At 43.8% G+C, this 62,245-nt stretch overlaps 1 protein-coding gene across 1 annotated transcript; it reads left to right on the top strand.

Annotated features, from left to right (window-relative positions):
• The first annotated feature begins 32,811 nt into the window (after positions 1 to 32,811).
• On the top strand, positions 32,812 to 58,102 carry Tspan3 (tetraspanin 3). Its single transcript, XM_051197519.1, has 7 exons — positions 32,812 to 33,038; positions 47,204 to 47,395; positions 47,854 to 47,928; positions 49,162 to 49,263; positions 49,623 to 49,775; positions 50,020 to 50,103; positions 57,264 to 58,102. The coding sequence occupies exons 1-7, from the start codon at positions 32,976 to 32,978 to the stop codon at positions 57,354 to 57,356; spliced, it is 762 nt and encodes a 253-aa protein (XP_051053476.1). The 5' UTR covers positions 32,812 to 32,975; the 3' UTR covers positions 57,357 to 58,102.
• The last annotated feature ends 4,143 nt before the right edge of the window (positions 58,103 to 62,245 follow it).

The raw sequence follows: 62,245 nt of genomic DNA, 5'->3' as shown, positions 1-62,245 counted from the left end.
ACAGAGATGCATAGAGCACATAATTTAAAAATAAAAGTTTCAAGATTACAAAATTAGAACAATAAAAATAATTTTAAAAACAAGCAAGATAGGGGTGGTCCTCTGGGAAATCTATAAGCAAAGTGTTTAGGAACCTCTAGAGAAGTAATTTGCCTGATGGGAGGGGACTACAGGGACCTATGGTCCTCACACCACCCACTGCTCACCCATCAATGCTTGAGCCAATCAAAGCAAGGACCAAACACCTTCAGGCAAGGATGGAGAGATGGTTCAGCAGTTAAGAGCATTTACTGCTGTTGAAGAGCCACACTTGGCTCCTGGTGCCCATGTAGGTGGTTCACAACCACCTGTACCTCTAGCTCCAGGAGATCCAAGACATAGGGCCTTCTCAGGCACTTGTCCTCATGCATAGACACATACACACATTCACATAAATTGTTTAAGTTTAGAAACAATTTTTTAAACTACTTCAGACCTTATAGTCATCCTTCTACTCTCCTGCTCACCAAGAGCCTTTCCTTGCAGAGGGCCCAACTGAACTGCCAGCCAGCCACCAGGCATTGCTGTGGCCCACAGCTGTGGAGAAGATTTGCCTTTTCTACCCTACTCTGAAGGTGGAAAGTTCCAAGCTTGCCAACAAGAAAACCCAAATCAACAACCCAGCAGGTATCTGCTTGCTGTGATCCTCCTCTACGGGCACTCAGGCTTCTGAACATAACTAGGAGGAGAGAAATTAGTGACCAACTTATTTTTCATCTTTCTGTAGTGGTGGGGTAATTTCTTACAGAACCCAGGACCACTTACCCAGGGGTGGCCCCACCCACAATGTGCTGGGCCCTTCCATATCACAATTAAGAAAATGCCTTACCAGCCTGCCTGTAGCCCAGTATTACGAAGGCATTTTCTCAACTGGGTTTCCCTCCTCTCAGATGTCTCTAGCTTGTGTCAAGCTGACATAAAACTAGCCAGCACATATAGTTACAAGGATAAGCAGAGCAACATAACAGAATAGGTAACCTAGAGTGAAGGGTCAGGCAACATGGAATGTAGAATAAGACATTGTATAGGAAAGAAAGTCCCTCATACACTGTTCATAGCTGTGTTGCTGTGTATGTATTCTGCCTACTGTAGACCAATATAAACCCAAATAGATCAAACAGAATTACACACCATTGAGGGGAGAAAAGAAGAAAGGGTCCCTAAGAACAAGAAAGAAGGCTAAGTCAATATGTGTTTCATCTTGTGTCAAAAAGGATTTTCTAAGCTAAAAAGCAATGGGAGGCATGTGAGGGGGAGATCAATAGGTTTGACTGAAGATGATAAACCTTTGCCCACTGAAAACATTAGAAAGCAAATTGAAAAGTAAATAACCAAGAAAGGTATTTGAATAAATGCAACAGTCACATGTTAAAATCCTGAATTATAAAGAACTCGTGTAAATAATTGGGAACATAAGATACCAGGAAGCAGAGCAGACAAGCCTGGAAAACCCAACAGTTTAACCTTCCTGGAACTGAGAGGAATGAAAAACTAAGACGGTAAACCCTGACAGCATTTGAATAGTGTTTCCAGTTATAAATGCTAGGTAGTCGAGAATAGAGCCGACCTGCCAGGTCCCGGTTCAGGAATGACCATCCGCAGATGCACTGTCCATCCTGCCCATGTCCCAGACATCCTTTTTTTTTTTTTTTTTTTTTAATGCCGATCATATTGCTGGCATCCCATCATCTATCAAATGGACAAAGCCCATTTTAGGGCTGGTACTCACCACTGGTGACTGTGTATATGTTAACTTTGTGTCAGGGTAATTAAACTGGATGGTGGGGCCTAATTCAGCTTCTTATGCTGACCCCAGGAGACAGCATGAGACAAAGTCTTTACATCTTTCAGATAAGAGCAGGACCAACGTCCTGCACATCACTCAGAAAGAGTCTCTGTGGCTTTACCTGGCGACTGCAGAAGCCTCTCCTCCCTGTTCCTGGGAGCTTTTTTGTGGTGGAAGATGTGCTTCCTGAGCAGCTATTGCTGCCCAGGTTCGAACCCAAGGTCAGACCCTACTAACTCTGTGTCCCCAAGTATCCTCTGCTCCTTGCTTGAGAGGGGCTTCCTAACCCACAGGGTTTCATCCAGATGAAGCAACAGAATCCAACAAGGTTTACTGCTGGGCAAAGGTAAGTGTTGAAATACATAAGCTCAGAAGGACAAACCAAGTGGGTTTTGCTTTCTGTTTTTATGACCAAGGAGGGATTTTTGGAACAAAGGCAGTTTGAACTCAAATCTCTACCTCATGGGAGTCAGAGAACTGTTTGTGGCTTTTGAGTGGCGGTTTCTCAAGCTTGCCAAGTTGCCTCTTGGCTGGGTTTCAGAAATCCTAGTTAACAGTCCCTGCTGCTCAAGGTGACACAGCACATCAGAGGGAGAAATGGACCCAGGCCTGTCCCCTTCCCCTTGCAATTATGGCTCTTCCCTGAGGGCTACCTGGCATAATCCGGACTTGAAGGGGCAGGAGGCTGCAGTTAGAAGTAAGGCTGAAGGCAACTCTCAGGACGATATTTTTTTTTTTGGTTGTTAGAAGGTCACTGAATCCTGAAACGTTCACAAAATGTCCCCTACCCCACTCCAGGACACTCGCCCACCTGCTACTTTCCCTGGTCCTGTCTCAGTGAGTGCTGCCCACATAAAAGCTGGCTTTTCAGCCCCTTGTGACACTGCCTTGACATAATAAACATCATGGTTGAATGTACTTTGTTTCAAGGGAAGTCATTAAACTACTTTTGTGGAAACATTTTAATTGAATTAGATTGTTTTCTGATTGTAATAAATGCTAATTAATTGAGTGGGCTGGGTGTCCTCAGACCTAGCTTGAGCTTGCTTCTCTCTCATTTAATTAAGAGGTAAATGTGGACTTTTTGTTATAAGTCTATGGTTTAAATTTATCTTTGGTGCAAATAATGTGATCTTGCAAATGTAGCAAAATGATTTTTTTTTCTTTTCAGACAGGTCTTGCTATGTACCTCTGAATGGCCTGGAATTCATGATATAGGCCAGGCTAACTTTGAACTCAGATTTTTTCCTGTCTCTACTTCCCAAGAGCTAGGATTAATGGTTTGTGTCACCATGCCCCGCATTATTATTTATTATAGCAAATGCAACAACTGCTTTACTCAGAGTCAAAGGAGCCCCTATTTGGCATCATCAAAGCATGACCCAGGTCTCCCATCACAGCTCAGTGAAATCTTGCCAGTTCTTAAGAAAAGGAAGAAGTCTTAAGCTGCACGCATCACCCTCCAAGAGTACTGGTCACAGTGAAAGATGAAACTGTGTGTTTCTTTGAATCCCCGGACTCTGAGAGGCAGGTGGTCTTCAAGGCAGCTGAGAGTCTCAAGATTTCTGTTCACTGTGCAGCAGACAAGCTGGCCCTGGGCAGTGACCGAAACTCAGGTCAGGAGACCTTGTGCTGTAGAGATGTGGAAGCTACAGCTCAGAGAGGGAATGAGCACACCCAAGGCCACACAGCATGGCCCTGGCACAATAACACCTGCATTACACAGCATCTTTGAGTAGAAGCAAATTCACATTGAGTTAACCAATGATGGCAAGGTATGAGGGTACAGGCAGGCCCAAGGCTGGTCCTCAAGAAGATTGAAAAAAAAAAAAAAATGCCAGTGTTGGTCATGTTAACTGTGACAACAGAAGAATCCACAGGAAAGAGAAGGTAGCATGAGGGGCAGGAAAAGTGTTTTGGAAAGAACAGCATGAAAAAACTTCTGAGAGCTGATGTGGCAGGCTGAGTTTGGAGAAGAAATACAAGTTCCCTATGTGGGTAAACTGTGCAGAACATTCCAGACAGAGGCAATCATGTGTTCTGGCAGGTGCACCTGTGAGCCACAGGAGTCGAGCAGAGGCACAATGGCACTAAAGGTAAGGTCCCTCTGGCCACAGCCACAGGGAGGAGTTCAGAGGGTGCCCCTAGAGAGGCCAGGTGAGAGGCTGGGAGTCCAGCCTGCCTTCATCGCTCATTCCCAGGGAGATAGAAGAGATCTAGACAAATCTAGAAGTCAGCACCAGTCCTGGCCCAGAATCTCAGGGAAGCCCTGAGAGGGAGCAGCGAAGAGGGAGGAGAAGGTGGGTCTTCCTCTCGGACAAGCTCCTGGGCAGCTGCCTGTTTTGTTCTTCGGCACTGGTCGCTGTAGCGAGTGGTAAGACTGCAATAGCCAAGACAGCTCAGGGGGTTCCTGCAGCCAGGGAAGCTGCCTACGCCCCTCCTCCTCAGGCCAGCTCTGTGGGAAGCCAGGCTGGCGCCTGTCACCGTTTGCCTGTGTCACCCTGCTTAGGAAGGGGAAATGGTGGCTCTCCAGCTGAGCCCGGCCTACCTGATCTGCCGTAAGTACTCCATATTCACAGTGGGCTCACCTGATTCCGACGCCCAAATTACCCATTATGTTGAGCAGTTAGAGAAGGGGATCTAGGTTTTCCTTTGATAAAAGTTTCCCCAGCATCAAACATCCTCCTCCTGGGACTGAGTTCCTCCGACCTGGTCTCTTCCCTCCTGTCCATGCCACAGAGTAAGGAATGTTCTAGCTAGGCTTCTGTGTCCTGAAGGTCCCTGTACAGCATGAAAGACCTAGTTCCAACATACAAACTCCTTGTGTGACCCTGGACAAGTTCCTCCACTTTTCAGACCCCAGAGTAACATCTCCATCAGCCCCTCCAAGGGCCATTATGGGGTGTTCTGGGGCCCACACCTTCCTCACCCACACATCCACCCTTTATCCACAAGACACCTATTCACCCTCCATGCCTGTTTCTAGCTACTTCCTCTTTGGCCCCACTGGCTCACCCCTCCTCTGACCATATCTCTGGGCATCTCCTGTAGACATCTGCCCCATACTCTGTCCCAGGATGCTTGGCTGAAGAGTTTTCGGGCAGTTTCACGACCTGCACTGAACCCAAGCCTGCCTATGGTGATATATTATTTATGATTTAATAAAGCTTGTCTGAGGGTTCAGAATGCAAAGCTAGCACAAGCCATAGAGGCTAGGCAATGGCCTCAGGACTCAGGAGACAGGCAGGTGGGTTCTGTTAGTTCAAGGCCACACTGAGCTACATAAAATTGATCCAATCTAAAAGAAAAACAGCTCATGCAAAGGTGATCTCAGTACTTGAGATCAACTTTAATCCCAGCACTAGGGAGGTGGAGACAGACAGGAACTCAGGGATTGCAGTCTAAGGAAGGCTTGGTGGGGAGCAGTGTAGTCTGCAGGATCACCCATTTCTGTCTGAGGTAGAGGTAAGAGCTAGTAGCTGGCTTCTTTGCTTGTCTGATCTTTCCGTTTGAACCCCAATATCTGTCTCTTGGTTTTTATCATTCATGTTACACCTGCCAGGGTGGAGGTCTATGGGTGACAGAGGAAGAAAGAGGCGTACCCTCCCTATGGCCCACATGTGCACAGCTGTCTCTCTGGTTCTGCCCCAGACCTTACCTCACCATACCCTGCCTCTCATGTGGCACACCTGCCCCTTCTACAGGGACACTCCTGACACTGGAGCAGGGGCTAGCACAAGACAAGATGCCATCCCATACGGGCTGGTCCTTGGGTAATCAAGATGGGTGCAGAACATGATCTGGTCACTTTCTGCTTCATAAGACTCCTACACATCCCAGAAGGAGGCAAACCCATACCCTTCCAGTGATGCCAGACAGTGGGACCCTAGAGGCAGGAGCCCCTTTCTCCCTCTCCCTGACTTGCTGGAGAGCAAGGCCGCAGGGTCAGCAGGCTCCCAATTGACAGGTTTCCTGTCACCTCCCCTTCTGCAGGCAAGACCAGCTGTTGGTGTCAGATTAATGGTCACAATTAAAGGCAAATGCCCTTGCAGTGGCCTGCTGTCCTCCCACACCTGGGAGCCTGGAGGCTGAGCTCACAGCGCTAGGAACCAGAGATTTGTAATGAAATCAGACAGGCCTCTTAACCGCTGATGCTATCAGGGCCCAGGGGAGATGCAGACTTATTTCCTAATCTCCTACAGAGCATCTGTCAGCCCCACCACACAGCAATGTCATTCCTGTGTGCAGCAAGGACCTTTCATGGGGCGACTATCAACTGCCTGCCTGGCTGCCCATAACGTCATCCAATCCTTTCCCATTGCCTGGTCTCAAACTATACTGGTATTCACTTTCACATGGGTACATTCTCTCTCTCTCTCTCTTTCTCTCTCTCTCTCTCTCTCTCTCTCTCACACACACACACACACACACACACACACACACACACACATTCTCAAACATCTTTCATTCCTACATGCACCCTGATTCATTCATAAAATGCCTGCTGTGTACCAGTTGCATTAACAGAAGAAAGAAAAATAGGAACATCTCTTTAGCAGTGTTGAAAAACAAGAGGAAATCACTGGGAGAACAGCTGTTCTGCAGCAGGTTTCAAAACAGAGAAAATGAGAATCAGTCGCTGCTACACAGCCTACAAACCACCCAAGTGGCTCTGAGCACAGCCTCCCCCCAGTAGGGCCAGGTCCAGTAGTTTAATGGCAGCAAACTCAGCTCTGTGAATCAGTGAGGGGTGTGGGCAACCCACACATGACCCCAAGACTCGACAAAGGGAAGCAGAAGAAGGCCTCTGCTCAGCAGAGGCAGAGCCTTTGGCACCAGAAACTTCCCTTAATATTGACCATTGCAGCCCAGCTCCTATACAGACACCCCAAGCCCCACTAGCAGACCCTGGAGGTGAATAATAAGCAGCAGTGTCCAGGACAGGCTACCCGCACCCCAAGTCCCTGGGATCACACCAGACACCGTGACACCTGAGAACAAGCAGCCATTCTTGTAGAGCTGCAGGTCCCCGTTTGTGCCTGAGACAGGATCACCCTGCCTGTACCCTGTCAACAAGGCTGGCTCAGGTTAAGCTGGAATCCTTGCCAATAAGCCCGAGTAAGTCTGTTTGCCAACCCCTCAGATTCTTACAGTAACTTCCATCGTACAATGTATATCCAGTGCAGTCGCAGATCTCGAGTGGCCAGTGAATTTTGACAAGAGCTTACTCTAAGTCACTCCTGCATGTAGATGTGGGAGGCTCACCTCGGTCCTCACACCACTCTCCCTCACCATAGCCCACGCCACCCCTCACACACTTGATTTCAGGAACAAGAGCTGGCTCTTGCCTGTCCCAAAGCTTCTAGCTAACAGATTCTGCAACACTCTGCAGTCTTGCAGGTCTGGCCTTTACACTCAAGCATAGTATTTGGAAAATCCACTCATTTTCTGTTGTCAGTCTTTTGTTACTTTTATTTTTGTAAGAATGATTGTAAAAATAGAGTCACCGTGCTGGTAAATACCTCGGGTTTCCCCGGTTTTGTTTTGAACAGTGTAGCTGTGAACATATATGTATTTGCAATGAACATGCTCAGTCACGAGCACATAGACTTAGAATGGAATTTTCAGGAGTGCACACAGCACACTCTGTGTGTGTGTGTGTGTGTGTGTGTGTGTGCGCGCGCGCGCTTACATGTTTATACTCACCCCGGCAATTTTACTCCACATCCTCGATCGCTATTAGTGTTATTTCTATCAGAAAAAGAAATGGTTTAATTCAGCATTTCACAAACTTACCAAGCAGCTGTTTTGGTTTGGTTCATATATTTCTGTGTACAAATACATCTGTGTAACATCTCCTGGAATTAGTAGTCTATAGGATTTACTTTAATTTGGAGAATGAAGAGAAACCAAAACATAAGCTACACTAAATCCAGATGGTAAGAAAGAAGCTCAACTTGGCAAGGCAAGCAGAGCAGGGGCGCCTGGGACGTGGGGCGTGTCAAGACACAGGCTCTGCAAATCCTGGCGCCTCCCTCCCTCCCTCCCTTCCTTCCTTCCTCCCTTTCTTCCTTTATTGGGTTTTCAAGAAAGTTTCTCTGTGTAACAACCCTGGCTGTCCTGGAACTCACAGAGATCCTCCTGCCTTGGTCTCCAGAGTTAAAGGTGTGAGCCACCACACCTGGTTATGGTTTGAATTTTCTGATTTAACGTTATGCATGTGAATGTTTTGCCTACATGTATGCCTGTGCACCGTGTGCGTCTTGGTGCAGGTGGACATCAGAGAGCAACAAATACCCTGGAACTGGAGTTAGGGTGGTTGTGAACTACCGCTTGAGTGCTAAGAATCAAAGCTGGGTCTCCTGCAAGAGCCCCAGTGCTCTAAACCACTTACTGTCTCTCTGATCTCACACACTCATCCTTTTTTACACAGAGTCTCATTGTTTAGCTTAGGTCAGCCAGGAACTCACTATTTGCACCTGGCTGGCATCAAACTCAGAGACCCACCTGCTCTGTCTCTCAAGTGCTGGAATTAGAGGCGTGTGCTATCATGCCCAGCCAAATCAGAGGCAGGTAGATCTCTGAGTTTGAGGCCAGCCTGGTCTACATAGAGTTCTAGACCAGCCAGGGCTACATAGTGAGAGCCCATCTCAAAAAAAGAAAAAAAAAGGAAGTAGAGCAGTTAGTGGGCTAGAGAGACGGCTCAGCAGTTAGGGCGCTTGCTGTAAGGACTCAGGCATCATGCTGGCCTTCCCCTGACACCTGGAAGAATGCATCCAGACAGTACCCTGCTCAGCCCAGGTGCAAAGGACCCTTTAAAAGAAAGACCCTGCCCACGTGTGCTCTCTCTCCCCAGCTCCTCTCTTTCCACTCTCTTCCCCGTGGACAGTACTTTTCCTGCCTCTCCTCTTCTGTCCTCTCTGTGTCTCTTTTCTCTTTCCTTCTCCCTCCCTCCCCTTTCTAATAACTTTTTCATTAAGCTCTGTCTGTCTGGCATGTTTGTCCCTCTGCCGTGGTCTCCCTTCCCTGCCAAGAGCCCCATGAAATACTTCATCATAACACTCGCTGCTTTGGCAGAGGACCTAGAGCCGGGGAATCAGAGGGCTCCCAGCACTCATATCAGGCGGCTTACAACTGTAGTCCCAGTTCTGGGGATCTGACACCTTCTTTTGTTTTTGTTTTTGAGACAGGGTTTCTCTATGAAACAGTCCTGGCTGTTCTGGGAACTCACTCTCTAGACCAGGCTGGCCTCAAACTCAGAGATCTGCCTGCCTCTGCCTCCCAAGATCTGGGATTAAAGGCATGCCACAACAACCTGGCTTGACACCTTCTGGCCTGTGTAGGCACCAGACATGTACATAGTACACACATACACACACACACACACACACACACACACACACACACATACGTAAGCAGACATACACATAAATTTTAAAAAATGTAGAACAGCAAGGGCTGCAGAGATGGCTTGGGTGGTTAAGAGCATTCACTGTTCATGCAGAGGATCCAGATTCAATGCTCAGCAGCCACTTATCAGTTCATAATTGTCTGTTAACTCCAATTCCATGGGACCAAGTGCCTTTTATGGCCTCTAGGCACCAGGTGTACACGTGGTGCACAGATATACATGCAGCAAACACTCAAACACATAAAATAAAAAGAAATAAGTCTTAAAAAGAGAAATAGACCAACTGAGATTCTAATAGCCATAAAAGAAAAGAAATTGTCCAGGACACATCCACCAAAAAAAAAGCCAGATAATTTAAAAGCAGACCTTTGTTGGAGTGTTGGAATGTAGCTCAGTGTTAGAGAACTAGTTTAGCATGTATAGACCCTGGGTTCAATCCCTTAAAAAGGTGGAGCCATGGATAATGCTATGTAAATTGCAGAGAACATAAAGATGGACAAATCTATATGCAGGGCTAGCATGCCAAAATAAATATATACAGTGAACTCTGGAATTAAAACTACAGGCAGGAAGGCTAGGGCACAGGCTGCCCTAGGAAGAGGTCTTTGCATTTGGAAGCAGTCTGTGTTCACTTGGGGATATGGTGCCCTGTCACTTGCACAACTGTGGAAACAGCTCAGGCATTGTCTCCACGCCCTCCTTACATCTCCACTGAGTTCACACTTCTGCCTTCCTAGGGTACCCCCCACACACAGTTGGACAGGCCCAGGCATTGTTTACACCTATCTGGCCCCTCAGAAAAGCAGTGTGACCATCCCACTAAAGCTCTGGAAATGCCACACTACAGTGTGACCATCACACTCATGCTGGCCTAGAAAGCTCAGGAAGCAGAGTTGGCTCAGAGTTCAAAGCTTTGTGGGTTGTTGACACTGAACTGTGGGTATCCCCATCCCATGGGCTGGGGTCCTGGGCTGAATAAAAAGGAAAAGTGGACTGAGCAGCCTCTTGACTGCAAACACAATATGAGCAGCCACCCCAGGCTCCCAGCACCATGGCTTCCCTGAGGTGATGGACTGTAGGACTCTCAAACTCTGAGCCAAGGCAAATTTGTCTTCCTTGTAAGTTGTCTTTTTCAGGCATTTGATCATAACAAGAAAAGGAACTACATACAGTCCCCAGCATGGAAGCAGTATCAGTAACAGGTGGAGAAGATGGCCCACCCCCTGAATTGATGTCAGCCTCAGGAATGGAAGTGGGGCAGTGTCTTAGTTTTAGCATTTCTATTGCTGTGAAGAGACACCATGACCAACCACAGCAACTCTCATGAGGAAAACATTTAATTGGGACTGGTTGACAGTTTCAAAGGTTTAGTCCATTGTTATCACCGTGGGAAGCTTGGCAGCATGCAGGCAGACATGGTGCTGGAGGAAGAGCTGAACAAGTTCTACATCTAGATCCACAGGCCGCAGGAGACTACTACACTGGCCTAGCTTGAGCATAGGAGACCTCAAAGCCCACCTCCATAATGACACACTTCCTCCAACAAGGCCACGCCCTGTGAGTGCCACTCCTTTGAGCTATTTCATAAAAACGGCCACAGGCAGGTAGAAGACACAGTACGTTGGTCAGTTGTCATGTGCTGCTTAAAGCTACTAAGACACCAGCTCTGAAGCAGAGTAGACAACCCAACCCCCATTTCAGAACCAACATGTTTACCTTGAAATGTTCTCCGAAGACCCCTGTCCCAAAATAGTCATGTTCCCTAACCCTGTGACAGGGGAGAAAGGAAAACAGCCCCATAGCACAAAATATTGTGCACTTAACAGGGAGAGGAATTAAGCCTTTCCAATAGACATCACTATTGTTTATCCCAAGGCATAGAAATGTCTGCAGTGTGGGAATGGGAGGCTCAAAGCTCATGGATGGAGGGAGAGACTCTTATTTGTGTGTGTGTAGGGGGGTGTTGAGGTTTCTCTGTATAGTCCTGGCTGTCCTGGAACTTTCTCTGTAGGGCAGGCTGGCTGCAGATTCAGAGATCTCAACTCAGGAATCAGCCTTCTTCTGCCTCCCACACCAGCCCTGTAAATGGAGAGACTCTTAATTGGGAAGTCCAGTATGACTGCTTCCTCCCCAACTGGTCTCTGCTGGATGTTTTAAGTACTTTATTGGATGTTACTTTTGCTTGCTATCTTGGGTAGGCCACTCAGTTATCTCTACTTAAGATTGTAAATGCCCTATTTGATGAGTTTGCTACTGTCTTAGTCACTGTTCTTTGGCTGTGAAGAGACACCACGAAAAGGCAACTCTTAGAAAAGAAGGCATTAACTGGGGGCTGACATAGTTTCAGAGGCTTAACCCATGACCATCACAGCAGGAACATTGTGTGCTGGAGCAGTAGCTGAGAGCTTCATCCTGATCCACGGCAGAGAAAGAGAGTCCCGGATTAGCATGGACTTTTGGAACCCCAAAGCCCATACCCAGTGATACACTTTCTCCATCAAGGCCACACCTCCTAATGCTTCTAATCCTTTCAAACAGCTCCAAGCCCTGGTGACTAAAAATTCAAATTTGTGAACATATGGGGCTATTCTTATTCAAATCACCACTCCACCTACTAGCTGTTTCTATCTATCTCCTTGCCTATGTATTAGTTTATTTTGCTTACTGTATGCATAATAGGCACACCCTTTTGAAAGCAAGACCACAGCTATCATAGACCATTCTCTGTACAGAGCAAGGGGTGAGGACAGAAAGCACCTACCCAAGGATGGACTGGACAGTCTCTCTACTGCCAGCAGTGAGGTCCTCATATTTGTCTCCATGGGGACAAATTTGCTGGAGTAAAATATGAAGTATTTCTCCACCAGGCTTCTCTTAGCACCAGAGGAAGGAGTGAACAGATATACCTCTCACCATGTTAGCAGCCCACTGTTCTCCCTAAGAACACAATTCACAGTCACAGAAGAGGGCCAGTGGCAGCTCTTGGATTCGCTGTTCTATCGCATGCATAGGGTGGCATGGCCTGATGAAAAACCATTCTGGTAGACAACATCTTATGAGCTTCGGACACTGTGTGATCCAGTAGGACACTGTCCTACACCCACTGGGATGTAGTGTGAGAACTCAATCCTGGCACGTAGGTGGAGATGTGAGGGTAATACTCTTCACCATCCCCCAAGTGCTGGGGCTCGCACCCAGGACCTTGTATTGTACATGCTAGGCAAGTTCTCTGCTACTGGCCACACCTATGGCCCATTCCTTTCTCTATTAAATCAATCAATTCTCAATCTGCTTTTTTAAGAAAAATAATATTTACTTATTTGTTATGGAGCCATTAATCAGAAGACAAACAAGAGTTAGCTCTCTCCTTCCACCATGAGGGTCCTAGAGATAAAACTGAGGTTATCAAGCATGGTCATGAGAATGTTTACCCACGGAGCCATCTTACCAGGCCCCCAGTTTTTTGTTTTTTGTTTTTTTTTTTTTTTGAAAGGGTGTTGTTTTCCAACTCAACATCTGTTGGTTTAGAGATTTTGATGGCCAAAGGATCAAAGCTTCAAAATTAGGACCCTCAGCATCTGTGCTGAACAGAATTTAGTTTGCCAACTGGCCACTATATGCTGTCCATGTTGCTGGAGGAACCGGCCAAGGGGAGGAGAGCCTGGCATTGCATAGAATGACTATTTAGACTTGAACTGCCCCAATGTGGTAGCCAGGAGGCACCTGTTGCCATTTTATTTAAAAAGTAATTAAAGCCAGGTGGTGGTGGCATATGCCTTTAATCATAGCACTCAGGAGGCAGAGGCAGGAGGATGTCTGTGAGTTTGAAGCCAGCCTGGTCTACAGAGAGAGAAAGAGAGAGAGAGTGTGTGTGTGTGTGTACCAGGACAGGCTCCAACAGAGAAACCCTGTCATGAAAAACCAAAAAAAAAAAAAAAAAAAAATTAAAATTAGGTCAAATTACAAGTTTGCTCTCCCAGTCACATTAGCCACAGCTTGAGCAGTCACCCACACGTGCTGGCTCCTGGCTACCATATCAAGCAGTGTGAACTCAGACACTTCCCCCATGCAGGAAATACTACAGAGTGTACTGGCCTGCACTTTTAGAAGGTAATGAGGAAGCCTCAGCCCAGGCTGCTAGCCCCACTAGTCCTAGATTGTCTCGATTATATGGACTTGCACATCAGCATACAGTGGCCAACGTGGAATGAAGCAAAGGTACAGCAAGCAGATTAGGAGAAGTCCTGGTCCCTGCACTGGGGAGCTGATGGCCAAAGCTGAGTGGACAAACATGGACTAAATCTCAGCCAAGACAGCTGCATTCTGTCTGTATTTTCTCCCCTACTGTGCTCCACCCATCTTTGCATATCGCTTAATGCGTTTCTCTAGTCCTTCCCTTTATTTTACTGCAGTATGTATTGTTTGCAGAATAGTGAACCCTTGGGAGTGGCCCAGAGCAGCTGAAGAAAGTGTGAAGATATTTTACCTTGTTAGACAACAGCTGCTGTCCTAGCCCCCTAAGCAAGATGAGCAGGCTGACCTGAGGGAAGGCACAGAGGGTGATTTTCCCAGCCACCTTCCAAAGTTAAAGTAAATGGAGTTGGTGCCGCTGTTCATTACAAAACCTCTGGCTGGAAAGGAGGTAAAAACACTGGTAGGAAAAGACCACTTGACGATTTGCAAAGGGCATGCCTGTCTTCCTAGAAATTTCCAGAGGCTCAATAGGAAAACTGAAAACATTAAAGAATGGACTGAGGTGGCCAGACATAAACCTGCATCCCTTTTTACAGGTTTACTCTGAAAGGAGTAAAAATTTAACCGTTATCAATTTGAAGGGTTGGGGAGGGGCAGAGCTTGAATGTCAAGAGTATTCTGCTGAGGGGTGTGGTGTGGTGTGGTGTGATGAGGGCTGTGTTAAAAGCTTGAATACCGGAGTGTGTAACCTGGGGCTCCCAAGCAGACTCCTCCCCTCTGGAGGAGGCTGTCACCACTGTGCTTGGGATGGCTCCAACTGTGTGAGCCTTACCAGCTACCTAGTGAGTACTATAGAATCTCCACAGCAGGCCCAAGCAGCAGGATATACCTGAAGGGTCTCTGGTGGAACATGAATTGGCAGTAAACCCAATATTTATGATGCTCTAAGCTTATACAGTTGAGAAGTCTTCCTCAAAGAAAATCATAAAAATCAATGTGAAATCAGGTAGCATACTTCTAATGAGAATAGAAATCCAAATGACTTATAAGAGGAGGTTCTGGCACACTGCGACTAATACGTTACAGGTAGGAGCTGCTGACACAGCATGCTTTGTTGCCTAACACACCCTGCCAGATGATCAGACCCAGCTCTCTACCATTGAGCTACACTCTCAGCCTTGGCTTTTAGAGACATAGTCTCTCTCTATGGCCTAGGCTGGCCTTGAACTCATGATCTTCTTATCTCAACCTCCCTGTACTTGAACTATAGGCATGCACCACTACCAGCTCCTAAAATTTTTATAATGATAATAGCACCAGAGTCACTTCCAGCCAAGCACTTTTTGTCATCTCATTATATGACACAACTTTTTAAAAATTAATTAATTTGTTTGTTTTTATATTCCAATCTCAGTCCACCCCCCATTCTCCTATTCTCCCCTCCTTCCCCACATCCCACCTCCCATCCACTCCTCAAAGAGAGTAAAGCCTCCCCTAGGATATCAACTAAGACTGCCCTATTACCTCATTGAGGCAGGACCAAGGCACCCCACCCCCATGTCTAGGCTGAGCAAGGTATCTCTCCATAGAGTATGGCTCCACAGACTCAGTTTACGCATTACAGTTAGATCTTGGTCCTACTGCCAGTGGCTTCATATACTGCCCAAGCCATATCACATGACACAACTTTTAAAACTGGTATTTCCTGTAGAGAAAAACTACAGAAAGATGATTCAAGGCTTCCTCTGGTATGGCCGATCCATTAGTTATTTTATAAATGATGATTTAGTAAAATTTCTTTTGGCTTTATGACTAGTGGGCAAAGTCATAAACATTTTTAATATTTTTGTCAAATTAGGGAGAGTCCTCATTAAGTTTCTTGTAAACATGAGCTATAAGACTTGAGGGTGTTTCAAGTTTCTGTTTGCTAAGGATCAATCTTAAATACCCTAAATTCATGGCACTCATTAACCAGGGCAGTTCAGGCGAATTCTTAGATTGCTGCTACATTGCTTTGTACCACACAATTGTGTAATGGAATCCCTCTCACGTTACATACACTGTACTTACGGGTGAGCACATGTGGGAGTCTTGCCACCAGGGCACGATTTTCTCCAAGCAGTTTTGCTGTGTTGGTGGTGATTTTGTGTGCCATTTCATCTGGAACTGTCAGACCTCATCAGGACAAGATGCATTGGTGACACTAAGAAGTGGGTCTATACATTGGGAAGTGTGAAGCGTCTAGCTTCACACACACAAAAGCTCTTGCTGCTTGTAGCCTCTAATACTCTAGCCCTGTAGACACTAGAACACTGATAGATTTTCATGCACATGAATCCCATTAAAAAGAATCAAGATGTATGATCCATTTATGACTGTCTAGGCTGCACTGCTACATACATTGTTGACAGGAGAGCTTCTGTTTTGACAGGTCATTTGTGAGAAGAGAACCCTGTGGAAGAATTCTCCATAGATGAGCCTGTGTCTCTGTACCTTTCTATCTTATATTCTCCTCCACAGCTGACAATACTCTGGCCTGCACCATCACATTGTGGGCATGGTGGGTACCAATAAATGGGATTGTGCCTGGAACAATCTCCAAACCAGAATGGCCAACAATAATTTAACTGTACAGCTTTGGTAGAGATGGCTCCGTAGGTAAATCGCTTACTGTAGAAGTTTGAGCACCTGAGTTCAAATCCTCAGAACCTACATACAGTTGGGTGCAGCAGTCCTGGTATTCCTAGGGAAGGTGGGACAAAGATATAGGAGAATCTCTGGAAGCTCATGTGCCAGCTAGCCTGGTGTAGCCAGGACCAACACCAGGAGTTGGAATGTAGCAGGCTTTCTTTGGGTCTGCCAACCAGTTCCCAGGTCGCGACATGGAGGGTTCTTATTAGTTATGAATGTTCAGCCTTGACTTATGCTCATTTCTGACTAGCTTTTTTTTTTTCCTTTAACTTGAATTAACCTGTTTCTCTTCATCTATGTTTTTCCCCTGGGGCTTTTTACCTTTCATTCATTCTATATGTCCTACTCCATGGTTGGCTGATTGGCTGGCCCAGGCATCTCCCTCTCTTCCTCTCCTCTCTTCCTCTCCCCTCCCCTCTCTTCTTCTCTCCTCTCTCCTCTCCTCTTCTCCCCTCCCCTCTCCTCTCCTCTTTTTTCTTCTCCCCTCCTCTCTCTTCCCCTCCTCTCCTCTCTCTACTTTTTCCTCTTCTCTCTAGTCTAGATTCTTCTTACTACTTACTCTGTCCTCCAGCCCCACCTATCCCTCCCCTGTCTAGCTATTTAGCCATTCAGCTCTTTATTAGACCATTCAGATGCTTTAGGCAGGCAAGGTGAAACAGTAACACATCTTTATATAAACAAATGCAGCATAAACAAACATAACACATCTTTGCCTGTTAAACAAATGCAACATAAACAAATGTAACACATCTTTGCCTAGTTAAAGTGATATTCTATAGTCTCACCCAAGCACCCTCACACTCACTACAGAATTGTCAGACAGATCCTTTCATTCTGGCATCCCCACAGATAAAAAGCATAAGCTCTGAAAGGAAAGGCCTTTGGCAGAGTCGCACAGTGTCAAGTGACAGAACACAGCCTCCTGCTGTGCAGTGTGGAGCTTGGTCTCTCATCCTAGAGCTGTACAGCCCCTTGACATAGGGGTTGGGAAGGGTTTACGTCTGTCTTACAGAGGTACAAGCCCTTACCTCACCTTACTGCCCATACCACAGGACACTTGACAAAGCTCTTGTACACACCAGTTAAGCTAATGTTCAAAGCAACCTGCGTGGAGTCAGCACCATTTCCCATGAAAAGCTGACTGACAGAGACTGAAGGGACCTCAGAGTACTAACTATCCAAACCCTTTGCTCCACAGATAGGAAACTAAAGCCCAGATAAGAGAAGATGAGACCCACAAGCAAGCTGAGAAATCTTCTGGCCCCATAGTTAACTTTGTCTCATCTTCCTTTCTCTTTCTTGGGTGCCTTCAGTCTGCCCCCCCCCCCAATGCCTGCAAACTAGGCCTTTTCCCCTAGCTTTTAAGTAACCCATCTAGCAATAGCCTGCCGAGCCAGCCAGTTGCAATTCTCCTGTACCAAGCTGACAGGGGAGTGAGTTATGTCTCTGGCCCCAGGGCTGGAGTTAGTGGCAAGCTTGAGCAATGGTAGAGAAGCCCAGACCTGCCAGTGCAGTATAGCCCATTGACAGAGGGCCAGATGCACAGACAGTGGCTTCCCCATCCCATGAGCCCTAACAGATACTAGAGTGGATATTTCCTAACTCATCTTTGCAGTGGCATGTTTCTTGAGTAGGTTTGTGTACTATGCAATTAAGATACTGTAGAACAGTTTTTAAAAGCGTATTTTTTCTCACATCAACGTCTCACACCACAGCTGCCCCTTCACCCCCTTGAGTCTCTAACAGATAACCACTTTCATTCCTTGGTTTATTTTTCCAGCATTATTTGATGCAGATATAAATATGTATCCTTACTCCTCCTTCTTTTTTAATGAGCATGGGTGTTTGCCTGCATGTACATCTGTGTATCCTGTGCATACGGTGCCCATGGAGGCCAGAGAGGGCATTGGATCCTCTGGAACTGGAGTTACAGTTAGTTATTAATTTCCATGTAGATGTTGGGAACCCAGCCCATGTCTTCTGAAAAAAGCAGCCATTGCTTTTAACCTCTGAGCCACTCCCCGGCCCCTACCCTTCCTCCTTTTTGCCCAACAGAAATCTATATTTCTGTTTCTTGCTAAGCCACTTAACCATACCAGAGATCTTTCCAGATCCTGACATGAGGCATTTTAAATTCCACTTCAACCATGATGACCTGGACTCTCTATCCTGGAGATTCTATAGGCTAAAGAGCCAGAATGTGTTAGGAAATGTCAGTTTTCCCTCAATCCCAGAAGTCTTCATTTCTGCTGAGCAACAGAGCTCAGAGGTGAGAAGTCTAGTCAGCTGTGAGCACAGCCAGAGTCTCCTGGGGCTGGGAGGAGGAAGAAGAGTGCCCGCGATCCTGTGTACAGACAGGAACAAAAGCCAGGCATGGACTCCTGGTCCCATTACCCAGGAGGCAGAGGCAGGGTAACAAGCAGGAACCCAGCCTCCCTTACACAATGTTAGGCAGGTGTATGAGGCCTTACTGTCCCTTGTGCTTAAAGCCTTGGAGAAAGAGGACAGTCTACATTATATAAACCCCAAGTGTCTTGTGGGGGCCTGTTTCCTGGGAATCCTGAAGTAAAAAACTGGCCTGACTAGCTGGTCAGCAAGCCCTTGAAATCAGCCTGTCTCTGCTCCATAAGACTGGGGTGACACATACTGTATTGCCTGGACTAATCTTACATGTGTGCTGGGGATCTGAACTCAGGTTCTGATGCTTGCCTAGCAAGCACTTTAGCACTGAGCATCTTCCCGGCTCCTTCAAACGGCTAATTTTAACTTGTTTTACTGCCTTTTCTCCATTTCTTTCTTTGTGTGTGTATGAGCATGGGTACATACATGTGGAGGTCAAAGGACAACTTGGAAAGTCAAATCTCTCCTCCCATAATTTGAGTTGCAAGAATTGATCTCAGGTCATCTGGCTTGCAGGCTGAGCCATCTCACCACTCAAGCTGATTCTTAGCTGATACATAGAAATTCTACATGGTAATGGACATCATACTATGCGTGGAGACACATGTTCAGTTTGTACTAATAATTTAGGTCAAACTTACTTCCTCAGATACCTGTAAAATCTTTATGTTGAGAGCTTTAAAAGCATTATTTGAGCATCTACTATGTGCCAGGCATTGTGTTGATATTTTCTGTTACCTCTTTACCTTCTCACCACTGCCATTCAAGTTATTTACTTTTGCCCTCATTTCACAAATGAGAGAAGTGAGGTCCAGAGAGATTGCATAATTGCATAAGGTCCCACAGTTCCAGGAAAGCCTGATGCCAAGGTCAGGGTGCTCCCATGAATGACACAGACATCTTTCAGCTCCAACAGAATGGAGGGTCAGCTTTCCCAATGGTACCATGCCTTGACTCCCTGCCATGTTCAGTGCAACAGAGCCAGGCCTGGAGAATAGAAGAGAGCTACTGGCTTTCACAGAGTGAGGGGTGAGGTATAATGTCTGTTTTCACATGGTTAGCAGGGAACAGCAAGGCAGACAGAGACTCCTGAGAACACCCTTCCTCCAGAGCTGCTCATGGTTCAGTGAGGTAAGTGGTTTGATAGAAGAATTTAGGGGGTCCCTAGGATCCCTGAGGAGTGGGCTAACCCCAGCCTGAGGAGGAGATTGGGTGCTTCCTGTAGATGCTGCTACAGAATGAATGGTCAAGAGAGGAATTACAGGCTCTTCTAGTTTCATTATTGTTGCTGTAAGAAATACCCTGAGCAAAAGCAACGGTAAGGATGGAAGGGGTTCATTTGGCTTATACCTCCATGTTACAGTCATCACTGAGGTCACTCTATGTTACAGTCATCCATCACTGCGGTCACTCTATGTTACAGTCATCCATCACTGAGGTCACTCTATGTTACAGTCATCACTGGGGTCACTCTATGGTACAGTCATCACTGGGGTCACTCTATGTTACAGTCATCACTGGGGTCACTCTATGTTACAGTCATCACTGGGGTCACTCTATGTTACAGTCATCACTGGGGTCACTCTATGGTACAGTCATCACTGGGGTCACTCTATGGTACAGTCATCACTGGGGTCACTCTATGTTACAGTCATCACTGGGGTCACTCTATGTTACAGTCATCCATCACTGCGGTCACTCTATGTTACAGCCATCACTGAGGTCACTCTATGTTACAGTCATCACTGGGGTCACTCTATGGTACAGTCATCCATCACTGCGGTCACTCTATGTTACAGCCATCACTGAGGTCACTCTATGTTACAGTCATCCATCACTGGGGTCACTCTATGTTACAGTCATCCATCACTGAGGTCACTCTATGTTACAGTCATCACTGGGGTCACTCTATGTTACAGTCATCACTGGGGTCACTCTATGGTACAGTCATCACTGGGGTCACTCTATGTTACAGTCATCACTGGGGTCACTCTATGGTACAGTCATCACTGCTGTCACTCTATGTTACAGTCATCCATCACTGGGGTCACTCTATGTTACAGTCATCACTGGGGTCACTATGTTACAGTCTACCATTGGGGTCACTCCAGGTTACAGTCTGCCATTGAGGGTGCCTCTAGGCTATAGTTCATCTTTAAGGGCAAGTCAAGGCAGGAACTTAAGTAGCTAGACATATCACATGCACAGTCAAGAGTGGAGAGAGACACATGGATCCTTTCCTGCTTGTTCATTTTCTTCTGCTTGGCTAGCTTTCCTCACACAGTTCACGGCTCAGCCCATGAGATGGTGCGACTTATACTCAGAGTAGATCTTCCTACATCAATTAAAAATTAAGACAACCCCCTCACACACACACAGGCCAACCTGATCTAGATAATTTCCTACTGAAACTCTCTTACTTGTTGATTCTAGGTTGTGTCGAGTGACAGCTAAAACACATCAGCCCAAGTGTGAATCATGTCCAAAGGCTGGAGGAGAGGGAAGGGAACTGGAGGGAGTACACATGCTCAAAGATTTGGGGAGGCACTTGTTACACAGGAGAGGAGGGGACCCTTGCATGCTGTTGGCAGGAATGTAAACTACTACAGTTGTCATGGAAGAGAATAAGGGGTGACTCAAACCACAAAATCACAATTGCCTTCTGACCTAGCATTTCCAGTACTGGGGGGTTTGAGGCCAATGTGTGAGAGAGACATTGTCGATCCTGCATCCACTGAGTCTTTCTTTACAATAGTAAACACTATGAAATTGGAACTGCTGAGATGGTTCCATGCTGAACAGCACTGGTGTTGGAGCACAAAGATCTTTGTGTCCACAGGTCACTAGGGAAGCCAGGAATGTTGTTCATACAGGGTTGTCTCCTCAAAGGGAAATAACTGTGTTCCACCCAGCAGGCTGGGAGTGGATGTTGTTAATGACCAGGTGACCTTTGCCATCTATAGAGCCAGACCTCACCCAAATCCTCCAGACTGTTTATCCCAGACTCTCCCTCCCAAGGCCCAATCTTTAGCTCAATAGAACACATCCTTAGGAGAGCTGTCACACATACTTTATAGCATGCCTGGTATCTATGCTACCTTGGTCAGAGACCATACCAGATCCTAGGCCCTTAAGCTATAGAATAGAACCCATCTTCATGGTCATACGTATTTGGAAAAGAGTTTAGTTAGTCGTGCCATAAACTTTACTGTGCACCTAGAATTGGAATGACTTTTGCCTGGAAACTTTTTTTCCAAATTGCGCTGTGTTTAAATAATGCGGACAATAAACCATCTGCTGTCAAACACTCTAGAAGTTTGATCTAGCCTAAGTCAAGCTGAACCAAGTTTTCTTTCTTGCCTCTTCATGGTTCCTTTCCCTGATACTTGCATGGATCTCTGCATACTGGCTGCTCTTTCAGAGAACCTGGGTTCAATTCCCAGCACCCACATGGCATCTTACAACTGTCTGTTACTCTAGTTCACACTGTTTGTAATTCCAGGGATTCAGTACCCTCTATGTGACTTCTATGTGCACTACATATACATGGTATATAAGCATGCATGCAAGTTAAGTATCCATACCCATTAAATAAATAAAAGAAATCTTAAAAAATGAAATCAACCTGAGAATCCACTAGCAGTAAAGAAGTGTGGCACATGTTTATAATTGGGAAGAATTAGGGAACAGTTGATAACCAAAATAAGTCAATCAACAAAAAATAAATGCTGTATACTATTATTTATATGTGGAAGCTAAAACAAAACCACAGAGCTAGAGAATAGGATGATGGGTACTAGGGGCTAGGAGGTGACAGTCAAAGGGTTAAAGGACTCAGGTAGGAAGAATAAATTTGATTTCCTCCAATACTGGGACTTGAATCAAGTACATGCTAGCCAAGCACTCTGCCACCAAGCTCTATCCCATTTTTTTTAAAACTGCTATCTCTTTTTTAAATAAATTGTTTTTATGCTTGTGGGTGTTTTGCTTATGTGTGTGTGTGTGTGTGTGTGTAAGAGAGGGGGGGGATGTGCTTGGTACCTACAGAGGTAAGAAGAGGGCATGGTGTTCCCCTGGAATTGGAGTTGTAGATGATTATGAGCAACCACATAGGTGCTGGGAATCCAACTCTGCTCCTCTGGAAGAGCAGCCAGTGTTCATAACTACTGAGCCATCTCTCCAGCCAGCAGCCTATTTGTTATTTTGAGATAGTCTTAATAAACTGCTAAGCTGAACTTCTCACTGTGTAGCCCAAGCAGGTCTTGACCTTTACTGTCTATCTGTCTTCCTGCCTCAGCTTCCCAAATGTTTTTGAGATCTATTACACAGCCTGAAGAACATGGCTAATAAATTAATTCTATAATTTTCAAATTCATTAAGAGAGCAGATTCAACCACCCTGGGTGTTGTGGTATACACCTTTGATACCAGCAATTGAAAGCCAGGGGCAGATGGATCTCTATGAGTTCAAGGCCAACCTGGTCTACAAGGAGAGTTCCAGGCCAGCCAAGACTACATAATAAAAGCCTGTCTATGAAAATAAGTCATAAAGAAAGGAAGAGAGGGAGGAAAGAAAGAAGGTAGGAAAGACGAAGGGAAAATTAATAAAATATTTTTCTTTTGTTTTTTTTGAGATTTGTTTTCTCTGTGCATAATTCTGACTGTCAAACAATAGAAAGTATGAACAGTCCTATATTTGTAAAGGAACATTCATGTATTGTTTAAAATCTTTATAAGAGAACTTGAGGTCATGTGGTTTCATCCGTGAGATTTTTCCAAGTGCTAAAGGAAGTAACTTTTATCTGTTTGTTTTCAGAGTTTCATTATGTAGCTCAAGCTGTCCTGGAACTCATTATGTAGACCAGGACAGCCTCAAACTCACAGAGGTCTGCCTGCCTTTACCTCCCAAGTGCTGAGTTTAAAGGTGTGGACCACCACACCCAGCTTTAAAGGCAGGATATTATACAAAGTCTTCTGCCAGATAAAAGTGCATATGCGCACACACATCAGTCAGAGGACTGCTTGCACCCTATGGTCCTGGTGATCTAACTCAGGTTGTCAAGTTTAGCAACAGGTGACTTCACCCACTCAACTTTCTCTCCAGCCCTATTATTTTCTATGCACATAATTACATGGCCTAATGAGAGCTTCATTTATTTTTTAAGTTTTTAAAAGATGAAAGAAAATTTAAGAACAGCAGACTAATTTTTAAAGTCAGTAAAATTTAGCAAATGTCCTTGGCTATTCTGTCTATACAGGAAAGCAACAGCATTTCTACTAACCAAATACAATTTCAAAGTAAATTCTAAAACTGAGACCATTACAGTAACAACAAAAAAGCTATCATATCGAGGAATAAATCTAATGGAAGATGTACAAGTTTATACATTACATTAGTAGCTTTGGAAGGGTATATTGAGTTCATGACTGGAGTATGCAGAATGTTCATAGCATCACTATTCCAATTAGTCTAAGACCCAGACACAATCCCAAACTTTCCCAGCCTTAGCATTCACTGTGATGCAAGCACACCACTGCAGGTGAACATTCACAAGAATGAAGATACTGCTGCTACATGCAGAATATAAACGAATCTCATGAACACAGTAAAACATGAAAGATGCTAAACACAGAAGAGGATGAACATAAATGGCTCGTTAGTGATTTCATTTCTAAAAAGTCAAAAGCCCAGTTTAGGAGACAGCTCAGTCAGCCAAGTGCTCACCATACAACATGAGAACTTGAGTTCCAGCCCTCAGCATCCATCTAAAAAGCTGGGTGCAGGGGCCTGCGAGTGTGGTCCTTGTACTGGAAAGTTGAAGATGGGAGGGTCTCTAGGGCTTGCTGGCCAGCTTCTCTACTGAATTGGTACAATGTGAGACTACTGCTGAAGTTCCATTGCTGGAGGAGACAAAAACTACATCTACCCCTCCTCCTGAAGTTCTGATGACAAATAAGTTCTGAGTCTACCAAAATTCACTTTGGGGAGCCAAGTTTATTAGGCTTACTTATAGAATGATAGATGGCCTTAAAGCAGCCATGCTGGAGAGCGTGGCTGATGACTCCCCTATAGATGGAGTCCCCTTCCTCTAGCCATTCCTTTACTACATACTCCTACGGAGACTTTGAGGTCACCTACAGTTAGGGCACAATGGCACAAAACTGCTTAGGAGGGGTGGGTGGATACTCAGGTGAGGGTCCCATGACCTGACCCTGTCCCTCCTTTGTGGAGGGTCCTCAGGTGATCTAAGGGTTGTAAGCTGAAATGAAGTCCTTTCCTCCCCAAGTTGTTTATGGTCATGGTGTGTTCATCGATGTAATAGAAAAGTGTGTGTGTGTGTGTACAGAAACCTGAGGTCAACATGGGCATGTTCCTTAATCACTCTCCACGTTAATTTTTGAGACTCTTTCACTGATTCACTTATTGGTGACTCTCTCACCAATTCAGCTGGACTGGCTAGCCAGCAAGCCTGCTGTCTCCCTGTCTCCTGCTGCCCAGCTCCCAGCTTACAGGCACTTGCTGCCTGCCTCTCCTGGCTTTTTTTTTTTTTTTACACAGGTTTGGGGATGGAATCCAGATCTTAGTGCTTATACATCAAGCACTTTACCCTCTGAGCAATCTTCCTACTCCCTACCATTCCCCTTTTGAAGAAAACGTTTGCAAATGGTATTACTCACTTTGCAGATGAGGAAATCGAGGCCCAGCAAGCTTAATGTGACTTAGCTAAGGTCAAACACAATTTGCTGAGAAGCCACAACCTGGAGTCAAGTCTCAGCAGGCTGATGTGGACTCATGCTCTTTACCACCCCACTGAGTCATCCCATCAGCTGCTGCTTCTCTGTTCCACTCATTTCTCAGTTCCTGGAAAAGTGTTTCTCCAGCCACACAATTCGTTCCACAACTCAAGTGGCATCTGCACCCTGTTTGATGACAGAAAAGACATTAACAAGTCCTATTGTGTTTTGGCACTTGCCAATAATGGACAAAATTTTCAAGAACTTGGGACACTGTGCTAGGAAATAGCTGAACAAAGAGCCCTCTGTTTTGCCAAGGAGGAGCAGAATAGTGACAGACAGCACAATGCTCATTTCCACTGCCAAGAAATAAGCGAAATGATTTTCTGCATCTTAAACCCAAATCCATTAGGGCTTTTTAATTGGCAAAGAATAATATATTATGCAAATGGTAGATTTTACCCATCCCCTAACACCTCTTCATGTCCTTTTTCTAAATTAGTAGTCTCTCAGTTAACTATGCATAAGAACCAGGAACAATCAGTGTGTTCTCAGCTATTGTTTTTAGGACCTATTCCAGGTTTTAACAACAGTGATCACTGATTGGAGCTTTTTCTGCATTCTCACATTTTCTGTAATGAATGCAGGCCACTACTTAAATCAGGCAGAATGTGAAGTCAGTTTAGAGTATTTTTTTTCTTCCTCTGCCTGGACCAGGGACTTGGGAAATGACCTGCCCAGGAAGAAACCAGCTAGGTAGACAGAGGACTCCCAGAGGCCAGCTCAGTCCCACTGAGTCCCAGGGTAGATGCTGATGTGTGGCAGAGGCAATTGACTACCAGGTATGTACAGTGTGGGGCTAAGAGTCATGAATGCAACACAGCCAAACTCATAAAACATTACCCATTAAAAACACTTGTAAATGAATCGTCTAGGTCTCAGTGTGAATTTTGCAACATCGTAATTCAATACCAAAAGGGCCCCTAGTGTCTTCCAGATGGCTCAGCAGGTTAAGCAGTTAGCTCCTAAACTTGGTAACCTGAGCTCAATTCCTAAAACTCACATGTGCAAGGAGAGAACTGACTCCAGCAGGTTGTCCTTACACACACACTCACACACACACATGCACATACACACACAGAGACACACATATACACACACACATATACACACTCACATACACAAATACACATACTCAGACACACAGACACACATATACACACACACACACACAGATACACATATACACAGACACACACAAACCCACACATACATACACATACACACACAGATACACACACACACAATAAATAAAAATTTAAAGTGCCCCTCAGCCTGTTTGCCACTTAATAAAATTAGAGGGCAAGCCATTAGCCACCCTCCATTTTTTATATAATTATATAATTGCAATAATATTAGAATATTAGAATAAGAATATTAGAATAAGATAAAAGACTGGGAGACCAGTGTTAGTAGTTATTTTGTTTTCTGAAATGTAGATTATTTATTTTTCTTCTACTTTTTTGGAATTTTCCAATATCAATCTTGTTTTTAAATAAATAATGAGACTGGCTACCTTGTGCAGAGGGTTTATGTACACTAGGTGATTACATCATCTTCCAGAGTATTGGAAGCTGAAGGAAGTATAGCTGGAAAGAGAGTAGCCAACGCCTGACCACAGCCACAATTTGGCTAGGAGCCAGCCAGTCAGTGGATCTGGCCCCCAAGTCTCAGCTGGATCTGCAGCTGCGTCTTCCATGCCCACACTGCCCTAATATACATTTTCTTCCTGCCCTTGGGCCTTTTTGTCACTCAAGGTCAGCTTTCTGGGCAGGGTCATCTGACTCAGAAACTCCTGCATATTCTGGCAGTAGGATCCTGGGGTTTTGTCTGGGCTTCCTCAAATCCACAGTGGGGGTCCTAGGGAGCAGGGAGGATAGAATGTTCCAGTGTGGGGTAGCTTCAAAGGCATTTCATACATGTGTCCATGTGTAATGCAGATGCCACAGCTGGTCTAATAAACCCAATAATCACTACAAGTAAGTATCACTTCGTAGTTGGTGGGGGGGGGAGGCTCTCACTTTAGGGGACAGGATGGGGTTCGCTGGGACAAAGTATAAACCAAGACTCTCCAACTCTCCCAATTTGGGGCAGAGGGTGTAGACTGCAGGGGAAATGAAGGCCTCTGTTTGAGACATACCTAGTGCAGGGCCAAGTTGCTCCTTCACAGTATCCCGGTTCTATATCCAGCAGCCTGCTCACTTCCCAATCGAGATTAAATCAATCGTTACATAATTATGGTGGAATCTGTTCTGGATGGCGAGCTCCTGGGGAGTGGGGGGGGGGCATGGCCCAGTCCTAACCACCTAATGGCTATGTTCTCCCAACAACTGGGGCAGCAGCTTAGGCAGCCAGCACCTGTGATGAGCGAGCCGATGAATCCACTGGAGCATGCAGTGGTCAGTTAGCTACAGTGATAGGAAATGACAGAAAGGAACCCCTGTATGACTAGTCTGGAGAATCCACACCCACACTTAGGCCAAACCCCACACAGAGCAATGCGGGGTGGGGGTGGGGATGTTGAGAAAGCCAAGAACTCAGCTAGAACTTAAGGAAACCCCAACAGCCAAGGGGGGTGAGGAAGAGAAGCAGCCACAGAACTAGGAAATGTGTTTCTAGAAGCTAGGAGAGGAGTGAGTTCCAAAACTAGAGAAGTCAGTGGACTCCGATGCTGCTGGATTTGAAGCGAGGGTACCAGGAGCTCTGTATAAATGGACTTGATTCTCACTGCAACCGGGGGATCATCAGCACCACACCCTCCCCAACAGAACAGAGGCACAAAGGGACCCTGGTGCTTCCAGAGAGGGCAGTGTTTTTGTGAACCTGGGCTCTGTGGTGTGCTCTCAGGCAGGATCTATGTCCTTAAGGAGGACATTTGTTGCTGGAACAGGATACCCATCCCTGGGCAATTTATACAGGAAAGCAAGTGGATTTTTTTTTCTCTTCTTCTTCTATGTTTCTCTGTTTCTTTTTTGAAACAGCATCTCACTGGGAGCTCTGGATGGCCTGAAACTCTCTTTATAGACCGTGCTGGCCTTGAACTAAAAAAATCCAGTCTCTTCTGCCTCCCAATGGCTGGTCCACTACTATACCTAGCTGAACAGTTTGTTTTGACTCAGTTCTGGAGGCTGGAAAGTCCAAGGCCAGGGGTCTCATATCCTGCTTTGTCTTGGGAAGTCATGCTCTTCCAACCCACAGCAGGAACTCAGAGATCCACCTGTCTCTGCTTCTTGAGTCCTGGGATTAAAGGTGTATACCACCCCCCCCCCCTGGTGCCTACTCACTTTTTTTCCCCTTGAGGCAGGATCTCTCTGAGGCTTTGGAGGCTGTCCTGGAACTAGCTCTTATAGACCAGGCCTACTCACTTCTTGATGACCTCAACCTCCCAGCACTTCCACAATGGCAATCTATTTCCAGACTGGTATTGGTGAGGACGAACTCTGTGGCAAATCCACTGCCTGAGTGGGAGGGTAATATGTCACTGGTAACACTGGCAAGGGCACTTTCCATGGCACTATGGGTCAATGGCATAGTGCAGTTGGAACTGGGCAGTGGCGGCACATGCCTTTAATCCCAGCAGTTGGGTGGCAGATGCAGGTGGATTTCTTGGAGTTTGAGGCCAGCCTGGTCTACAAAGTGCATTCCAGGATGGCCAGGGATACACAGAGAAACCCAGCCTTGAAAAACCAACCAACCAACCAAACAAGGAAGCATGGGTCTCAAAGCCAGATGTAAAGCCACAGGGAGTGATCTGGTTGCATCGATGTCACCTTTGTTAGACATGTACAACCCGAATCAGACTCTGCATCTGAACATTGAATCTCAAGTGATTACATGTTGTAATTAAAAAAAAAAAAAAAAAGCAGCTTGAGAGAGAAAGATCCATGCAACAGAGTTCACATGGAGGTTTTTTAATTAGGGGAAAGGGAATGGGAAAAGGGGGAGAGGAGGCTGCTCTGGGGACAAGAGCAGCAGAAAAGAAAAGAGAGGTAGAGCAGAGAGGGAGACAGAGGCAGAGAAGCAGAGAGGTAAACAGATAATGGGAGGGGTAAAGGGAATGTAGTGAATGTGTACAAGTGGTGCTCTTAGTGGCTGCAGCTGAGTACATTTAGTGTCAGAACCCCAAGGGCAGGCCAGAACAGATGCCTGAATGCTAGCATCACACCCAGGGAAGTCAGAAACACTAGGCAGGGTGAGTCTTGGGGGGGGGGGGGGAGATGGAGGCAAGGGCGGAGAGGGAGACTGAGTGGGAGAGTGTTAAGTGAGATTTTCTTTCTAAAATGTGAGAGATACTGCTATGCTTAGGGGCTTAGAAGTGTTTTGCAGCCTAGCAGCATGTTAGAATCACACATGGTGCTTCTAATGAGGGACTCCCTGACGCCTACACTTGGAGAGTCTAATGAAGTGTTTTTGTGTGGTCCAGGTGATTCTCCTGGGGCAGAGGGCAAGGAGATGCCGGGGAAGCATACAGGATGGAGGAGCAGGCATGGGAATGGGAATGGATGGGGAACCTCCTTGGATAACTAGGAGGGTATGGGATGAGGACCAAAAAATGCAACAGAGTTGTTTGAAGCAAGGAGGAGAAATAGGAAGGGTAAAGAGAGGGGCTGATTTATGAATAGTTGGGGTATCAAAGACATCTAAAGTTTACCAGACCTAAGAATTTTCTTTTCAAAATTGTTAACTAGGACATGCATGGGAGGCAAAAAAAAAAAAAAAAATGGTAGTTAAAATTTTTCAATCAGATGATGCCACTAGTCTGCTCAGAGATTGGCGTATCTTTTTTTTTTTAATTTTTCAAATTTAAATTAAAAGCAATCTTGTTTTACGTATCAATCTCAGTTCCCTCTCCCTCCCATCCTCCCATGACCTCCACCAACCCCCTATCCCATCCCCTTTCTGCTCCCCAGGGAGGGTGAGGCCTTCAACTGGGGATCATCAAAGTCTGTCACATCATTTGGAGCAGGACATAGACCCTTTCCCATGTGTCTAGGCTGAGAGAGTATCCCTCTATGTAGAGTGGGTTCCCAAAGTCTATCCCTACACTAGGGATAAATACTGATCCACTCACTACCTGAGGCCCCACAGACTGCCCAGTCCTCCTAACTGATGCCCCATATTCAGGGGGTCTGGATTGGTCCTATGCTGGTTTCCCAGCTATCGGTCTGGGGTCCATGAGCTCATCCTTGTTCAGGTCAGCTGTTTCTGTGGGTTTCCCCAGCCTGGTCTTAATCCCTTTGCTCATCACTCTTCTCTCCCTGCAGTTGGATTCCAGGAGTTCGACTCAGTGCTTAGCTGTGGGTGTCTTCTTCTAGAGCATCTTTTCTTAACACACAGCTTGAACCCCGGCATAGTGGCTCACACCTTTAATCCCAGCAGAGGCAGGGAAATCTCTGTGAGGTTGGGGCCAGGTCTACATAGAGACTTCCAGGACAGCCAGGGCTACATAGAGAGACCCTGTCTCAAACAAAACAAAACAAACCACACACACAGCTTGGTGACCTGGACTTGCTGAATTATTTCTCTGTGATGACCTCCAGCATGTTAGACTCTCTAGGGGCTTTTTTTTTTTTTTTTTTTTTTTTTTTTTTATAACACAGTGATTGTGTTCTTGCCCTGGGGCTTTGCACTGGCCATTTCTATCTCTGGGCTGTTCTCCAAATGACTTGTTCCTCACTTCATATGGTCCTCCCTGTCTACTCTCCTCAAAGTGTACCCTCCTGTTTTACAGGACTGTCCTCTGAGGCAAACTCCTCCATCTTCACCAGGTCAACTGTGTCCAGTTACAAAAGATTGTCACAGTTGGACTTGTTGACTGTTGACATGCCTTCAAAGAATGAGGAGTGGGGAGGGCTGTGGGAACCTCACTAGGTAGGGGAGGAGGAGAAGTCATCATCCATTCCAGGGTGGCTGCCATTGCTCAGCAAGTAAGCCTTACAAATTCATTGGTTCCCAAGAGTGAGCTTTGGTGTACCCAGGTTTGTCATTGGGACCTCAAGAGCAGGGGTAGATTTAGCAACACCTGTCACTGTACTATTTTCTTGAAGTTACAGGCAGTTGTGAGCAGTCATGTGCGTGCTGGGATTTGAACCCAGGTCCTCTGGAAGAACAGCCAGTGCTCTTAACCACTGAGCCATCCATCTCTCCGGTCCACTCTCATGTCTGATCCAACCACCACATCTTATGCTCACTTGCCTCTTTGTTTATGGTATCCCTCTACTGGAATGAAAGCCACAAGAACAAAAATGTGTCTCCTTATTGTGGAATGGCATCACCTAGAATAGGTGGAGAGTGGCACTTGGAGAAAGGCGCGTATAAATAGGATGCTAAGTGTTTGGGCATTCCTGCGAATGCCTCGGAGGATGATGAACCTGCAAGACTACAGGGAAAAAAGATGATTAAGGACAGGTAAATGGTATAGTTAAGGGCGTGAACAAGGAAGAGTGCAGTACTGTGGCAGAAGGAATAGTGTGTGGCTGAGGAAACTTCTGCATTAGATCACTCTTGGATTTGTGGCTGTAGGCAATTTTGGTATCCTTTCTAAGAGTTAATTACCCTACTGGTAAAATTAGTCTGACAGTCTTGGTACTAAAGCTGGGGGTGGGGGTCTGACAGTCTGACTTGTCATCTAAAGGGGGGAGGGGGGAGAAGGGGTGGTGGTATTAATGAACTAATTAATAGTTAAAAGAATTTGACATGCACTCAGTGTTAATTGCGGCCTTCATGGCTCAGTGGAGGTGGAGGCATTGCCACCAAACCTGATGATCAGTGACCCACATGGTGGAGAGAACTGATTCCCAAAAGCTGTCTTCTGACCTTCACCTTGGTGCTGTGGGATGCTTGTGGGTGCGAGCGCGAACACGCGCGCGAGCGCGTGCACACACATACTAATGTTTTCCTAAAAGGTGTTAATTGTTACGATTCATCCAAGATTGAGGAAAGAAAGCTTAATGTCGCCATGTATGAAGATGTATCTGTAATTGTAAACGTCAGCCCGAAATGTACTACCTGGAATAGAGTTGGCTGACTTACCCAAACATTTCTGCCTTGCCAGTGAGCTAGCGTTTTCTCCGTTCTGGTGACTTCTCAGAGCTAGCAGAGCTTCTGACTTAGTAAAGTCTCCACAGACATGAATTAATGCTCACTGCATCCCTCCCCTACTTAGACGGAGTGCTGCTTAGGTGTCACGCGGTCACGAAAATCCCCATGTGATGCGGGCCTTTCTAGGGAAGAGAAGTTAACAGTATAGAGTTCTGTGGTTCGTGAATCATTTGGTAAAAGTAACTCTATAAAAGAGGGGAGTGTTTGGCCCACCAGAATTTCCCAAAAAGAGGACTCTGCACCCAAGGGCGGTCAGAGGCCAGAAGGGACGCTCAGGCGTCGGTTCCTTTAAGAGGCGAGGCCACCTTGGCTTCAGAGCCACTGATTGGCTGAAGCGGCCGCAGACGCGGGGCTTAGTTGCCTGGGAACGGCCCTGGGAGCTGCGGCGGGCTGCACGCAGCCGCGAGGTGCCTGCTGGGGCGGTGCGCGGCGGCGCGGGGGTCTGCGGGAACGCGGCTCGGGCCCAGCAGTTCTCAGCGGAGCCGCCGCCGCCATTGCCTCCTCGCTCGGTGAGCGCCGCTCCGCTCGCCCAGCCGGGCCTCCGCCGGCCGCCGGCACCATGGGCCAGTGCGGCATCACCTCCTCCAAGACCGTGCTGGTTTTCCTCAACCTCATCTTCTGGGTGAGCTGCGGGGCGGCCCCAGCCCGGGGAGGCCACAGCGCGGCACGGGTAGACCGGGCGGCTGCAGGAGCCAGCCGAAGGGTCGCCCGGGCCCTGCGGCCCCGGAGCCCTTTGGTGGGGTCCTTCCCGGCCCTACGGAGGCCAGGGCGGTGCAGACCGGAGGTCTCGGGGCCTCGGGCCTGCTGGCAGAGTGCCAGGGTTACGCGGGTCGCCGAGGCCGGAGCAGCTTGCGGGACGCTCAGCTCTCGGGGCCGAGTCTGTCGGGATGCCAGGCCTGAAACGGGACACTCCCAGCGAGTTGGGTCCCACTGTCTTTGTCTGTGCTCTCCCAGAGCCGGCGGTAGTCCCCAAGTCGTGTAGCAGCTACGCAGAGACGCCGATGGAGTCCTGGGCCAGGAATTTCGGCTTAGAGCTCTTTGTGTAGAGTTGGTTGGCTGGTAACCAGCCCAGAAAGCTGGAAGGATTCAGCCTGAGACATCAGAGCGGTTCTTTGATGGAGAAAATCGCTGTCGTGGGGATGGGTAGACTGAAGTTATAAAGCCTTTTAAGTGTTTCAGCTGCCACGAGATTTATAAAGCAACGAATTCACTTTTTATAAAAGGTTGTTGCTTGTTGGTTTGTTTTTGTTTTTGTACCCGACCCTAGAGATAGTGTTTATAACCGTCCTATCTTGTGGCGCTTATCTTATCAGGGACTTTGTAGTAACCTGCTGTTTCTTGGGCTCTCTCCACCCCTTGAGCCCTTCTGGACTTTGCATCAGGAAGAATCCTTACGTATGTCCTCCGTCATATCTCTGTAGTTTTATTTAAAAAATGAATACAAAACAGCTTAACAGTAGAATAGGGTTCAAACCTGTTTGTCCTGATATTGTAAGTGAAACTTTAGTAGTGTAGTGCTGTATAACCCACACACTAGTTAGTGCTGGGTGTTTTCTGATAAATTATTAGTTATGGGCAAACTACTGGTGATTTGGGACCCAACTGACCCCCATGTTCTCAGGTTGGTCCCGTTACCTTTTCCTTTTCTCCAGCTTTGTTTTTTCTGTCCACGGTACGCACAATATTCTTTGAACAATTCCACTGACCATACTTTAGTGTATCATTTCCTCCCTCCCCCCATTTCCTTCAGCTCCTATCTCGGAAAATATGCACTTACTCTGAAAAGAGTCTGCCTATTCCTCTTGCCCCTTTAATATCGTGAGTTCTGGTAGCCACAAAGGATGTTCTGATAATGAGGCATTTAACTCTGGTAGTTTGTGTGGAAGACTCATGATTGGACTCAGATTGAACTACTTGGAATCACCTGTGTGGCAATGGGATTCCTGAGGTTTCTTTTCCAATTTAGAACAGATGTTCCTCATACTTTATTTTTCCTTTAAAATAGGCATGTAATTTACATTTTCAGAGGCCCCCAAATGAAAAACAATTTGTAGCTAATGAAATTCTTAAGAGACAAACTTTTTGTTTTTAATTTCTTTCTACCTTTTTGAGACAGTCTCCCTATGTAGCTCTAGCTATTTGGAACTCATTATGTAGACCAGGTTAGCCTCTAACTCAGATCCACCTTCCTCGACTTCCAAGTGTCAGGATTAGTGAGGGCCACCACACCTGACTTGAGGTGGATATTTGTATCCACTTCAATTATTATGGATATTTGTGTTAATTCCTTGTGGGTTTATGGAAGTAACTATTTGGTTTTGAAGAATATTTATTAGGTGATTTCTAGGCCATTCATACTCAAGAGCCTAGATGTGTTAATATGAGAAAACATTGAAAATACAGGAGGAGCCATTTTCTTTAAGTAATGGAAAATTTTATTATATAAAAACATATACAATACCTTAATTCTTAATTCTGAGTGATTGCTTCGAAATTATTGGAAATTGCATAAGTATATTCACTTCAGTGAAAGTTATATTATGAACTTTTTAGTTTTGCTGAGGCCAAACCAACATCATACTGTTTATTTAGTATACCTTTGTGTGAGTTACTAAAAGTAAAACTTTTGTGAGCTTTGAGAAGAAAATCAAGCAGAAAATAGGGGAAAATGTATATAGTGCAATAGAGACAGCAGTATTTGGGCACATTTCCTGACAGTGTTAGCTTGTAGGCAAACTACTGGAATCTGGCAATACGAATAATGTTGAGTACTTCCTGCTTGCCAATCATTGTGATTAGAACTTACTTGAGTGTGATTTGACTGTAAGTATTGCTGTGCATATTGAGGGTGTTCAAGCTGAGGGAGTTCTGGTAACACACCCAACATGTGGCAGGGCCAGTGTTCAAACCCAGGTGTCCCATTGCTAGAGCCTGTGGTGTTAGAGGAGCTTGTGACTTGAAAAGATTTGGAAAGGGCATGGGGTTCAGGAACAATGTTAGGCCATATTAGAAACTCTTTTCTCTAAAATGTACAGATTTTCACATAATTAGAAACTATACCCACACTTAAGCTGTACTGTTTAGCTCACTTAAGAGATTAAGTCACGAAGGAGGAAGTTCATTAAATTGTTAGCAGATTTTGCCTTGAGAAATTGTAGTACATTCTTTAGGTTGTGTTGAGGGTGTTCTTATAGGTGGTTCCTCTCTCCCTATAATGCCTAGAAATATGTAACTGGAAGAAGGATACTCCTCACATCAAGCTTATCAAGTTTAGATTCCTTGAGCAACTTGCTCATACTGCCTTCTCACTACTGGTACTGGCTGACCCTTGGTAGGTGTTAAAAGTTCAATTGCTTTGGTAGAAACTTTTATCTTGAGATACCCGTTCCTTTGGCAGTGTGTCCAATGGGCTGAGACATAGAAATAGTCATGCCAGTACTTGACTGCCAAAACTATTAATGTAGAGTTAGTGTAGTTTGAGACAATGTGTCTCTTAAAGAGAGACAATTCTTTCTTATTTGTATGTTTGTATGTGTGTGCACGTGGTCGCCAGTGTGACATATACATGCCATAACATGCTTGTGTGGAAGTTAGAGGACAACATGCAAAAGTTGTTTCCTCCTCCTATATGGGTCCTGAGGATGGAACAAAGGTAGTTGGCCTTGGTGACACTGGCTTGAAACAGCTACTTCGAAGATCCTGTTCTTCAACAAATTCCTGGGATATTAGGGGTTTATAGTTTTGACAAGTGTAAAGATGTATAATTTGTGTCTTAGGTTTTCTTTTTTAATGGTAATGCAACATTAAAATATGTTTTTAAGGTTTAAAATTTTATGTGTATGGGTGTTTTGCCTGCATGTACGTTTGTACACGTTTATGCCTGTGGAGGCCAAAAGTGGGTGTCTAGTACTGAGTTAAGGACATTTGTGAGCTGCAGTGTGGGTACTGGGAATTGAACTCAGGTCTTGGGAGAGCAGTCAGTGCTTTTAACTGCTGAGCCATCTCTTCCAGTTCCGAATCTTCTGGTTCTTGTAGCGTTGTATAGCTTTAAACATAAGTGTATTAGTGCTTGATTCATGAGCACTTATTAAAGGTTACGGGGGTTTGAGGTAAAGGCTATATTTTAAAGGCATAATTGTTGTCAGTATAATATGCACCTTTGTACCGAGGTCAGGCAGGAGTCTTAATTTAGTAAGTCATTTGATCTGATCCAGGAGACTTCATCTGAAACATGTTTAAATAAGTTTAAGTTTAGCAAAGTCTTTAGGTTTTGTGTGAGTTCATGTATGAGCACACATGATTGCATCCCATGTTCCCCTGTGGAGGTCAGAGGATAACCTCAGATGTCAGTCTTTTCTACCTTGTTGGAGACAGGGTCTTTTTGTTGTTTGCCATGGCATATACCATACTAGGTAGCCCAGGAGCTCCTGGGATCCAGCCTTCCATCTCATTGAAAGAGCACCAGGATTTGCCAGTTTTGTGTGGATCTTGCAGAGGGTTATTCTTAAGCACTTTATTACCCTGAACCAGCTCTACAGCCCTTAATCAGTACCTTAATCATACCACACTTTTTTTTTTTTTTTTTTTTTTTTTGGTTTTTCGAGACAGGGTTTCTCAGTAGGTTTGGAGACTGTCCTGGAACTCTCTTTGAAGACCAGGCTGGCCTTGAACTCATAGAGATACGCCTGCCTCTGCCTCCTGCTCATAACACACTCTTCTTACTCTGGTAGGTTTATTAGATGATCAATCCAGTCCTGTGTTACACAAACTATTTTATCTACCCTGTCATACAAACTATCTAGCTGATATTTACTCTGCATAGTTAGACATTTACAGGGACTGTAAGAGAAAGCTTTGTCCATGCTTGTAGACTTTCTAATCTTGTGTCTGTTTTGTCTGTTGTGTTTCATCTGTAATGAGGAGTAATGCTAAAATAGCTTGTGAGGTAGGGAGAAGTCATTCCAGAATGTCCAGCACTTGTGCTAGCATAATTTATTCACGTGAAGTAGCCTGTGTAAAGATGTTAAACTATATAAAATGTGTCCTGAATTTAAAATAATGTACTTCCCTGTGTGAATGTATATAACTAAGGAAAGTTGCTTTGTTAAGCAAATATGAACAGTTGTACACCTGTTATTGTAGAAAAGTTCTTACAGAACTTTCAAGTAAAGCAAGACAGGCAGTTGAAGACAAATGAGAAAAATACCAGAAAGTGAAGCCAGGGAGGTGTGATGTGACATGGTGGCCACTTAAGGTTTACAGAAGCTTCTCTAAGGAAGTGTGAAATATAAGAGCCAGTTCGGGAGTGAGTGATTGATTGATTGATTGATTGATTGATTGATTGATTGATTGATTGATTGTAAGAGGTGAAGAAATTCAGGACTGAAGGAGTAGTTAGGTCCTAAGGCCAGGGTACACTTTGCATGCTCAAATTACCAAGGACGGACATAATAGGTTATGCATGCTCTTGGTTAAGAACATACAGTGAAAAGGGCTGGAGAGATGGATCGGCAATTAAGAGTAGTTGTTGCTCTTGCAGAAGGCCCAGGCTCAGTTCCTAGCACCCAGGGACTCTAATACCCTCTTCTAACCTCTTTGGGCACTAGGCACACACACGGTACATAGACATACATGCAGATAAAACACCCACACTTTGTGGGGCTGTGGTGGCACATGCCTTTAATCCCAGCACTCGGGAGGCAGAGGCAGGTGGATCTCAGTGAGTTCAAGGCCAGGCTGGTCTACAAAGTAAGTTCCAGGACAGCCAGGACTGTTACACCGAGAAACCCTGTTTTGAAAAAACAAAAACAAAGATAACTCTAAAATAAAAAAAAATTTAAAAGAGAAAGAAATGAAAGGGTTTTCCAGTACTGTCACAAGCCTCCTTGAATGAATATATGTATACATATATATTCACATATGTGTACACACACATACACACACACACACACACATTGTGTGTTCTGACATTTCCTATGTCTGCATATATAAATATGAATAGGATATCTTGATCTGCTTTTGTTTCCTGTACTTCTCCTATCTGTATGACTGTTCTAAAAGATTGTTGTTGTAACACCTCTTCAGCCAACAGATTGTTTATTAAAATAGTTTTTCAGTTAAGGAAAGACGTTCAACTTTGTTGTGCATACTGGAAATACATTTATTTAGTTTTTGTTTTGTTTTTCTGGTTTTTCGAGACAGGATTTTTCTGTGTAGCCCTAGCTGTCCTGAAACTCCTTTGTAGACCAGGTTGGCCTTGAACCCAGAGATACACCTGCCTCTGACTCCCTAGTCTTGGTCTTAAAGGCATGTGCCACCTCCTGGCTTCTCATTATTTTTGATGTGAGGTTTTTGACTTTGCTGCATTCTTAAGTCATGTCTGTGGTCTTGAGTAATCATTTAGGTCAATGGGTCTCAATCTTCCCAATGCTGTGACCTTTTAATATAGTTCTTCATGTCCTGGTGACCACAGACCATAAAATTATTTGCATTGCTACTTTGTAACAGTAATTTGCTACTGTTATGAATTGTAAATATCTGATATGCCAACTCCAAAGGAATCTCAACCCACCGGTTGAGAACTGCTGATTTAGGTGGAACTTAGAGCTATTAGGGGAGCTCTATGATTGCAGTTTGAGGACGTAGTTTCCCATCTCTTTTAGAATATTTATCTTTTAGAACTAGGTGGTGGTTGTGCACTCCTTTAATCCCAACACTTGGGAGGCAGAGGATCTCTGTGATTTCATAGATTGAGTGTTGTAGGACAGCCAGGGCTACACAGAGAAACCCTGTCTTGAAAAGCAAAAAACAAAACAAAAAAAAAGAATGTTTATCTTTTTTAGAATACTTATTTTTTGAAGTGTTATAATGAGTTTTATGTCATAAAATCTGATTCTAGTTAGGGTCTTTTGTTTGTTTTTTTTTTTTCCTCAGAAAATTCTGTAAAAATTTACTTGGCACCAAACAGGTACAGCGTAAGAATAGTGTAGTCAGTAAGCTGTTGTGGACTAGTGACTTTGCCTACATGAGGTAGTTCCTGTTTCTCAGGTAACAGGGAGGGGAGGGAGTCTTAACCAAGTTTCTTATCTCTGGATAATCTGTTTATACCCATGGATGGGACTTTCTTCAAAGAAGCGATCTTAATTGTTAGTAAACATATACTTAACAGATTTTTACAACTATGAATTGTCAGTTTCTCATAATAAAAAATATTTAGCTTGAAAAAATTCTTTTCTTCATGATCCTCCTCCCTCACATCCTTTTTAAAATAGTTTAATAGTCAGTAGCTGAGAAATTGTTGTGGTTTTGTATTTTTTTTTTATCTAAGAAGACTATAGTTGACATTATGCGTTTTAATTGTTGCTGCTACTGATTTAAACACATGATAAAGCTTAAGCACTCCACACTCCCAAAGTAATAACAGACTTTTTACAGTTAAGGGTGAGCTCGGGCAACAAAGAGTCTCAAAACAAAGTTCAGACCCCATGATTTGCAGGCAGCCCCTGGAGCCTGCAAATCTGAGTATGGCCAGTTTGTCTGTAGCCATTAGTCTGTCTTCAGTTCCATTGCCAGTTCCATTGCTGTCTGAAGTTTGGGGCTTTCATCTGGTAGGTAGGCATACACTGGATTGATTGGATCAACAATGAGTATAAAAGACCAGATGAAAAGTAAAAATACAGTAGGGTTGAAGAGTACAACCTTTTTAGTGTCATCAAAATGACAGTGTAAAAGGATTAAAATATTTAAGAATAGTGGTAATGATGTCAGTGATAATTGTTATTGCAAAAGTAGCTTGACATTGAAATCCAGGTAGGCTTTGACAAAGAATGTGTACAGAAAGAAATATCCATTAGAAAGTATGTAATGGCAGAGTCTAAGTTAGACCTAAAATAGTGATAAATGGGAGCAGTTGGCAGGCACCTAAAGCGTGGAATTGAAGAGAGCTAGTTTATATGTTTAAAGGCAGAATTTAGGAATTAATCTGGGAAAAAAAACCACAATACAGCCTTAATTTCAGAAATAACTTTAAATATATTTCTGCAAGGGTGTGTAAATATAAATAAATATATATGTATGAAAACACTTAAACATATTAGAAACAACACAGATATTTCATCATTCAGACAATAGCAACTTTTTTCTTACAAATGTTTTTGTGATAAAACATGTAGTTTCCCCTTAATGCACTATAAGCATACTAAGTTATATTTTCAGTGTATCAAGGCTATAATGCAGGTATGCCTCTTAGGCTTTGGATTTTTACTTTTGTTGCCATTTTGTGGTTGTGTTTTGACAAATGTACTACTCATTGTTTCCATCTTATATATTTACAGACTCCCAGAAGTGGTGTTACTAGGTATAAATGCAGAAGTTTATGTGTGTTGTGAATTGTTTTCCAAAAAACAACTTTAATACTTCTCTGTACTCCCTCTGGTATAAGTTGAATCCTGTTTTACTTTATTATTGACCAATATGTCAAATAAGAAATGATGTCTTTATCATAGTAGCTTCAAAAGGTCTTGTGTAGAAGTAGCCTTGATTTCTGAGAGGCAGTTGGGGATCTTTGGGATCCTCTTGTTATTGTTTTTGGAAAGTGGCAAGAGAGTAAATGAAATACGTAGAAGAGTAATCGTGCTTAGTGACATGAACCATTTCATCAGTAAGCCTGAGTGGGACCAAGATTTCATGATTTCTAAGGTAGTCTTGACAGGAAGGTTTCTTTCAGAAATGGGTTGTACAGAATTACCAATAATTCCTTGCAGGAAAATAGTGAAGTATATATAGATCTAATATGGCTGTACAAGAAACTTGGAATTAATGTTAATACACACACACACACACACACACACACACACTTCTGACTCTCTCCTTTGAATTTTGCTTTTTGTAATGTTTAGACTACTTTTTTGTTTATTTTTTTGAGACAGGGTTTCTCTGTATTGCTTTGGAGCCTGTCCTGGAATTCACTCTGTAGATCCACCTTTCTCTGCCTCTTGAGTGCTGGAATTAAAGGCATGCTCCACCACAGCCCAGCATGCATAGCACTTTTTAACCAGGTTTCCACTGTTTTTTCCCCAATCCCTATTTTTTATCAGTTGATTCTTTTATGCAGAATTCACTCTGGAAGAGTAATTTATTCAGGGAAGCAGAATAATTAGGCTCTGGGCTTTGAGGTCAGTGGAGTGAAGGTACACCCTGCTGTACATTGATCTATTTTTACAGTTGTGGACATGATCACTGTCTGTGACACACCACACCCTCACAGTAACTTCTGTTTGCCTTGGTTTTGTTGTTTTTATTCAACATGTTCTGTGAGATGCTTTAATTGTCATGACTCTAAATTTCCATGGATAAATTGACAACAGAGCAATTTAAACAGGTCTGTTTAGTTCTAAGTTGTCGCTTTCCAGAGGTAGGTCTTAAGAGTACTTGATTTCAATGACGGAATAGCTTTGTGGATTTTAGGATTTTGTTGGCTGCCCCATCCCCCACCCCCAGAGTTAATCCCCACCCCTTCACCACCACCACCAAAAAAACACCAGTCCTGGTTTGTGAACATCAAGGCAGCAATGTTATATAAGAATGAAATTTCTTAATTGAACACATTCACACTTGTATAGATGTAGAGAAAGATTAAAAGCACAGAATTAGTGTCACACTTTTGAAACTTGTAATAGCCCAGTTTATAGAGGAACAACAGTTCAGTTAACAGAAAAACACCTAAAGTTTTAAACATCCCTGGCTTAATTTAAACATGGGCAAAGTAAAAGAATGATTATTTCCAAAAAACCCTCAGCCTTTCCCTTAAATTCCCTTTACCTTTTAAAAGGATAGTTATTTTTAGTGCACTGCCTGGCACAAATGCTCCTCATAGGCCTAGATTCCCTTTCTTAGTGGTGGCTGTCAGCACCTTCCAGGTTCCACAGTGCCCCTGCCTACTGCTGCACCCTCCTCCCTGCCTTCTGCTCTGCTGCTGCTTTGTTGGCAATCCCATTACTACCCTGAAAACATGAGATTTAACCAAGCTCATCTTTTAATTTTATGTAGCTTTTCTAATAATGTCCCATCTGCATTAAAAATCAGAGTGACTAAGTTCCCATCACTAGTAGGAATTACTTACGCTCCTCCCTGCCCCTAACCATACAAATTACTATTTATCTTGTTTGGCTATTTTCTTTCTTTCTTTCTTTCTTTCTTTCTTTCTTTCTTTCTTTCTTTCTTTCTTTCTTTTTAATGCTGATGGTTGGGTGTCATTAAGGCAGATACTTAGAATTGTTTAGGTTTCTCAGCCACTGTATTTCCAGACAAGCACCCCTGTTATACTGTCCTCAGCAGCAGGGAGTGCAGTGTCTGCTTGGTGTGTCTAAAGCTTACATTACTTCCTGCTGGTGTTGAAGAGTAGACAGAGTCTCCTCTTCTGTGAGCATTGCCTGTTGAATTGTTTGCAGCACGGACTGACTCATCTGTCATCGTTCAAACAATAAGTAGTATTTACAAGTGGGACTGCTAACCTTGCCTTTCATGGGTTTCCTGCATCTAGTTTTGGTTTGTTTTCCTACATTCTCCTGCTTAGTTTCAGTTGAGTGCCTGCCTCACTCTGGTCAGAGGGGGCAGCCCAAGAGACATTTCACGTGGCCCATTCCCATCCATACTAAGTGTGAGTCTCATAGGAATCTTTAGGCTAAAACACAAGTGGTTTCCTCAGTGCCCTGTGATGTATATTTTTGAGTATTACTACCCTCTTGTTACATTTTGATTCAGATTTATCTAGGCTAAACTTCATTTACTAGCTGGATTTGATGACACAATTAGTGCACTATACTTAAATAGAAAGTTAAAAAAAGATTTATTTTACATTTTTATTTATTTACTTGTGTAAGGTCTATTTTTATTTTATGTACATTTGTGTTTCTCTCACTCTGGTGTGTGTATGTGAGAGGGAGGGAGGGAGAGAGAGAGAGAGAGAGAGAGAGAGAGAGAGAGAGAGAGAGAGAGGGAGGGAGGGAGGGAGGGAGAGAGAGAGAGAGAGAGAGAGAGAGAGGGGAGGGAGGGAGGGAGGGAGAGAGAGAGAGAGAGAGAGAGAGAGAGAGAGAGAGAGAGAGAGAGTGAGATCCAGTGGAACTGGATTTTCAGACAGTTGTGAGCTGCCATATGGGCCTTGGGAACTGCACCTGGGTCCTCTGGAAGAGGCCATCTCTCCAGCCCAGGGATTTATTTTTAATTGTGTCATGTGTGTACATGCATTTGATGTGGTTGTCTGTGGAGACCAGAAGAGGGTACTTGATGGCCCAGGACAGGAACAGGTATTATGGACAGTTTTGAGCTGCCCAGTATGGATCTGGGGAACCAAACTTAGTCATCCTCTGAAAGCATAGTACATGCTCTTAACACTGAGCATCTCATTTGGTTTTTTATTTTTAAATTGTGTGTGTTTGTGTGTGTGTGTCGGGGGGCTGTTGAGTATATGTGCATGAATGCTTGGGCCTACAGAATCCAGAAGAGGATGTTGGATCCTTAGGAGATGTGAGTGACAGGAACTGAACTCAGGTCCTTTGGAAAATAGTATGTGCAACCTTCTTTCCAGCCACTTCCACCTCCCAAATTCATTTCAATTAAAACAAATTTGTTTTGTTTTTGAGATGTTTGCCACAATTTCCACTTAGCCCTCTACCCCTTCATTTTGAGGCAGGGTCTTACTGTAGGCTTGACCTACCTATATTGAACTACTGTGTAAATCAGGTAGTCCTTGAACTCATAGAAATCTGCCTGCCTCTGCCTCCTTGGTGCTGGGCTTAACAGCGTGGTCACCACACGTGCACGCCTTCCCCACAAGCCTTTAAGAAATAACTCTGTAGGAACAGTTCTTATGTAAAGTTTAGTGAAAGCAATGAACACAATTTGATTAATTCATGTTTGAAGACTGAATTACTTGTTTTAGTAAAAAGTTAATTTATATGTATGTTTGTGAATATATAACATATACGTGTAGTTGAGAAAGTGTTTTGATAAGACATTGTTACAGAGTTCATATACTTCCTAACTGTTAGGCTTCATTTTTTTTTTTTTTTTTCATGTAGGTGAATTTCAACAGGCCTGTTAGCTCTTTGTATAACATTGTTTTAATGGTAGATTACTGACTATGACCTGTACTGGGTTCTAGAGGTAGTAGCCATCAGAATCCAGTAAGCAGAATTAGTTACCAAATTGTATTTGAGTAGTAAACTGATGAGAAAACATGCGAGCCAGCTAAAGCCAACTGTCATTTCCTAGAGTTGGAGGGTATGGTGGGGGTCACTCTAAACCTCGATGACACTTGCTTGTGCCAGGCACTGTCTGAAGTGACACATACATACGGTGGTGCAGGGCTGAGAGAGAAACAGGTACTATCTGTGCCCTGGAAGTGTGCTAAGAACTACAGTTAAGTCTGTAAAAACAGATATTGAGAAATAGTTAAATTGAGCCATTATAAAAAAAAAAGAAAAAAAAATGCCTTGTGTTTGTTCAGAGCAATATGTGAATGAATAAAGGAAGCTAAGAATGGCTTCTGTGAGGAAATGGTGATCCTTAAGCTGCATCCAAATTAGTAAAACAGGAGTGTAGCACTAATTCTAGTTGGTATTAATAATAAAAACGTAGAGACAGATATTGGGGTTAAACCTGAAGATCAGAAAAGCAAAGCAGCCACTAGAGAGTTCTCACCTCTACCAACGCTCAGACCAAAGGGCAGATCCTGTCCTCAGACTGCATCTCCAGACCACACTGCTCCTCAGACTGCACTGAGCTCCTGTCTCCTCCCACCTTATGTTCCTCTCTAGTGCTGGGATTAAAGGTGTGGGGTCTCAAGTGCTGAGATCACCTTTGTGTGAGCTCTGTTTCTCTTTAGACTAGATCAATTTCTTGTAGCTCAGGGTGGCCTTTAACTGCCTGTCTCCTGAGTGCTGGAATAAGGGTGTGTACCACCACTACCTGACCTCTGTGGCTAGTTTTGCTTTCTGGTTTTCAGGCAAGCTTTATTTGTTAGATCACAAACAAAAATACCATACAGGAGCAGAGGTGTAAAGTGAGAGGTGATGGAATCTTCAGAATATAAAGCCAGAGACAGAACAGCTTAAGTCACTAAACTTTGCGCAGCAATAACTCTTATAAAGAACATATTAAGGGGCAGGGTGAAAGTCCTGGATTAAGATTCAGGTTAGGACGAGCCACTGCAGTAAGGTGACAGTAAGGTTCAGTAAAGAGGCTGAGTGCAAGTGAGCTGGGTTTCGGGCAGAAATGAAGAACTCATGGTGAGGGAGAATGTGCGCAGCTAGGAAGAGAAGCTAGCAGTGGAGGAGAGATGATCTAAACATTATCTCCATTATTCACATTTTATTTATTATTTGTAATTAGTATATCCTTTCAACTATGAAAAATAGTTTACTGAGGACACAATAAGGTGATGGGCTAGGGAGTATCTATAGAGTACTGCCTGACATTCTTTTTCCATTTAAAAAAGTCCTGTGTGTGTGTGTGTGTCTGTGTCTGTCTGTATCTGACAGTGAATGTAATGATGTATTATTAGAAGATAGACCTGTGGTTACCAGGCATACTGAACCTAATAAACTCCAGAACTGAACTAAGTTTTCAGGTTCAGAGGATTGAATGGTAATGTCTAATGTTAACTGTGGAAGTTGTTTGCTAGTTTGAAGATTTATGTGTTTAATCTTTCAAAGATAAAGTAATTACACTTGTGTGGCAGCTCTGCAAGTTCTGCCCCTCAGAACAAACAATTTAGCATAGACTGGCACTGTGTGCCTACTTGTTTATATATACAGGTAGCAAGCAGAAAGCACAGAGCTGGGGCCCAGTGCTAATAAACCAAAAGTGATGAGAATGTATAAAAGTGCACCTGGAGAGGAGTCCTGGAGCTGGAGTAAGGCTCTGTGTTCACCTTCCCCTTAAGTGTTCCAGTACCAGTGACTCCAAATGTGGCCTCAAACCATAGCCTCAGCATTGGTGGAACCTGGTAGGAATGTAGAATCTCAGACCCCCTTGTTTCTAAGGAATGGATAGATGGAGAAAGGTTTGCAGTGTGCCTGAGTCTGGGAACTTTGCTTTACTGTCTCAGTCCCTAGGACAGCATACTTATTAATTTCATGTTTATTAATAGTTTTCTAAGAAAGCTAAATAGAGATTTTTTTTTTTTTAAAGAGTTATTTTGCCTGGTCTCAAGCCCTGACTTTCCCTTGTATCATTTCTCTATTTGTAAAAACTCCACTTGAGTTCTTGTCATTTTTTTTTTTCTACTAAGAATAAGGTGAGGTTTATAAAATTTGCAATTTTATGTAGTAAAGAATTTTGCCAGGGGTGGTAGCTCATGCCTTTAATCCAGGAGGTAGATGTAAGTTCAGGACTACCAGGGGAGCACAGAAAGAAACCTTGTCTCAAAAAACATCAATAATGGGGAAAGCATTTTTAACGATGAACCAGGAGTGTTTTAGCTTTACTGATTTAAGAGTGATGGAAATGTCATTTGACTATAGCCTCTTGGATTGACGACAGCTCAGTTGGTAGAGTGTATGACAAGCAGAGCCCTGGGTTAGATCCCAGCACCACCTGTATGGAGGTGATGGTGCCCTGTTTGAAAGAGAAGGCGGGAGGAGCAGAAATTCAAGGGCCATCCTTGACTGCATAGGGGACTCAAGGTCAGCTGGGATGTACAAGACACAAGAAAGGCATTACAGCCCAAGCAAGAGTCAGGAAACTGCGGTGATGGCATTCTAACTGGTGTTTCTGCTGCTTTTACAGGGGGCAGCTGGTATTCTCTGCTATGTGGGAGCCTATGTCTTCATCACTTATGACGACTATGACCACTTCTTTGAGGATGTGTACACGCTCTTCCCTGCAGTGGTGATCATAGCTGTAGGAGCCCTACTTTTTATTATTGGCCTAATTGGCTGCTGTGCTACAATTCGGGAGAGTCGATGTGGACTCGCCACAGTAAGTTAACAAACACTTCATTTACCATGTCAGACTATGGGTGCTGTTTCTTCTGGTCCTCTTTCTTGAATTGAGGGTGAAAATCTTTAGAAGTAGATGGCCTCTTAAAACTGCACCAGAATGAATACATTCCTTAAACTTTTAGAGGTTGTCCCCATGTACTTTTATTACTTACTTACTTACTTACTTACATACATACATACATACATACATACATACATACATACATACATACATTGAGACAGGGTTTCTCTGTATTGCTTTGGAGCCTGTCCTGGAACTCTCTCTGTGAACCAGGCTGGCCTCAGATGAACAGAAATCCACCTGCCTCTGTCTCCCAGGTGCTGAGATTAAAGGCATGCACCCCTGCCACCTGGCTTACACTTTTATTTATTAAGAAAATATTTAGAACTATTTATTTTAATCTCTACTTAATTTCTGATGATGTTTCCTTGCAGTTTGTCTTCATCCTGCTCTTGGTTTTTGTGACAGAAGTGGTTGTTGTGGTTTTGGGATACGTGTATAGAGCAAAGGTATGTTGTCACAAGGGGGAGCTCATGGACCCCAGACTGACAGCTGGGAAACCAGCATAGGACCAAATGTGGGTGTCAGTTAGGAGGCCTGGGCAGTCTGTGGGGCCTCTGGTAGTGGAGCAGTATTTATCTTTAGTGAACAAATGGACTTTGGAAGCCCATTCCCCATAGAGGGATACTCTCTCAGCCTAGACACACAGGGGAGGGCCTAGGCCCTACCTCAAATGATATGACAGACTTTGGAGGTCCCCCATGGAAGGTCCCTCACCCTCCTTGGGGAGCAGAAGGGGGATGGGATGGGGGGGCGGGGGGATGGGAAGGAAGGGAAACTGGGATTTATATGTAATAATAATAAGGTGGTTTCTAATTTAAATAAAAAAATCAAAAGAATGTGTAACGAGTACGGTTTTTCTGCCTGCCGCTTGGTCTTGTCCTGCCGCCGCGCCAGCCCCAATTAACACACAGAGACTCTGTATTTGGTACAATACTGTTGGCCCGGTTACTTGTTTCTTTTCGGCTAGCTCTGCCTTAATTATTAACCCATTTCTGCTGATCTATGTATTTCTCTTACCGGGGAGCCGGCGGCATACTGCTTTCTCCAGACTCTCCATCTTCACTCCTCCTTACTACTTCCTATTTCCTCCTTGTCTCCTAGTCCCTCCTATCTTCCTTTCCTATTGGCCAACAGTGCTTTATTATTAACCAGTATGAGGAACATATATACATAATGGCATCTCCCATCAAGAATGCAAAAAGAATGTTGTCCATGGTGAACTACTTACATATGACTTTGAAAGGTGAAGTACAACAGGTTCATTTGGCCAAAGTTACCATTTTCTTTTGGCTTATTTCAGCAAAGCCACTGCTTTAAAATACTTAAGACTAATTAGCATTTATTTATAAAACTTCTGTTCTCAATATAGCCAAGTACAAATTCTTTTGTTTTTGTAGACATTTGATATCAACATGTGGGGCATCTCCCCAGTGCACAGTTGCTTTGTCCCTTTTGAGTGGTTTGTTTTGCTAGCCTCTTTTACATAGTCTTTTTGAAGACTATTAACTAGTGTGATTTAGTAGATCTGAATTGTTTGCTGCTAGTTTGAATCTAACTGGAGCAGGAAGTCTCTTTCTTACTGTAAGTGTACAGAGTACTCTGGCAACTTGGAAACGTGCTGTGTCTCATGTTACTTTGAGCAGCCTTTTTGAGGGATGGAATCTTTTCTTTTGATTCAGGTGGAGAATGAAGTTGATCGAAGCATTCAGAAAGTATATAAGACCTACAATGGGACCAACCCCGATGCCGCCAGCCGTGCTATTGACTATGTACAGAGACAGGTGAGTTTCCTTAAAGGTTGTTCACGCCTGAGTCTCAGAAACTAGCTCTTCTCTTTTTGTGTGTGTGGGCTGTGTGAACCTCCACAGCTGTAAGAGTGTAGTGTGTTCCTACAACACTACCTCCAAGTTTATTGCTTTTTGCCAGTCTTGTTTCAACTAACCATATTTTAAGTGCTCAGTTCATCCTCCTGTGCTAGTGGCTCCATGTTGGATGGTACAGATTTAGTGTGTGCTTCACTGTAGAGAGGTCTGCGAGCCCCCCCCCCCCAGATCTGGAGGGGTTTGTTAAAGCTGTGTAGTGCTTGAAGCTCAACACAGACACCTGCATAAGTTACCTAAGGAATCTCTCTCTTACCCAGTTGCACTGTTGTGGAATTCATAACTATTCAGACTGGGAAAATACAGATTGGTTCAAAGAAACAAAAAATCAGAGCGTTCCTCTTAGCTGCTGCAGAGAGACTGCCAAGAGCTGCAATGGCAGCCTGGCCAACCCCTCCGACCTCTATGCCGAGGTGAGTATGAACTGTTTTTCATTATCTAGTCTTGCCCTGTGGGTGTCTTTTCAATCTTATTACTTGCCTGTAATGGCATTTTGTTTCACTATAAATATTTTAATGCATTGTCTTTTGTTTTAATTGTGTATTATAAGTTGCTGTAATCATTAGTTGTTTTCATTTCAATTGCTGCCAATGAGTAGTAATTTGTATGTCTGGAGCTTTCTCTTAGAAACATGTCTAACGAGGCTGTGTGTTACAGGGATGTGAGGCTCTAGTTGTGAAGAAGCTACAAGAGATCCTGATGCATGTTATCTGGGCAGCATTGGCCTTTGCAGCCATTCAGGTGAGCAGGGCTAGCCAAGGAGCTGTTTGTCTTCTCATGTCATCAGTCCTAATGGTTTTAGTTACTAAACAGCAAATCTTCGTGTGTATGGGTGGCTTAGAAATGATTCCCATACCAGTCATCCATTTCCAAAATCCACTCTCTGGCTCTCTGGACCTAGACCCAGAATGGTTTAAAGAAATTAGTGATCTTCATGAGGACAGATTGTGTTGAGGAGACTTTCTGCCTCATTTTCCTGTATTGATTAGTGAGAGCACCATTCAAAAAACAGACATGTCATATGAAGCATTCTTGGAAGGCGTTTTGATAGAACTCTACAGATGTTTTTAAAATATTGCTATATTGCAGTTTGAAATGAACAGCTTTTGCTTCAGTCTTTTTGTAAACTGTTTCACTTCTCCTTGTTTGGTTGTTTTTTTTGTTTGTTTGTTTGTTTTGTTTTTACTTTTTAAATTTACTTTTGTTGTACTGGAAATCAAACCTAGGATCCCATGTGTGCCAGATGAGTGCCATCCACCTGAGATACGTAATTTCAAATCCTTAACTTGTATTTTTTTAAAACTATTTTATATGTTTGAGTATTTTGCCTGCTTTTATGCCTGGACACCATGGGTGTGCCTGGTATCAGTAAAAACCAGAAGAGGGCATTGGATCCCGTAGGAGTAGAGGTAGATATGGTTGCAGGCCACCATGTGGGTGCTGGAAGAGCAACCAGTTCTCTTAACCTCTGAGCCATCTCTCCAGCCCTCCTTACTTGTAATTTTTTAAAATTTTTATTTATTTTTAAAAAGTTAATTTAGGTGACAACTTGGTGTATCATCTAGGTTGGCCGCAAACTTCTGGGCTTAAATAGTCTCCTCTCTCAGCCTCTCTGACATAACAGGTGCATAGGCTGTATGTACCCAATTCCTTGAAAAAGGCTGTGTGTGTGTGTGTGTGTGTGTGTGTGTGTGTGTACATCCATACATATACATATCTATATAATACACACACACACACACAACACACACCAAGACCTTCTAAAAGTTTTATTGCTTTATAGAAAAGATCTCCCAGTAAGAATTGGTCTCTAGCCTTTTCTATGTCTGTGGACTTAGTTGTTTTAGACTTACTATGTACAAATGAGAAATCCTTGACATCACTTGGCACATACAGAGGTATGTTTTGCCATTGTTGATAGCTAAGGGAACCTGTTTTCCCCACTCACTAGTGAAAACAGGCTTTGTATTCTTCAAGTTGGTCAAATTATCTGGTAATTACCTTCCATCAAATATACACCTTCATCTTTTAGCCCCACAGGAAAACTATTAAGTTAGAAGGACAGGCACTTTGCATGCAGGTTTATACCGTATATATTACAAGTTCTGTTGGGTTAACATTTTATGGTCTAATTGAGAATAGCCAGCTGTTTGGAAAGCTTTTCTATCAGCTAGTTGTAAGCATTTTTAAAAAGCTTTTAGTTCTTGAAATAGGTTTTTAGCCCCAAATATCTTTTAAGATACCTTTTAATTGTTTTGTTAAGGCCAACATAATTGCTATTTTAAATGTAAGTTATTTGGCTTTCCTGACCTTTGCATATTTGAGCAGAAACTATTATATTTACTGGAAGGTGCATTTGAAATGGCAGAGGGTGATTGTTTAATTTGCTGGTATTCAAACAGCAATGAAATGATTCATTAAAAAGCCTATCTCCATATTTGCTATGGTCTCTGCCATCCTGAGCATTTACTTTGTAGCTTAGCATAGCAATAATCTGGTGATAGTAGGAATGTGTTCCACATTTTGATATGTATGTATGCACAATCATTTAATGTGCTAAAATCAGTGGAATAGAGCAGTCTTTGTAAGTAGAATCCTGGCCTATGCATGCTTAGTAACTTTGACAAAAGCTGTACATGTTAGAATGCAGCAAAAAACAGCAACTATTGTTGCCCAGGAACTGCACAGCTGTGTATATGGAAGTTTCATGAGAGGGTATGTCGATATCCCTATCCAGATTTAAGTAGTATTTTATAAAGATACATGATTTTGGTTTTTGATTTGTTTGTGTGTTTTTTTAGAAAGCAAGGCTAAGTCAGAAATTCTGGACTTTCACAGATTTAAAACCTAGTGGTTTGGAAAATGAAATAACTTTGGTCCAAACAAAATAATAATAGATTTCCCCCAATTTTTTTTATATTTTTAAGAATGCCTAGAAATGTTCTCAGGTTTTGGTATTCAAAATGTGGTGCAGATTGTTATCCTGAGTGTGGGAAACTGTAATAATCATAGAGGTGCCTCAATAGCCATTTTTTTTTTAAAGATATATTTACTTTATGTATATGAGTGGCCTATCTGCATGTATGCCTTTAAGCCAGAAGAGGGCATCAGATCCTACTATAGGTTGTGAGCCACCATGTGATTGCTGGGAATTGGGGAATTGAACTCAGGGCCTCTGGAAGAGCAGCCAGTGCTCTTAACTGCTGAGCCATCTCTAGCCCCAATGGAATAGCTTTTATACTTATAACGTGACATGGAATTTCTGAATTAGAAAGAATGCTTAAAAACTCTCCATTCCTTTCCCCTTTGCTCTGCCACACAAATTAGGAAGAGCAAGGATAGTATGACTCAATACACAGGTAGTACAAAACAAAAGCCTGGACTCCGGTAGGGTGGGGTGATGGAGACTGGAGAGATGGCTCAGTGGTTAACGAGCACTGGCTGCTCTACAGAGAGCCCAGGTATGATTCCCAGCATCCACATATTAGCACATAATTATTTGTAACTTTAGTTTCAGGAAATCTGATGTCCTCTTTTGGGCTCTGTGGTTACCAAACATGTACATGCAGGCAAAACACCCATACACATAAAATGTATTTTTTAATTCCATCACTTGGAGAGACAGAAGCAGAAGGTGCTTGGGGCTCCCTGTCTAGTCAGCCTAGCATAATCAACAAGTTCCAGGTCCCAGTGAAAGACCCTGTCTCATAAAACAAGATGGAAAGCTCCTAATGGACACTTGGACTTGACCTCTGACATACTTGCAAATGCACAAGCACGTACTCACACACCATTAACACATAAAACTTAAAAGTAGGAGTGTGGTTGGTACCCAGTTATAATGCCAGCACTTGGGAGACTGATGCAGGAGGATTAGGGGTTCAGGACAGCTTGGGCACAGCCCTAGTTTGAGCAAGACCTTGTCTTTCATTTTTTTTAACAGTCATTTTGGCACATAATTATACATATTTGTAGGTTACCATTTGATAGCATGTATATATTATATAATCTCCAAATCAGATTTCTCCTTGAGTATGTGTCATACAAACTGTTGGTTTATTATAAAATATGAGTTATCAACTGTAATTATCCCCCCCCCCCAATGTTACAGGGTGTTTTAAGAACATCCTCCTTTCTAATTGTATCTTGTTTAGCCTCCTTCCTCCCTCATCGTTTCTGATTCTAGCTTCTGGTAACCCCTGGTCTACTTGATCTGTAAGATCAATTTGTGGTTTCTGAATATGGGTAAGAATGTGCAGCACTGTTCTATGTTATTCTACTCACATCCTCCATTTATCTTGCTGCAGGATTTAAATCATTTTTAACGACAGTGTTTTGCATATATATACCACATTTGGTCAGTCTTAATTAGCTTTGAATTTTTAATTAATTTTTAACTTTAAAATACTATTTGGAGTCAGTAAGATGACTCAGTGGTAATGATGCTTGCCATCAAGTCAAACCGGCTGAGTTTGATCCCTAGGATACATGTGGTAGGAGAAAACCAACTCTTGTAACTTGTACTGTGCTCCCCATACATGCATACAAAATAAAATTGTAAGTAAAAGATACCTATAAATGTCAAAGGTAAGTCTCCAACTCATTATTGAATCCCTCCCCATCCCTATTTCTGTGTGTGTGTGTGCACACACACCTCTACTCTAGCTCTAGCCTGCTTCTAAGACTGGAATTACAAGTTGCTAGGTCTCCTGCCACTTATATGGGATCTGAGGATCTGAATTTTGGTCTTTGTTTGCATGGCAAATGCCTTAACTGTGAATCATCTCCCTAGACCTCTTGAGCCTTTTTTTTTGTAGAGTCAACTCACTTCTCTCAGTTTCCATGAACTCTTCTGCTAGACAAGCACTCAATATTTGGAGGCATTTAGAAGCTTACAGGATGTAGCTTTTGCCCTTGCTTTTTGTTTGAGGTAATTGTGGATTCCACCTTTAAGAAATTAGTGAAATCCTTTGGCTGCTTTGACTGCCTTCAGTGATAACAGCTTTCAGAGCTGTAACATACCAGGGCATTAGTATTGATAGGGTCTATTCCCTTCCAGGTTTTTCATTTGTGTTTAAACAGTTCTACACGGTTGTTTAACCTGAGTAGGTGTCTATGTCTACCACCACAGTCAAGATACCAAGGGCTGGAGAGATGATTTAGCAGTCTAGAGTACTTGCTATTCTTACCTTGGACCCCAGTTCAGTACCCAGTGCCCATATGGTGGTTCACAACCATCCAAAACCAGTCCCAGAGATCCAACACCCTCTTCTGACATCAATGAGCACCAGGCATTACATGTGGTTCACACACATGCAGGCAAAACAAAAAAGATTTGTTTACAATAGTGTATGAATGTTTGCATGCATTCATGTCTGCTTGTTGGGTCCCCTCACACTGGGTTACAGATGGTTCTGTCCCCTGCTAGACCTCTTCTCATTTTCTCTGCAAGAGTATTAAGTGCTCTTAATCATTGAGTCATCTCTCCAGCACCAATAGTATTAAAACAAAAAACAAGTGATTTTTATTTGCTTTTTATAACTGTCCTACCCACCACATACCTACTAATAAATGGACTTTGATTTCTAATATTCGTCAGTTCAAAATGAAGTATAAAGAGAATCACATACAAATGGGTTGGGTCTAGCTATACCTTGTTTCATGGCTGTGTCCTATCCCATTTTGGGGGGATACTTTAATTGATGTTAATAGGCACTTATATAAATTCTGTTATTAAAATACAAGGAGTGGTTCTGTGTTTTTGCGTGTCAGTCTATCTACAGCAAGTGTGTGGAGGTAAGGATATGAGTATTGGTAGGCACTTAGTAATCATTTCTCAGAAAAGGGTGCTTCCAGTACAAAAGATTTTTAAATTTTGTGTGAGAATACCTACTTTTTACACCTCCACAGAATATCATAGAACATCTTATTTGGTAGTTTTTTATTTTTTGGATTTTGTTTCTCTGTGTAGCCCTGGCTGTCCTGAAACTTGCTCTGTAGGCCAGGTTGGCCTTGAACTCACAGAGGTCTGCCTGCTGGCCTCTTACCTCCTGAGTGCTGTAATTAAAGGCATGCACCACCACCACCCAGCTGTAGTTAGTTTTTAAATTTACCAGTTGTCTTGGTATAGTAAGCATGCCTTTTTATATATTTATTTTTATAGATTTTATATTTGGTATTTTATTTGGCCTAGGTAAATATTGCTTCCCATGACTTAAATCGTACAGGGGAATATTTTCATTTTAAGATATATAATATTATAGCTATAATATTCCTATAATATTTCCAAGTCTATTATTGCAAATTTTTAGTAATTAATGTAATGTTAATACAGTAGAGTGTTGGAAGTGGTTCTGTGTCACTCAGTGGTGATTTCTGGGTAGAGCTTAGTGTTGCTAAATGGACTCATTTCCAATCAGAATTGTGTTATGCCTTTTAAGTTGCTTTCATGTCAGTGACAAGTTGATTTAAGTGAAATAAAAGAGAAAGAAATAAAATGTATTTCAGACCTCATTTTATTCAGACCTCTGCAGAAGTTACCTAGCTGAGAGGGATCTGAGCTAGATTGGGGTGGGAAGGGAGATTTGTTTCCCCTTCCTAGACAGTGATTCTTGAGGTTAGTATTTTATTGCTTAGTTTAACATTACCTGAAAAGAAAAGTGTTTGTTTTTATAGGTATTCTAAGAATGCTTTGTTGTGTAATGGCCAGAAATGGGTTTCTCTAAGAATTGATACTAAATGCGCCCAGAGCTAGAGATAGGTAGCAGATGTTCAATAGTCTGTACTTCCAAAGTGTGCATGGTGCTGTAGACCAGCAGCCATGTGGTAAATATTATGGGAATGGCACTGATGGATCCGAATGAGTGAAATAGTGGCTAATGGAGGGCAGAACCTACTTGTGGCTCTAAACCTGGAGGGTTCAGAGTAGAGACAACTACATTCTCTGTGTCTCATACTTCAACTTTATGGACTGAGGTACATTTGCTAAAATTAGATTGTCCTGTATGTACAGCGACCTTTGCCTTTTAAAATCCAATAACTTAGGCCCTTCACTGTCTGTGAGAACTTGAAACAGCAAAGAAACATTGGTACTATTTGTATTTTGTGAGAAATTGGGTCAAGGATTTTAGAGTCACTATTTTTTTTCTTTTTGGTTTTTCGAGACAGGGTTTCTCTGTGTATCTTGCCTATCCTGGAACTCATTCTGTAGACCAGGCTGGCCTCGAACTCAGAGATCTATCTACCTGTCTCTGATTCCGAAATGCTGAATTAAATTGGTGTACCACTCCTGCCCAGCTGGAATCACTTTAATATTCTAGTTTAATAATGTAACATGTCTCTATTCAGTATGCTACTCCAGAAGAATGTAACTAAAATGGAAATTATGAAAAGAGTGTGTCCCTTGACAAGTAATGTGTCAATAATTCCACAGAATCCAAAATAGTAAATAATGAGCAGAAGCTTTCAAAATACATTTTTGGCACTGGGACTGGCTTTCTACCATAATGAGTTTTTGTGGATTGTTGATGAAGCCTCTCTCCCTCAAATCCAGATGCCTAAAGAGACACTATCCAACAGGTTTCTCTAGTCTTATGCTTTCTGGCAGGGGAGCCACAGCCACGTGTGCACACCCAGGCCCTCACCACAGAAGCTGCTTTGGGAAGCACAGCTGGGAGTCTCAGTAAGAAGAGCTTTGGATGGATTGTGCCAGCTTCTCAGTTCCCAGATAGGAACCAGGGACGCTGATGGATGTTTAGTACTTAGCCACTTCCATTAAATATCATGTGTTTGTAAGAAATTTCTTCTTGCATTGGTTTTTTGACAATTTAGGATCATTAAAACTTGAAATAACGTCCTTGCCAAGTGGTCATTAGCCATTTCACATTATTTTCTCCCTGCAGCTGCTGGGAATGCTGTGTGCATGCATCGTGTTGTGCAGACGGAGTAGAGACCCTGCCTATGAGCTCCTCATCATGGGTGGAACCTACGCATAGTGGACAGCGCAAGCCTGAGCTCATTTTTAGTATCCTTGTTCTGATTTGGAAGGTGACTTGAGCAGGCCTGTGGCAGTTGGCTCCTGAGTTCATCTAGTCAAAGCACACATGTACTGGTGTTGGACAGCAGCTTGGCAGTTCATGTACCCACCTACTTACCTACCCACCTATGGCTTTCCTACCCTTGTTCTCGCTGACTCTGTGCCCTTAATCTCAGAACCATTTTTATAGTGCGGTAGAACCAAAAGAGGGTGTGGGCCTGCTTCTGTCGCCTCTAAGGAGTAATGGGACAATGTTGTATTACTGGGCCCTTTTTGTCTTCACAAGAGAACTCTTGGCCAAAAGTTTGGGGGTGAAAGGGTGGAAGCCATCTGTCTGGTGCCCCTCATCAGTGTCCTTTTAAAGAGTATATACTGTCGTACAATAACATAGCAACTGTACAAAATGGCTAACATAGATTTTAGAATCATACAGTGTGTCTTTGTTCATCTTCAAAATCAGAGACTGATCTTTGAAACTAGTGGTTTTTAATCAAAGCTGGCTTTATAGGAAGACTATAATGTATGCACTACTGTTTTAAAGCAATTAGTGTGAGTGTGTGAGTTTCTGTGTGATTGAACCCATTCATCATCAGTCTTAAACTCGTTAGAGATAATGTACCCATGTAGACTAGCAAAATAGTATGTAGATGTGATCTCAGTTGTAAATAGAAAAATTTAATTCAATAAACTCTGTATCAGCCCTCACCATGTAGTTTTTAATTATTTGGGGATATTTCAGTTCCAGAGCAGTAGTATAATGTTTCAAATGCTGCTCTTGCCTGCAGTTCATCATGATTTGCATAATTTTCATTATATGCTGCCAGATTCTAAAGGCTGTGGTATTCAGCAAACCACAGGTGATTTCAGAGTATTTCAGAGTGTGTGCTGTGTGCAAGGCCTAGGGGATAGACACGGTGGTGGTGGTGTCCTTGTCCCAAGGAGTTTGAGATCCTAGCACAGATATAGAGGACAAATAGGAGCCATGTCTAGGGCTGAGTTCATGTTGAGCGTGGGGGCCTTTGAGTTGCCTGAATATCAGTTAAGTCTTCCGAGAGTAGAGATGTGCAAAGGAGATTCGTTGAATCTAAATCCTGTGGAAGCAGCACAGGCTTCCCCAATTTCAGAGCCACCTCTGCCCTGGTCCCTTACCTATTCATAGTGGGCAAGGAAGCTTGTGACCCTTCACTGCAGCTGCCTTCCTCAGCATGGTCATCACAACTGTTGATAACCATTCTATGGCTCTCCTGTCAACAGGTTGAGACGGAGCCCAGTAATAGTAGTCAGCAACATTAGCTGCTTTTTCTGTACATGGTAGCTCTAGAGTAGGAAATGCCTTTGATAGTGTGCCAGTGGTAGCCCACTCTTTGAACTTGTCCACAGAATAAATTCCACACTCCTTTGATGCTCACACTTAACTGTTTGCCTGTGAGAGAGAGGGCAGTATATTCCTTGTTCTCTGCCAGGCAGAGCAAGAAAAGCCATATTAACAAGGGAGCTGGTTGCTGGGGAATCACTGGGTAGAGCATTATTGCCCCTGACAGCTTTACGGGTGCTTTCTTCTTGGCCTGAGAATCAACAGAAAGGGGAATCTGTGTTGGTCAGTGTCCTACAAATTAAACATCTGTCTGCTCTGTACACCTGCAGTCTTTGTGGTCTTGCGTGTGGCAGAGGTCGGTGTTTGCTTTTCAGAGGGCGGAGGGGCTGCTGTTCAGTAGAGAATGGGCTCTCCTGGGGGCCAGTGTCTCTCACCTGTCTGCACAGTGGAAGTACCTGGTGCAACCAAGAGTGGCAGGGCTAGCTGTGCTTGAGACCCACTACTCCATCCCATTATTGTACTTCAGTTTTTATTTGGAAATTCTTTCAAAGGTCATAGAAAGTTACAAGAGTAAAAATTATATGTGAAACTCCTGTCCTCTACCCAGATGTACCTATTGACCTCTGCCCTATTTAATGAGCCATCCCTGTCCTCAAATGTGCTTGTTCACTCTCTCCACAGACACCATGACCTGTCCCTCAAGTACCTGAGCAGGTGTTTCCACAAAATAGTCTCTGATAATCACAACATAGGTGCCAAATTGGGTACCTTTAGTGCTGATGACGTATCTGCCACTCATACCCCTTGGCCTCATGATGCTCTCTGCAGTGTTGGTCCCTCTGCTGGTCCAGAGAAGCTGTCATTCTGATCTGGACTAATCCCATAGTTTTGTCTTGAGTGATAATTGACATTATAGAAGACTGCAGTCTCCTTCGGATGGTGCTGTTCAGTGTGAGGCGTTTGACTTCCAGGTAGAAGACTGCCTGTGTTCCAGGCTCACCCAGGGCATCACATGGCGGGGGGTGGAGGAGTGCACAGTGCCCACCTACCTGCCCATGCTTGTGGTGCTCATTGTGAGCCCCGGTCTGGTAAGGAGGCCATGTGAACAGAACATTTTAAACTGTTTACTGTGTGAAGGTGGTTTACCTCCTGGCAGGATTAAAGAGAGGACTCTGAAACAGCCCAGCAGAAAGTAGCTACCACCCTCAGGACCCTGCGAGGAGAAGGCAGGCCTGCAAGGAACCTAGATACCCAGGACAGGTTCTCCTGAGGCCAAGGCTTCTGTGGAGTGGCTGCCACAGGGACACTGGGGTGCCACCCCTGTGGAGAATGCTGCTGGACCATGCCAGAAGACAAGTCCCTCCTACTCCAGCCGTGGAGGCCCCTTCAGAGATGCCATTGTCAGCTGTGAGAAAGTGCTGTCTGCAGAGCCCAGGTCAATGTAACAAGAAGAGGTAGGGAGTAAGTAACTTGGGGTGCCTAGTCAGTGTTGGCCACCGCTTTCTCTAGGATATAGTTAATTGTTTTGTTCCTCTTGACTGAAAAACAATCTCTAGAGATAGAACTAGCCGCTGATAGACATATCCTCCCCAGGTTCAGCAGATATTTCCGACTTGGGCCTGATTTGCATTTGATCATCACAAACAGTGTGGTAGGACATCGTGCCTCAGTGTAGGACTGCTGTGATGTCACCAGGTAATGGGAAGTTTTCAGCTCCTTTGTAATCTTGTACATGCCCTCTGCAGTTGACAGAAGCCTGTTACACACTGACAGCTGGCGGGCCTTTGGAAGCCGTACTCACATGGCATAAAATGAACCAGTTTGAACAATCCCACAGCAGTGCTGTACAGCCATGAGCCTAGTTGCTGAGTAGTCTTCATCATTCCATGTCAGCCCCTTTTTGCATGTAAAGGATTGTAGTAGTTTATCCTGTACCCAAAAAGGTCACATTGAGTTTCCAAGAATGTTTCCCATTGTTTTTTCCAAAGAGACTACCAATTTATATTGTCACCAGCCAGGCATGAAAATCCCCATACCCTTGTTGACCCTTGAAGTGTTGCCTGCCTTTACCTTCTGTTCTGGTAGGCAAACATGTTTCTGGCTGTTAGCCAGTCCTAGGATCTTTTAAAAGTGGTTAAGCATTCCTATCTCCTGAATTTCCAGTGTCTTGTCTTTTACCTTATTTGATAATGTTTGTTTTCTGTAGATATTAACAGTACTTAGGTAACTTTTTTGTGAGACCTCTGATTTGCTGATACTACTAGTGGGTTGTGGTAATATATTGATTATGATCTAATAAAGCCACTGAAGATCAGAAAAACAAAGCAGTAAGCCAGTAGCTCTTACCTCTGCCAAGCTAAAATGGCAATCCTATCTCCACAAATCCTCAGATACAATGCTCTCCACCAAACCTCCCTGAGTTCCTGTCTCCACCTTAGATTACTCTCTCTGCCCAGCCATATCACTCCTGTGTCCACCTCCTTAGTGCTGGGATTAAAGGTCTGAGATCCCAAGTGCTGAGATCACCTTTGTGTGAGCTGTTTCTCTTTTAGACTCAATCAATTTCATGTAGCCCAGGGTGGCCTTGAACTAACAGATCTACCTGCCTCTGTCCCCCAAGTCCTGGGATTAAAGGTGTACACCACCACCACCTGACCTCTATGGCTGTAACTAGTTTTGCATTTTGATCCTCAGTGGCTTTATTTACCACAGTGGGTGGTTGCTATGGAGGAGTACCTATATTCAGCATCCTTGCCAATCTTGAAAGCAATTGGTCTTTTCTCTGTGGCTTTCTGTTGTAGTTTCTTTAGGGTCTCCAGAGGAACCACTAAGCTTACCACTTTTAGAGGGGATTAGGGCTGTGCTAACTGGGGAAGGTGACTCACACAGGCCTTGTTCTGAGTGTATCCAATAAGGACAGAGACATGATGATTATAACCCAGGAGTGGCATCCTCAGGATCTAACACGTAGTGAACACGTAGGGTCAGGCAAGGCGATGTGGTACCATAGATGTTTTTCAAACCTTGAGCAAGAAGTATGGCGGAAGGGCTCAAGAGTTTCCTGGCTCCTACTTGCACATAGAAATCACCAGAACGTTGGGAATACAGGCTACACTCATAGATCAGGGCTCTGTGGCTGGTCCAGCCTGTAAACCTTGAATGCAGCTGGAGGTGGGTAAAGCGGGGCTTTCTCCTCCCTTGGTCTTACAGTTAGCTCTGCTGAGCACAGTTAACAAGCCCATCCCTGAAATCCCAACAGCCTGAGGCTGCTGAGGGCAGTGAGCCCCTGTATGTGGTGACCTTTTAGGAGCCACAGTGGGAAGTAGCCAGACCATACAGTAGGTCATGCTGAGCCTGCTTGGTCCAGGAGCAGCTAAGGGAAAGTTGTTGGAGTTTGGTGCTTAAGTTGTCTGGTCAAATGGTGAGTTGTTTCTGGTCACTATTGGGAAGGACTCAGTGGCAACCATGGTTGTCCCAAGGAACATACTGAATGAGCTACTGCTGCTTACAGCCAAGATCCAGAGGCTGGAGGC

The sequence above is a fragment of the Phodopus roborovskii genome, unplaced genomic scaffold, assembly GCF_943737965.1.
Source record: "Phodopus roborovskii unplaced genomic scaffold, PHOROB, whole genome shotgun sequence".
In the NCBI taxonomy this organism is placed as follows: domain Eukaryota; kingdom Metazoa; phylum Chordata; class Mammalia; order Rodentia; family Cricetidae; genus Phodopus; species Phodopus roborovskii.
This window is presented reverse-complemented; position numbering and strand designations above follow the sequence as displayed.

What these genes read in the sequence shown, in the direction of transcription:
- Tspan3 (XM_051197519.1), top strand. Translation starts at nt 32,976, where the DNA reads ATGGGCCAGTGCGGCATCACCTCCTCCAAGACCGTGCTGGTTTTCCTC. An exon ending in TCCTCAACCTCATCTTCTGG is followed by an intron (nt 33,039 to 47,203) that starts GTGAGCTGCGGG and finishes CTGCTTTTACAG; the next exon opens with GGGGCAGCTGGTATTCTCTG. An exon ending in CCTCCGACCTCTATGCCGAG is followed by an intron (nt 49,776 to 50,019) that starts GTGAGTATGAAC and finishes TGTGTGTTACAG; the next exon opens with GGATGTGAGGCTCTAGTTGT.